Here is a 72,089-nt window from a genome sequence, read left to right as displayed (position 1 = left end):
TTCTTTTAAAATCAAGTTTATTTCAATTGTATATTCAATAGAGATTTTAGTAGATTGAGAAAATCTGTTGAAAAACATCAATTTGTCAGGTTTCAGTGGAAATGAACAATCTTATTTCTATTTCCGTAATAAAGTTCCATTTTAAATCATTCAACACAAATCACATTCTTCATAAAATTTGCTTGATTTCCTCAAAACAAATCAATTTTCTTTGAAAACGATTAGTCTGAAATCTCCTTGAAGAATTAATTCGTTCATTGCTTGCATTTATAAAGTGATTTATTTAGTATTATCAAGCATAGACAATAAAACGCAACTGTATACTGTTTACTCTGGTTAAGAGCTTGTCTGCAGTTTAGCCTTTGCAGTTCTTTGATATCTTTCCGAACCACGCTTCCAATTGTAGGGGAGTTAAGGAGCCTGTTGATCTGACTCAGTGGCTGACCAAACGTCAAGTATTTCACCTTCCCGTGGTACTTCTTTTTCTCACCAAGAACACCGTTGGCGACCATAGCTGTGCCGGGATAAGTACTGCTGTGAACCGACTCGAACCCACGTTCTGTGATTTCCGATCGAATGCTTCTACCATTGAGCTACCGGGGGTAAGGAAGCGTGGGACGAAGCAGACTAAAATCCTTACTCACTATTCTGTACTCATTACATATCTGTTAACGTAGTATTGGGTTTCAGTACAAATCCATCATGTTTCATTTGTGTTAATTCATTTCCGTACCAGATCCTTCATTTGTGCCGATCGGGATTCTCGGAAAAACTCTTCGGAATTTTGTTTGCAAATTTTATTAGAAATTTCAAAATTCAACTTAATTCACTTCATCAATCATCAGCTGAATCTCATTATGCATGCAGTGTAGCATTTAAAATGTGGACATATGTTCATTTTCACATGTCAAACTAAAGCTGTAGTCTGAGTATGATCTAGAATGAAGAAAAAAATCAATGTAGACAAAATATAATCCACGTGACAAGCTTCAATTTCAGATGATTAATAAAAGCCACACTTACACATGTGAGGATGATGATAAACTTTTTTTAATAAATTGAATTTTGTCATCGACCGAATAAATCATATTCGTTTCCCCCACCCGATCGATTTTAGCTTCACTTCTTCAACGATATCAATTTTGTTTTTGCTGTTCATCATCAATTGTATCTTATTAAGGATATATAAAAATAGACACCTCATATGGCATGAATTACGAAAAAGAAAATGTGAGTTGTGCCACGAGTGTTATTAAATGCCCAAAAGACTGTGAGAAAAATGATATCGTTCCTTTTTATTTCCTCAAACTGATTGTAAGCTTAAGAGATTTTTGTAATCTTTGGTGATTTGGTCAACTTAAACAGGATAAACATGTGAATTTATTCCTTAAGCTTCTTCGATGTATTTTTTCCGTTCCTCCTTCCGAATTTGTTATTTCCGTCAAGGGCAAATACACCTTGTTGACCGTCCGTAAGTCAACTTTATGTTTTATTTATTTAACAAATATTTTCTCATAACGGTATAGACCCTTAATTACCTTTTTGAGATTGTTCAAATAATCATAGAAAAGGTAACAAGGTCAGCCTACCTTGAAGTATCAAACAGTCATAATTTAAATTTATCTTTCAACTTCCAATCCTTCTTTTGTTCTTGAAATGATTTAAAGTTTATTTGTTCTGTTGGAAAATATATGTATCTGAGAGGAAGGAGTCATAACATTCGATAGCATTCTTTGGTAACTTATTATATCCTCTGTCATATCCTCGTTTTTAGAGCTTTATGTGTTGGGATTCTCACTCTACTATGAGAATGAATTGAATTTCCCGATATCTCGATTCTTTGGTGAATTCACGAGATCAAGAAGGGATAAATATCCAGATGATACCATAGTTATACCTCTGTGTGGCATCTATTTGGCAACAATATGGCAATTTTGTAGTTATTTATATGCCACACTGGCATGGCCGTCTATATGGCAATTTTGTTTTTAACCATATATATGCCACACTGACATGGCTTACATTTAGTTAAAAGAAACTATAACGAAGCATTAAAAGCTCCTAAATCGCGTATTATATGCTAATCTCTGACTAAACCTCAAGTTAATGTATCTTTTTATATAAAAGGATTTTCTAAATTTCCCTCTGCCTATGTGCTTGAATATAACGTAATCCAGAACGGAAACGTGGAAGTGGAGCTCTAAAAGCTACTTGACACAAAACAGTGATGATAAAATATTTTCCATCTGAAATGTGTCAAGAACGACAATGGAGCTGTACTAAAAACAGTGATGATAAAATGCCAACTAAATGGGTGGACAGTTAATTTGTACAAACTAGGTGACATAACCTGTAACAGAGACAGTTGAAAAACTAAGCACCATGTAGGAACATGGTAAGTATATGCATGTATAGAGATCAAAGATATTTCAGTTCTTGACCTAGAAGTTAAGCACCTCATTGAGGTCAAATTTATTTTTCACTATCAAAATGGGCTAGTAACAGTCGTTACTTTGCCGTCAAGTCACATTCAAGTCACTTTGACCCTTTTTTGGTAATTTAGAGATGTAATCGCATAATTGTGACTATGTTTCACCCTGTTTTTGCCACTCATTGACTTTTGACATCTGAAAAAGATCTATTGTCCAAACATCCTTTAACTACACACATGATAAAAGCAATAAAATAATTTTTCAATAATAATAAAATCAATTTATTTATTTTTAATGTTACGGGATGCTACAAATCATATTAAATTTATTACAATCCTAGAAATAGATTTATTTTAACTGTTTAAAAAGGGTCTCGATAAGTCTACACGTTTTACACGTAACACATTTATAAAATCATGCTGACCCACATTGAATACACTCATGACAATGACTTTATCTTTTATTTATTGTATAAAGCTTTTGATTAAATTTCATTTGCAGACGAGGAAATGAATTCAGACGCTTAAATTGATGTACAAAAGGTAAATAAATAATACAACGGATCCACATGTCGAAACAGAATAAAAGAGAAAAAATTGATGAGAAATGAACGTTAATTATTGCAAACGAACATGTATGTATGCTGATTGACATTCAATAGAAGGGAAGGAGAAGCTTGTAGTAATTTTCTGAACATGTGTATACTTCATTCAATGGAGACACATTGGATAAAATGATGCTTTAGAAATATTGACTATTGCATGTGTCTACTCAAAAGTTTAAACAAGTTTTGTCATCTAAGTTCTGCGAAATTGTTTTTAGAGCACTAAAAAATTTGTTTAAATTATTCAAATGTGACCAAATCATTTGTGGGAAATAGCTTGTGAATGATGAATTTTAGTCTGAAATGCAAATTGTAATTTGGTAGGCAGTGACACATAATGAGAGATATTTCAATGTGAGGTCTTATTACTAACAAGCCAAAATTGATGTTTTCTCATGTTTCTCATGTTAAGTCTTATTATCAAAATTCGGTCTGCTGGATTTGAAGGTCAATTAAAGTCTGTGTTTTATTTCTGAATCGCAATAGAAATTTTGGCGGTTGGCATAAATCCGGAAGGCACGTGGCATAGAAATGGCTGAAAATCTGAATCTAGGTCAGGGTGACTCTGGTCTTAGCACAAATTCGATGAAATCCGGCCTTGTACCAGAGCAGAGCTTGAAGTCGACTAAGATTTTAGATGGAAAATTCGAATTGAGTCGAATCGACTTCCAGCTCTGGTCCAGTGTCAAGTCGACCTAAAATTGTATTTTCGGCAATTTTTAAGTCGTATGCTTTCCGGAAAAGTAACGAACAAAAGTATTTGGACATGCACATTTGTCAGTCTAAGTTGAAATTGCATCCATTAAATTCAATAAAGTTTTCACTATTTAATCATTGTGGTATGACATACCGAGACATACCCGAGCAGCACAAATGAAGAAGACTATGCCAAGAAGCTTTTAAGAATCCGTTAAGGTTCCTCTTTTAAGTCGCTTGAGATTCATTGCTTTAAGGTCACAAGCCATCTAAATCCTGATACAAGCCTAAATCAAGAATCTGATGCAACAAATCCTTTCGACTAACTACTCATGGATATTTCAAACTCCTTCCTTCATTCCTTGTCGAAAAAAGGATATTATGAGTTGTGCCACATCGTCTGTAAACAGTTTTAAATAATTTCCATCTCATTCGTTCATCCTCATCTCAATTCACTATGTTGTTCTTGTAAATAACGTTTTCAGTAAGCTGCATCCACGGAGTTTGTTGAACTTTTCCACATTTTCTTTGTGTTGCATCAACAAATTCATTTTTTTCGTAAGTGAAAAATGAGATCAGTCATTCATTATTGTTCGACTAAATTTCATTTTTAAATAAATGGTTTCTTTTGTCAACAGTTCATGTCTCTGTCTCTTCCTTGTTTCCCAACAAGCATTCTCTTTTGTTCTGTAATGTGATGAAATTCATCTTCCATTCAGGAATTTTCAGTTAATGGCTTTTGTTTCTATTGTTATAGAAACGTATTTAAAAATATTTCCACGAATTTTATGTTAGTATGTATGTATAAACATAACATGACTAGAAAATATAATTTGTAATGGTTATAAGTCATAAAAACAATTCTTGAAATTGTTCATTTGTGGCTTAAACTTATGTTATGTTTAGTATGACATTTTCGAGTATTAGACATGATGTGAACACAAATTAATGAAATTCTTAATATGCAGGTAGGCCTTAATGTAGATTAAAACGAGTTTGTGGAAATTATTTGCATGAAAATGACCCGTATATCACTAGTTGGTTAATCTATCCAAAATACGAAATCCTCTCAGAGTCGCATTAGCAGATGCAGGACGGACTTAAGCCGAATCTAACCTAATGTCAGACATGCCATCTGCTATTCGGGTGAGAACAAACTTAATTTGATTCAGCAGGTTGAAAAAGTTATGTTTTATGGCTTCATGTCGCATCGACTAGCCAGCATTAGTTTTGACATCATTCCGATTACGCGTCGGCATCGATTTTATTATCCAGATAAGGGCTTTTATTGACTCTTCACGAAATTTAGTTAAATTTAAGTTTTGTTCCAATAAATGCCTAATCTGTGATTTTGTACACGACGCTAAGATCTAAAATATCGTCGATGTGTGCCATCGGTTAACTCCTGATACACACCATCAACGTGACACCTCCTCGCTGGCATGTATCTTTAGAGTTCAAGTTTTGGATCAGTCAATTCCAGTTTATTCGGAGCATTTGGATTAATTCATAAATGACGTTCAACTTTTAAGAACAATATTTGAGTAAATTAAACGTCATTTGAAATTAAATCATAAATGCGCATATCCTTTCCATAATGAAATATATATGCACTTAACCTTTTCAATAAAATATAAAAATTAATAGGATTTAAAATAATGAGAACAAACGTCGTCATTGTATCCATGCTGTGGGTTTTTTCAACCATAAATTTCTTTAACTGCATGTTTGTGAACTTGATTGACAATGTAACTGAAGTCTGTGATAGATGCAGAATGAGTTTAGTTTATCAGTACATCCATTTTGGTGACACATGTGTACATTCTCATTTACTTTGTTTTCAAAACTGTCTGGATGATGAAATTTATAAATTTTTTTATTATTTGTTCAAGGAACAAATGAACTGTGAGATTAAACTTTCGTATGTCATATGGTTAGTAAATGTAGACAGACAGTTTTCGATAAAAGTAATACATTGAATTTCAAGTTATGGTTATTAGATACTTTTGATTTATTAGAATTATATTTTAGCACTTTGTTTGAATTTGTCAACTGCTGACTAAATAAGTCCTTATCTAAATTTTTTGTTGACATTGAAAGTTTTAGAAGTGAAAAAATTGTTTCATACAAATTCTGTGTTGACTTGGCATTGAAACATTCGAAAAAATTGTAATTGTGTCTTAAAATCGGTAATATGGAGGGGATGGCGCCATTTGATGCAATATTTCAGGGCAAAATATGAGTAAATTATCCTCAAAGATCAAATTTACTCACTTACTTCCCTGATCATACAGATCAACTGTGATATATGGTTTCCTTGATTGACATCCGAAGCTGACTCTATAGCTAGCTACACTCTATCAGCAGCCTATTTCCAAGAGTTGTTTGATCATCCTCGTGTACTTTTGTCATCCATAAAGATCAGACAATCATGTGAAAATTTTATAAATTATACATTTTTTTTTTCAGATCCGAGAGACTCAAATGAAAAATACCCTGTCAAGGATCCTTCAAGGTTTCGTCATGGAGACATTTGTTAGTCACAAATTAAGCCATTTCCATTTTCCGGATATATGGCTTCCTCAAGGACGTGGCTTTCATTTTTCATTGATAAATCTATTCGTAATAGAGCCTTAAAATATTTATGGTGGTTCTTTTGTCACTCTTATTGCTCTGGAGATGAGATTGTGAGCTTTGAGTCAAGCCTTTCATGATTTCCCGTTCACACAAATAAATAGAAACTGCTCTAGAAATTTGAAAAATCTGTACCTAGAATAGTTTTTGGGATACTTCTTACAAGAAACCCTGACCAGAGCTCGAAGTCGAAACAAATTTGAAACCTGCCCCTGACACACTTAATGCTCTAAGTTTAATAAGTAATTTCAAATTTCATAAAAATTCCCAGGAAACAATCAACATTTATCTAAATCATTTCTAAAGCTTCTCAGATATGAAACTTCTTACATCATTCACCAGGAAATTGAAATAACTGAAAATTGAATAACGGATCTTTTTATTTTCCCGTGGGAAATTTCCACCCACAACTTTTATCCATTCATTGATATAATGGCTGTTGAAATTCTCTACCGACTATAGCCCTCAATCCATTTTCAATCTATTAATAGACAAGATTGATTGTTTTTGCCTCCAAAACGATTTCATTGTCGAATTCCAATTCCCACTCAAACAGTCTCTGGTCTCATTTTTCCTCCCTATTAAGCTCAGAAATAAATTTTTACAACTTAAGCTTCCCAAAAAAAAGAAGGAATTATTTATTGATAATGGCATTATTGATATTGATTGGATGGGAGGAAGAAATAAAATGGATTTTGAACTTTAACGAAATGTCAATGAAATAAAGAGCTTAGCGGAGATTGTTTCATTTTATTTGTTCCTACTTATTACATACATTTTTATAAAGAATAGCCTTATTATGAGGCTTTGGCTGGAAAATTGATGAAAATTGTGTACGAAGATTGAGCTTATTGCCTTGAAGGGTTGCTTTGGCCTCATTTTATGGCATCTGATTGATTCCTAGTAGTTTATATAATCAGCGATGTTGATGCTAAAAGGCTGCACACATCTTTCAGTGGCAGATTTACTGTTTTTGACATCGAAGAGTTAATTGAAAAATTATCGACAATTTCCATAAAGTTTAACGTCTTTAAACATGCAGTTTAGTTTAATTAGTGCCGATTTCCACCGATCCTTATAAAATTTTGTGCTTTTTTTTTAAAACACCCAATCAGCTTATTTTGTCAATTATACACGTGTATTACCTGTCGTGAGTCAAAGTAGCGAAACGATGTAATGTCATCAAAGGAATAGTTCTAATCACACTGTAAACTGTGGGTCTACTGATGCAAGTGGTCTGACGCACCATCACTTAACACTTGTTAATGGTCTAAATAGCTAAATGCTTCTTTTTCTCTGTTAAACTGTTAAGCTGTTAAGATTGCTTATGAATTGAGCTATATGGACATGTTTCTTCTAGTATGAGAGTAAGGCCTTTGTTTCCAACTGGCTAGAATTAGCTCAGATATATGTCCGTTGAACGTGGGTTCAATTTTCATTAAAAGCCGCTGTTAAACATTAATCATTATGCAGAGTGACATGTCGATATGACAAGTATTCGCTGTACACTCGAATCCCTTGTAACCCGAACGACACAACTGAAGAAGGCTTCGTCACGGAACTTCATATGGCTGCTAAATCTAGGCGGCTTCCATTTGGCGTTAATAAAAGGGATTTACTGGAACATTTAAAGTTTTGTGACGAAGGCTTCTTTATTTATGTCACTCGGGTAACATGCTCTGAATTATGCGGAAATCCTCAATAATAAAACCCCGTTTTGGAATTAGAATTCAGTTCCAAATTACATGTTGAATTTCGTGACAAATAAGCCACACTTGAATATATTTAGGGCCAAAATTTTCATCAGAATCATGATGACAGCATTTAAAATATTGTTGATTAGGTTCCTAATTAAACATAAAGAACAACATCAATCAGAATTGATATTCACAATGACTAAAAGTTCTGGAAATATCTTACAATAAAAATTCCATAAATTCCCAGACAAAGCTTCAGTTCCTTCACAACTTCCACAGGTAAAAGTCCTTATAAATATTTTAACATATCCAAATACCTTTCCTCAAATTCCGAGTGAATATATAAAAAAAGGTAAATTCTCGCTTTTGTAAATAGAAATTGATTGAATTACGTAGCATATATGTGAAGAGATAGGAAAAGAGATTTCATTGTTATGGGTGTATGTTTACCTTTTTCTGTGTAGATTATTGAATTCTTTTTTTTTTTTCATCAGATTATTTATCTCTGACTTTTTTTTTTTGTAGCTTTCAAATAAAGTTTCTCTTTGTGCTTTTTATCAGAATAACATGTTTTTTGGGATATGCCAAAGGATTTTCAACATATTTTGACAAACAAAACTTTGATTTTTTTGTAGATCCTTCAATGAAAGATGTTCACAGTAATTCAGACATTATTTTTTACCCGATCAGGACAGCTTACTCCTGGAAGGAAACTGTCGATAGAGGTAGCATTGCATTTGGTATTGGCAATTGCACGGATAAACCAGTTATAGGCAAATCTGAGGGAGGCCATGAACAGTCTGTACGGCCAGTTGTAAGTAAGCAAGGACAGCTTACTCGCTAAAGTCAGGGTACCGGTTTCGATAATCGAGACTACCAGAGAAGTTTGGGCTTTGGTCTAGGCAACGAGAATCCTTAGGCACCAGTGCATTGCCATTTACAGTTCAGTTGTCCTGACGGCATGACGCAATACGTCTGGTCGAGTAGGTCATGTCTAAGAGGATTTGAATCAGAAAATTTGATGAGCACCCCAAATTGTAGTCGAGGTTCCCCTGTCTGCTGATTTTTGCCCATTTGTTAATTCGCCGCATTGTGCTTCCTCGGGCTTGTCATGCCAAAGAAAATATAATTCAGGAAATGTGAAGCATTTTTTTGTAGCACTCAAAATTGTAGTCAATGTTATGAAAATTGTTGTTCTCTTTTTTATGACTAGAGAATGACGACAATGCCTCAACGTTCCTGAAATAAGTAAACATCATCGTAAAAACTTTAACAGCTTCCTAAAAGCTTTAAAAATGTGTTAAAACATTCCCGCTGAATATTTAAAGCTACTTTTGTGTGCTGTAAATGCTTGTGGCAAGCAGACTTGTTAATTTAATTGAAATTTGATAACAAGGGAGTGTGGATCAAGTGTGGATGAGTATAAAAATGTAATCAATTGATGATAGAAGAAGAATGTGATGAAAAATTCTATGCTTGATCCTTCTTCCCCTTATTTTCATCAATCAAAATGTCTGTGCTGGTGTGTGGATTATAAAATTAGATTTTTTTATCTTGAGATCACATATATCAATATCAACGGAATGAACATATAAATTAATAAAGATTATGCAGCGCATAGTCAACAGTATTCAATTAGGGGTACCAAACATATTCAATTTCAGGATACAATGTTTCGATGAGTCGCACGGGGTTTTATAACATCTTCCTCTAAACTCGTAGAAACCAGATTGTTAAAAAGTTTGCATTAAGCACAAGCGGCTAAGGATTCCTGATGCCGAAACCGATACTTCCCGGGTAGTCTTGGTCTTGGTCCCGGTCTTGAGGATTTCCCAAAATCGGGATACCTTACAACCGGCCCAATGCGGAGAACCGCAGCAATAAGCCGTAATGATGTCATCAAGAAAACTTCATGGAATGGTTTAACACATTGGTATCTAATCAGCAACACCGATTCAATAGGTTCGAGACTCGACAAAATTCACTTATTATATTTCGAATGAATTATACATATGTACTGACTTCTTTTGTAGGCTATAGACTGAAATTTATTCAGAGGAGTGTTTTTGATTGCACTATAAATTATATGTCTGTTGACTGCAGTAGCCTAGCACACCCTTATTCGTTAGCATTTATTAGCTATTAATAACCCTGATACAGCTCTTGATCTCAATGATCTAGATAGGTAAAAAAAAATTTGTATGATTGTTTAAAACTAAACTTTTGTTGTTCAGGCTACTAGGAGCAAATTCTGCAAGCTAAATCAACATCTCTAGAATTTTGCGACACAGAGATAAAAGAATAAGATTCGCTAGATTGTCACGTTTAAATATTAAAAAGTTTGATATACAAAGTGCACTTAAGAACTTAATTTAAACACAATTTTCAACTTCATATTTTAATGGATTTAATGAATACAAAAATTGTCTTTTGCTTCAACGTGACATTTGAGAGGAAAAAAAATCTTAATCAAGCTGTATGATTCACAAATTTATCGGAAATTTAATAAAGAAAAGTCTCTGTTGTGTGCTCATAATTTTGTGTACGTCTTTTGGTTTCGAGTTTCAATTTTATTTTGATTTAGGTGCTGTGCTCATATGATGGCTCTGAAATATTTTATATGAAAATCTTGTGACAATAAGTAAAGCAGACAGGAGTAGACAGCATTTACGAAATATTCCTTAGGTATATTACATATCAATACATAACAATTGTAAATATGTCTATGCTAATGAACCTTATTCATAGGGTTATATAATAAAGTAGAAAAAGAATCCGTTCTGCATATGAAATTTAATTCTCTTCATTCGATTCGTAAGACTCAAATTATGAAGGCGGCAGAGAAGATGTAAAAAAGATTTTTTCCATCTAATGAGCTCTGCGAAAAATAAGTCGCAGTACTGTATAATGATGACAGTAGTAATTATTCCTTAAAATTCTCAGATTTCATTTAGGTAAAATTTGCTGTATTCATTACATCCAAACTATGGCATAAATAAGTTTTCTTTTTGCTTATGTAAACGAGATGGAAAGTTTGTTATTCAAGGATTCCTGTTCATATTAATGCTGAAAGATGTTAACTGTACAATTCATAAACAAAAACTTACTTTTACTCTAAACTATTTTGAATGCATTAACATTTACAGCTTTTTTGGTGGAAGTATATACGTGACTTTATGTCACTCTTAGCTTAACAGTTAAGCCTTTCGACAATGAACCAACCTCACCTTCACGTGGTGGAGATCAACAATCTAAGCCTCATAGTGGAACGAAGTCAAACGAGGCTCTGGCTAATACAGGATGCGTTGACCTAGCAAGCAGCCATCCTTAAGCACAAGTTAAAAGAACAAATATAGAGCAGGACTGAATGAGACCATAATCACAATTGATCTGTATAGTCAACTAAGTAAGTAACCCTAACAGGCAAAGAGACCGCTTTTAGGTACCGTAGTGGTCATTCTGTACCATGAAAGCATACTCTTTGCCTGTTAGGGTAAGAATGATTTATGCACACTTAAAATTTTATTGACATACTCCTTAAAATAATTATCGGAACGAATTGACACGATAGTATCGACCTAATGGAACAACATTACTTGGCTCATCCTCAACTTCCAAAATCGTCTCATTAAAGTCATCTTGCAATTCAGCCATAGTCTCTTCAAGTTCCTTCAGCCTCATGTCTCGACGTATCATGCTTTTACTTCTATTAACAGTAAACGTTTGATCTTGATTCCCCATTTCAGTGCCACACATGTCCATATTGTTTCCCATGTGATTCATATGGCAGGTACAGTTGCAATCTTGATTATTCAATGTCATTTGATTCATTATTTCCGGTGGATTGCTGAAGCATATGCAGACCACATCATTATTATTCATCGGAGTTGTCGTTTGTTTTGAACTTCCTGGTGTTGACATGGTTGTGTTATTTCTTGGAGCACTTCCTCTTCTTGATGTTGGTCGTTGTGATGTATTGATAGGAGGTTTCATGCTCTTATTGCTTCTTGATGAATTCATGCTTGATAATTTGGATACTTTTGATGAAATAATGAAAATTGACTGATTCGGATGAAAATTTGAGTGAAAATTAGGAAAATTGCAAGAAAATTTGATTTTCAAAGGTTACTTTTTTTACCCAATTTTTGTATAAAGTGAAATCAGAGCAACCATCAGAGCAACCATACAGAGCTTTTTCGTTTGTGTTGTTCGTGATTGCTCCTTAATCCATCTCAAAACTCCTCAAAATCAACAGAATCCAATTGAATTTTGAATCAAGCCTTAAATCTGATTCCAATTTTCATTATATTTTAATTAACAAAAAATTCCCGTCATTAACCACATTTTAATCATTTTTTCTCTGTGCATAAATACCTCCATGTGCTGTTCACAAAATGATTCATTTAAGGAATTTTTTGATGAAATATTTCATCACAGCCACTTTAACATCACTGACATAATATCAGTTCACACACATACTTTTTGTCAACATCCTGATTTTATTTTTAATCACAATTAAAAGCATTTTATTGTAGATTTAATCCTGCACGAGGCAATCAGTCAACCACATGCTCATTTCATCTGTAAGGTAATACATATTTTAAATTATTCAAGTGCCAGGCATGCACACATGCATGGTAATGATGAAAGGAAAGTTCTTCCTCGTCCGATTTTATAGCCACAATGGAAAGTTATGATAAATAATAATAACTCATGCATGAATGCAAATCTCATGCCATGCAACGTGGTTGAAAGTTAGTCGTACATTTTTCAACATCCTGTGTGGTGGTTGAGGTAGATATCAAGTCATATGATGTTATTATAGATCAAGTTAAAGTACTGGAAATAGCTGATGATTTTGAATTTCCTTTTGAATAATCAATTGTTGTTGACTATTGCTAAATTCTGTGTACTAAATTGTTGGGATTGCTTATTGTGCCTCGACATCCGGATTGAAACTTCCCGAGCGACACAAAAGGCTCCGTCACGTAGCTTTTGAAGCTTTGCAAAAGCTCTTTTATTAACACCAAGTGGAACCACTTTCATGTTATGTCCATATGGATGTCATTTGGATGCCACATAAAGGCATTTTCCATTTGCCAATACAGAGATTAAGTGGAGCTTCAAAAGCTCGGCGACGTATCCTTCTTCATTTGTGTCGCTCGGGCTTTACTCATACTCAATACTCGAGTTTCTCAACAATTTTTTAAAAAATTACTCAATACATAATACTTGAACAACAGAAAGCCAGTCAAGTATCAAACCCTGCCCTTGAGCACTTGTATTGAGTACCCCGAAAGGTATGTTGAGTATAGAAGGTCAAGATTCACTTATGCAGCCATCATAATGTCGTCTGTGTCTTAGATTCATGCATAATTCAGGTCACGCCAGTTATTTGTTGACATAATCTCTCTATATGCTATTCAGACATATTAAGGCGCCTCATTGCCATCATTTTGACACTAATTGCTTATTTGGTCTTTTAAGTTCTTCAATAAATCCTTTCCATCCATTTTTGTGAATGCTAAAGCTGCTGTGTATTGTCCTCATTAACTTTTGTCTTGAGTTTGACCTTGTTGCAGCAAGTATGTATTAGTTAATCCTCAATTCTTAAAGACTTAAAGCAAAACGTGCCCCTTGATATTTACAAACTTGACTCAATTTTGATCAACAATGAAGATGAACGTCCATGTAATGCCATTCGATCCTTTCAATATAAATTATCATCATAGAATTTCTTCCGCAACGTGTTCTTTTATTATTAAATCGCATTTTCTTTCCTGCTGCGCATTTGTTTCAACCTTTATACATTCCTGATAGAACTCTTAGGAGATGAAAACCCCATTTGTCTAGTCTTATGTATTCTTTTCTGCCTTTTCATGAATATTTACGTATAACTTTTTCAATAATATCATCTCGTTCTTTTTCCCATTATTACAACATTTTTTTGGAACTTTCTTTTATACTGTCGTAAAGGTTGCATTCCTTAGTCAGAGATTTATATACCAAACTTACCAGTGGAATATTGAGAAAGGAGGAAATTGTATGCAGTGACGGAGTAGAGAGAAGGATTTTTTGTAGCTCAGAGTGGAAGTTAAGCACTTTTAAGCGGTGCTAATATTTATTATTTGCTGAGTAGTATCTGCACGACAACCTGAAGTGATATGTCTCACAAAATTCTTTTAATTAATAAGTCGTACAAATTAGACATAGCATCTCAATGCAAATTGTCATATTCTTAGGTGTCAAAATTCAACACGTCACGGTGCCGTCATGGAATTCCATGTTTCACCGGAACCTTAGTTAAATTAGCAAGATTTGTTTTAAAAAATAATTGGATGGGTTGGTAAATCCCTAAACCCTCTTCCTTCTGAATACGTCCATGCTTAGCAATTAAATAGTGAGAATCCGATACTTGCAAATTTTTAAAAATTAATTGGATACCTCGAGCCAAAAAATATTGAAGGTTGCATGGTGTATCAATCCTTGAATGACCAATATCAAGTTATGCTTATTTAATCGATTAACCGATATATGCCATTCGGATGTTAAAAGCACGTTAATGTCTAGTTAATGAAAGGTTCTAATGATTTTCTGTCCACTCAGAAACTTTTTTGAACACTAAGCAGCCCAGTCAGACATTTCCTTATGTGCCATTGAAAATAGAACAATAATTCCTCATGACATACATAACTGTTAATACAAAGAACCAAAATGATATAAAATAATTGTTAGTCATGCATGGCTATGCTGTGATTTATTTTATTCTTACTGAAATTCCTAGTTATTAATGATTTATTAGCGACACATCCAGTCTACATAAGAATTTTTACCACATGATAAAAAATTAAATTTTTCTATTCACATTAAAGTTTAGAATTTAAAGCTCTAGGAAGGTGCTGATGCTTTTATTGAATAATGTGGATATTCAAGTAGAATATAGAAAATTGATTGTGCAAGCGTTCATAGTTCATCAGTATAAAGGAACGCCATATATCCTTAAAAATATTCATGTGCTATGTACGTCTCATAGCATTATTGTCTTTAAATGGGTCAAGGCTTTTAATGCTCATACGTTTGGTTCTTTAAAAATTGTAGAAATTCTATCTTTTACCACAAAATTTGTCTTGGCATCTTGATGGAATTCTTTTTCAAAAAAATCTAATTTCATTTTCGTCGCTGAGAATGACACTATGATGAAATGCTATAGAGAATGTTGAAGATTGGAAATAAATAGACAGAATGGAAAATAACACAAAAATTCTTTCTCAAGGAACACTGATTTCATTTCTTCATTTCGGAAATTGAAAGTCAATTTGTATGGCTCTATATTCCAACTTATTATGACGTGCGAAATGTACATCTAAAAATAGGTCTTGACTTTTCATTCATGAACGACGTAAACTCAATTTTGACTTTTGTCTTGTGATGAAAAATTAGATTTTTGAAATTTTATCATTTGACATTTTCATTGTAAATTTTGTCTATGCTTTAAAAGGCATATGAATATTGGCATATCACTTATCAATGTGTGTGCATAATCAAATATTAGGTATGTTGCTCTTTTGTCGACAAAGTAAGTGATTTGTGTGGGTTTTAAGTTAAATTGAATAATCGACAGGATCTTTGACATAATCAGAACAGTGTTCTAAATGACTCTTTATAATCGATTCTTAAATGCGTACTGAAAATTTTTGCAATCAACAGAGCTTGACTCAAATAAATGGAAAATAGATTACCATAAGTTTAGATACTATAACTACTTAATATACGTAATCAAGAGGAAATAGAAGCAATGAACAACGTTAGATTAAGTGATTAAGAGTCAAAAGCATAAAGTTCAGCTATGCTACATCATCAATAGTCAATATGAAATGTATTACTAATTATATCTACAATATAACTGGCTCAGAGTCATAAAATATAACTAATTCCTATGATCGTTGAATCGAAGTCATTTTTGGACCATAGAAAGAGAGAAATCTATATAAAGGGATATTGACAATGTAAAAAGAGTTAAACTTTAACTGGGAAATCGAAAAATCTTAACTCTTAACATATTATTAGAAGATGTAAGAACACTTCAATCAATATGATTTTATACAGATTTTGTAGGGGTCAAGTTATCATGCGGGCGGCCGAAGAACTTATGAAGAATGTCGAAAGAGAAAATGTTAAGCTTGTTATTGAAAATTGACAATCGGTAGCCAGCAAAAAAGGGACATCTATGGAAGGTAATGGATCAAAATTAGAATATTTCGAAGTCTTTTATTCAAAATTCCCTATTCCGAGATCGAGACTACAAGAGAATGGTCTCGACATTAGAAACCCTTAATCATAGTTGGTCTGTACGGACAGCGTAAAATGTGTAGTTCAGGGTAAAGTATGTTTTGAAAAATTCTAACATGATGTAAATCTAGTGTAATTCTAAACGTATCAATCCAATCTTGTACATTACAAAGCAACGTTTAAAAAAGCAATGCACTAGAATGTGTCGTAAATCTCTCTATTTAAAACAAAGTATCAAGGAATTTCCCTATAAAAATTCAAATACACGTAGGTTTCAATCTCTAAGTCTTTATTAAATAAATGATTTTACAGCCTTACATACATTATTCTTCAATTTTCTTTTTATAGCTTTAAATTTTTATTTAAATTCAAGCATGAAGCGTACATTTGCATTGTTTAAAACTCATTTTACATCCCTTCAATTGACAATTTCAATTATATTGAATTTTTGAGTATGAGTACCTCCTTACACGTGTTGGGCTTCATATATTATGCCAATATTTATTCAATATTCTTCACTCTAGAATAAACTGTGGATTCATAAATTTCTGTTCCTTAACTTTTCTATATATACATATAGAACTCAGCCACTTCATGCATGAAATGGAAAAGAAAAGAAAATCGACATTAATGATCTTCAAACAAAGGAATTTTCTTTATTTCCACAGAAGCAGCAAAAAGTAAAGTAAGAAAGATCCTTGAAAGCATTTTTTTTCCTCCCTCATATTTTTTTGCTCATGTGTATAGACAAAAAAGGATGCTCGTTTAATCAAAATAAGAAGAAAATTAAAAAATGAAGAAGGAAAAACATTTTCATTTTTCCTCAATTATTTGCCAAAAAATTTTCTGTTTTTTTCGGTATTTACGATACCAAAAAAGAAGCTTCACACGATTTTTTTATTCTATTTTTCTACATATTTGGGGTCATTTGCTTATTTCGTGATGCTTAAAAATGTTGAATCTCCACAAAATTTCCTTTCATTTGTTCATAAAGCTTTGAATCTGAGATTGATGTGTGCAATTAGAGATTGCTTATCTCCAATTTAGAATGCTTGAGCTAAGGGTTCTCAAGACCGAGACCAAGACGTTCAAGACTCATTCTCGAGATTTGTCGGAACACAGTCTACGATGATTTGTAGTTTCAGTCTCAGCACTCATTCCTATCTTAAACATTTGTCAAAGCCCTGGGGAGTCATTCAAATTCGCTTACTACATTCACATGGGATGAGATGGTTGGTAAATCTGATTTAGAGTTTGAAAATTCCGAGAATTCCATTGTTCATTTTTGAAAAAAGTTCGTTAAATATATTGTTATTCTGAACGTAGTCTGGTCAAAACCAAGATTTAGGGAAGCTTAAGCTTGAGCCGCATTTTTTTGATTAAAACTAGCTTGATGTGAATGATTTCGCCTTCTAACGCTAAAAATGGCCATATTGATGGCACATATTTAAATGTTGCCATTTTCAATACTTTGTACTTAGAATCAAATAAGTACAACACTTGACGAAAACAACAAAATTTGCCAAGTGGCTGTCACTTGGTTCTTAAACACTGCAACCTCGTCGCCGTAGTGGCAACATTTCAATATGTGTCAATCGGGCCTGGATCATAATTTGTTAAAAAAATCAAAAATTTAATTTAAATTCCACCCAAAATCAGATCTTCCGTTAACGTTACGCAATAGCCGAACTATCCCTTGCGTCCTATTTCATTCCATTCATAAATTTTAAAAGAAGCTTTAAAACAATACTAACATAAAGTTTCCGTTCCCCCAATTCATTGTTTTTGAAACGCGGTTTTGAGAATGATTTATGAATTTAAAACCATATGAAATGAAAATTCCCAGTTCATGTGCAACATAACACATAACTCTCTTTAACAATTTTTGCATCATATGCTGTTTTTCATGGCACTCGATAAGACTACGAAAACCTATCTTCACATGTTTTTTGATTAATAATAGCAAATTGGAATTATTCTCTAGACAGTTGAAATGTGTATTTTTAGTTTGATTGTTGATGTCCTCGAGCAAGGCATTTTGCATCACGTGGTTGTGTTTAATTTTATGTGCATGCATGCAGCTGTTTGTAGAGTGGATTTATAAATTGGTTTCAATCTAAGTGCGATAATGTTTTGGGGACCATTCGTAGCTTTTAATAGGGAATGGGAAGAATATGTGATTTTATGACAGATGATGAATGTTTTTATTGGAAACTGTGACTAGACTTTGCAGCTGAGATGCTTTTTCAGCAATATGAATGAAATTTTGTTAGGAATTCAGGTCAGTCACATCCTGAATCTTTAATTTTTTGACGAAAACATGTCAAATTTTTGTTGTTGTTCGGAAATTGTTCGGAAAGTTTGAATTCCGGCTTATTTTCCTCATGAATTCTTTCAAAATTCATTCATGACGCAAAGCCGCGATTCTAAAAAGTCGTTATTTCGCGTAACGTAATCAGTGAACGACCCTTTATGAGTGAAAGACTAAATGATCATCTGTGAACATTATTCTGATACTTAATGATTATTGTATTTGTTGTCTCTTGTTCAGAATGAGTTCCTACATATTACGCAAGATTAAATCAGTGTGGCAAGCTGCGGAAAATGTCATTTGCTGTCAAAATGAACATAAAACATTCAACACAGTTTCGTTAATCCAACTTCAAGTAATCTTTACGTACTATTCTTAACACGGCAACGTATCGTAACTTCAGCGAACTGCATTGTGCCGCTTGGATTATATTGCAGCATATTGATACATATTTCATTATTAAAAGCGATAAAGGTTTACAGAGAGTTCCTAGAGAAGTTGAATGAATAGTTAAGGTTTCTGAACTTAAATTAAATCCCAAGAAATTGAATGCATAAGAAATGAACAAATTGCAAGCATTGCTGTATATTTATTTAAAAATCTTACAAATTTAGTTTTTGCTCACAATGAAAAGCACTTACAATTTCAATGAGGGTGCAAAAGCATGCAAATTCCTTATTCCAAAGCTCTTTAAATAAATTTAATATTCCGGAAGCTTTTACAGCATTAAATTCAGATTGTTGAACTGTATCGTGAGGGTAAATATTTTGCTATTTTAAGAAAAAATTTCCTCCTCATAAATTTTACTTCTCTCAATAGCTGAAAAAAAGGCATTCGAGAAAATCTTTAATTTACCCTTCTTTTTCCAATTCCATCACAAACTGACACAAATTCACTTTTGGATCAAATAACAAAACAAAAACACAGTCTTATGATTTGATATCAAGTGATTCTGTATACATACTTATGCTTTATATTCTCTCAACTCTGTAACAAATCTGATGACAGAAGAAATAAAATAAGGGAATTTTGTGTGTATACGTTTTGAATTTCTACACTTAACCCCACTTCGCTTACTCAATGTCTGCTGCTTATCATCAGTAAAACATACTTGAACTGTTATTGTATATAATTGTATGGAGACGAATCTCACACAAAATCTTGTTTTTTATATATTTGCCATGACGTGGTAAATGAAAGGGCTTTAAAATGGGATACACAATTTTATACATGCATGTCGGTATGGAAAATCACTTTACAAATTCTCCTTTTACAGTTATTATTGGGGTTAGAATGATTTTCTTCTTTTTGATGTGAATGATATCATGTCTGTACTTTTATACAGCTTGAATTCGTTTCAGATGGAAAAGCTCTTTGAATGATATTTTTGAATTGAATTAAAAATCTTTACTTATTACCCTCCGTAACAGAAAATTTATGTTTAAGGTCCCCCCTCCCCCAAAGAACTTTACGTAATAACACATTTTAAAACAGGATAGATTCTTCATTTATGTCGTTTATTAGGGAGTGAGACCAAAATTAAATTATTTATTTGAAATGTAAATGACACCCCCTCCCCTCCTCTAATTCCATTTAAGTCAAATCAGCGTTCGGAAAACACGTAACGCTAAGTAAGAGTTGGGGGATTAAATGGCGCAGAGGATTTCACAATTTAGACACTGAGTCCGAATTTCGGCTCATTATTTTTGTTACAAAATTGTTACGGTGAAGATAGTGTATCTACCTGAGAGATACAAATTATTAACACCAAATGGAAGGCGCCTCCGTAAGAGGCCATATGGCTTCTAAAAATAGCGGAGCCTTAAAAGCTCCGTGGAGGAGCCTTCTTCATTTGTCGCTCACTCGGAAAAAGAATTTACGAACATTCTTCAATAAAAATACAAAATATGCGCCCTAAACCCCCAAAACCCCTCCTTACTTGTCATTTCCTAACCAAAACGAATAAAATCAACCTCAATAATTTTCAATCTTTATAGTCTGGGTGTCATAGGATGAAGATTGAAAAGGGGATGAAAGATGTATTGCAAATACTATAAGAACCGTAATAAAAGATTGATTGATAAGGTATATGTCATGCATGTCATTCTACATCTGAAATTCAACATTTTACAAGATTTTGATTAAAAACTTCTCGAAAACTTTTAACCAGTGATTTAATTATCCTATGTCAAAAGTCATGTTTTGAGCTTGAGGAAGGATTGAAGTGAGACATTCAAATTCTGTCAAAAACTTTCACTTCTTCTAATGTTGTTTCTCTGGTAAATACGTAATTTATCTGTTGATGCATATTAAATGTTTGTACATAAGATCCAAATACAGTTCGTTGATATCATTTGATGTTGTTTATGCTTGTTTACAAATGACGTCTATAAAAACTTTAGATATTGGATCTTCTGCCTCTCCGATCTTGAAAAAGTAGGCCAGGTATACAAGAGTCTTGGAATTAGTCACGTGTATATCTAGAGGCACTTACTTCGCAGTAAAAAACCTTAAGCTATTCAGATCATTGAGATCCAGAGCTGCGTTAGGGTGATCTATGGGTACTAATTGTTTACCGAGTAATGGTATGCCAAATCCCCGCATTAATTAGACCTACTGTTTAAAGTGAGATAAGAACGAGTCCATTTTATAATAACCTAGATTTAATGGCTGCTCGTGTGCTTGACAACAGATTTAGAGCCCATTGTATCACTTTCAGCATTCTGTCTATGTTCCTTAAATTCGCTGACCAATGATTTTTTTTGTATCCATTGCATCTCTAAAGTGGTGTCTGAAGCTGGTACCATCGCCAACCACCACTTGCTAATTTTCATTACTTAAGACTTTTTTCCATTTTGCCGTTTAAGACTCTCCTCTCTCTTTTCAAACTAGAGTTAGGTCAAGAAACACACGCTTGCATTTTAGATGCTAAGACCTGCAGTTTTAGACTGTACCTTATAGTTCGTCAGCCTGGAATTTCGAACGAGCACCACATATTTCATACGTATCCACCATTTTCGAACGATCCTTTGGTTAACATTTGATGAAATTTTATGTCTGTCGAAAGTTTCACTTGCTGCTTTTATTCTACATAATAAATTTACTTTTGGGAAAAATCTATGTGTTACAGCTAGTTTATCCTTATCAAGATATATTTTCAATATTAAGAAAAACTAAATGGCATCCGTGGATTCAAATCTACAAGCAGATGACGTTGAACTTGTCAACTCACTCGAAACCCCTTTTTATTTTATTTGTGGAATTCCTTAATACCATCAAGTGACTAAATGTGTACCGAAAAAAACTCTTGATTCATGCAAATATTTCACTGTTAAGGGCGAAAACCTTATTTTGTAGAAAAATATTTCTTATTTTCTGATGTGAGATAGAGTCTCGATGTTCACTTTTTATCTCCTTCATCTCATTCTTTCAATAGTCCTCCATAAATCCCCTTGAAAGTTCTTCTTGACTTATAGTAAAATATATGATGAAAAACACGCCATGAAGAACTTTTCCTTCACATTGAAGTTCTTATTTTCCATGCATGTATCAAAATGTCATGTTTTCTTAAGGAAGACTCTCTCTTTTTTGTGTGTCACAAATACAACCTTTCGTGTTATTATTCGCAGTCTGTAAGTTTAATCTCTTTACATCATCTATTTTGCTGCTCTATTTAAAGTTTCTTCGCTCTTTTCAATATTTCTCGTGAGGAACGTGAAAGAACGTAAAAAATTCGAGAATGGCATACAATAATATTTGTACTTTAGGGTTTCAATTTGTTATGGTTTCTTATTTCTATGCATACTGCTTTGAATATGGTTCACGATATTCTATTATCACGCGTTGTAGATGTTTGGAAATTCGACCCTTTGACAGATTCAATCTATGTGACAATTCATATTTTCTCTTTAATAATCGAATTGTATTGATAATAATCGCTTGCTATTGGAAAATGACAGTTGATAAGCAATCGAGTCAGATTCAGACGCCATCTAAAAGAGGTCAATCACAATAATCACAGGCCATTGATAATCTGAGAAGGACCAGTGAAAAATCTCTGCGAATAAATATATTAATTATGAAAGCATTTTGGTTGCTTAAAAGCATATGTTGGAAGTTCAAAACGGAACTGCTTAGTTCCAATAAGCATTTGTTTGACGACTGGAACAGCAAAATTATCTTTAAATTTTATAATTCAAAATGGATTCAAATTTCAAAATTCTTTCAGATTCCTTTATCATGAACAAAATGTTAAATATTAAAAGCCTATTTTTCCAGCTAAATCATACGCTCAAATCATCGTTAAAAATCAAATTTTAAATGCATATTTTTACAAAACTACAACAGCTAAGTACAGTGTACCAAATATTTTTGAAAAGCCAGTAAAGGAAAAATTCATAAATTGACAAAATTTAAAATAATTTTTTCTGGTTCAAGTATGACAATGCTTCATTAAAACTTAATATCAATGGTTGCTCACTAGTGATTCCAAAAACGACAAAAAAAATTGCATTTAAAATTTCAAAAATTTGAGCGTAAAAAAATGATGTTACAGACCTGGAAAAATAGAACGTTATGTCTGAAAGAATCTTGTCACATTATTGAATTATAAACATTTAAAGATAATTTTGCTGTTCCAGTCGTCAAACAAATGCTTATTGGACAGTTCCGTTTTGAACATACTTTCGTCTTATTAAGCAACCAAAATGCTTTCAAATTTTGTTTAATTCACAATCAATTCCTTTATTCGCAAGATTTTAACCTCACTGTAATAAAAGATAGTTATTAAAAAGCATAAAAACCTAGACTTAAAGTCTAGAACCTACACTTGAATTTTACTCCTGTGCCTGCTCACAGTTGCTAGATCAGTCAAAACGGATAGAGTAACAAAATGTTCAACTTAAGTCTGCATAACCTTCATATTAATTCAATTGATTCCAAAAACGACAAAATCGAAAACTTCTTCATCTTGAATATTAAATCAATGATCGTTATGTCCATCCTGAGCCTTGCAGTTTTAAATCAGTCCTTGAAAAAACGTTTAAGACCCCACAAAATTGGGTCGAGGTCTTGAAGTATTGAAAGCCACATCACCTTATTATCGGCAATCGTAATACGTCCTTGCTGTACAGACTATTAGGCCATGCAGTGTGTTACCAAATTACTGCATTAATGTACAACTTGAATTCAAAAAAGTGTTTCATACCCTATCATACAACAGTTAATTTAGACAACATTCACATATATTGCACATACATAAGTCAAACAAACAAAAACAAGTTAAATATCCATAAATATCGACTGCAATTAAGTATTGTTTATTCCCAAATCAAATTATATGTCAATTAAAGATACAGGAAAAGTTAAACAAGAGAAATTCAAGCGCAATAATCAACAAACAACATACAGTAAGCTGCTCAGATTTGGAAAAAAAAAAGTTCAAAATAGCGATGGATAGGAAGTAAAGGAAGACGAGAATAAAAAATAATAAAGACAAATTTTCCACAGCATAAACGAAGGAAATTTGTTGACAAAAAAAGTTTTATTTTTTTGTTGTCTCGAACGGAAGCAGGCAGTGATTTTCGAGTTTAACAATTTTTTTATCCACGAGTTTCAATTGAATTTGTTCAAAATTGTTGGGAATTTTGTTTTGTTGTTCTGTGATTTATGTCTTGTTACGTCATTTGTCTTATGATTATTTGTCAACTGAAATTTAATATTACAGGAATGATGTCACAGTTAGTCAATAATAATCAAATAGGGTGGGTTCGTCCAAAAATTGCAGGTCTATATTACTTGCTGGACGACAGATATAAGGTACAGTCGAAATCTTAAAGGCTCCTGTGTTAGATCTATGCTGGTTAAATTAGGGATTATCAACATCTGAAGTAGGACACTTAAAGCAGGCAGTGAGTAACGGTTGAGTGAGTCATCCTTTGTACTAAGCAACCAAGATGAGGATGGCCTTAAATTCTGGTTGGATCTCCATTTAAGCGTTCGGATTAGGGTTGTCAAAAACAAATCCTAAGTCACTTTGAGATTTCGGGATATTAGGGTTATTTGAATACCCATAATTTAGGTAAAATGGACAACAGACAAGCAAACAAAGATCATGTTTTAAGAGTCGAGTAAGTGAAAGCACGGTATTTGCGAGCATTTCTAGGTTATTTTGTAAGGATTAGGGTACCTCAAGTTTTAGGTAAAGCATCCTAATTTCCATTTGAGGATTTGATGTTGGCTTCCATTTGATCTTTTATTGCGTTGCAAAGCCTCTATCATTCGTGTTGCTCGGGATAATTCTGCTGATTATGGAATAATTTGGGATTTGTACATCTTAAGGACTTGAAATTTGGATATTTGGAACTTGACTCAAACCCTGAAAACTCGCATAACTAAAACCCCTAACTCAGGTATCAACACTGTTAAAATCAATTTATTTTTCATTAAATCTGCACATTTTCCCGATAAATGTTTATTTCCCAAACGGAAATATTTTAATAATTGTGCGACTGATTGAGAATAAACAACTCAAAAATTCAAGAGAATAAACATTTTAAAGGGAAGCAACTTTATGAAATCGGAAATCCATATCTACAAATAAAAAGTGGGTGAAACGAAATTTACACGATGTAAGCTTAACAAGCCTCAAATTTCACATCTCATATTCTCAGTTATACTTATATCGTCAAGACACAATTTTTGTTTAGCAACATTGTTCATTTGTGTTCGTATTTGACATGGAAATACCCATTTTGTGGAAATAAATCATGAGCAGCATTGCTCCTATTTCAAGACTATTATTTCCATCTCGTTTCTTCATTATTTAAGTCGAATGATATTCCCACTAGTACTATTTTTAGAAAATCTTGTGAGACGAGAAAATTTTCATTCATGTATCTACATCATGTATACACATAAAGTTCATGTAAAGCAATTCGTAACTCAATTTAGTGTTAAGGAGAACTGAAAGCACAAACTGACTTTGGACGAGACTTTAATCGACTTTTCTTTAATAAGGAGAAAGTTTTCTTCGTCCACACATTTTTTTTTACTTATTGGAGCAGTTATATTGAGTTCAGGAAGTACGATGATCAATTTGTCGTGATAAATTATGGAGTTTTGAAAAAGTTTTGTTTTCTTCTTAAATTATTGATGACTGGATTTAGGTCATACATTTTATAATGGTTGCTGATTTGTTTCAACTTCTTTTAGGGTCAATCACACGTTAAGGAACTTTAAGATGCTGCAAAATTTCATTTATAAACTCATCAATCCTCTTTTTAAGTGACAATTTTTCTGAAACTGCGATTTTATCCTATAATTCCTGGAGTACATCCAAAACTGCAGGACTGCCGACAAAATATGCAGGCCTGCAACCTTGGATGAACTATATGGTGCAGTCGAAATGTAGACCTGCATATCTGAAACACATGAAATGCAAGCTTGATATAGAAGCTCAGGTAAACAGCGCATAATATCCACTAACTTGTTGTGTCCAGCAGACGATTTTAAATCCTTTTAGAACTTAGAACCAGTGTTAATGTCCGCTCTCGTTTCAACTATTTAAGATTACTTTAAATCCAGATCCGTTCCTGTAAATGATGTCCACAATGAATTTGCAGATCTTCTATCCTTCAGCTACACCCTGAACAGACAAAGATGATAACAAAATTAAGCATCTTCATTTATATTGATTGAGCATCCTCATGAGCATATTTATTTAGTTTAGCATGATCTTTAACTATGCCAATGGTGGACAACCTCTGTGCCGGGAAAAATTGTCTGGGGGCTGAGGCGTGCCATGCCACAAAAAAGGTTATCCACAATTGGTCTATGCTCATCATTACATCTAATATTGCCTCATTCTCGTTATTGTGCTACTGATATGAAGCTGAAGTGATTAATCTCCTGGAAAATTGAGTTTCGAACTTGAATCCACGAGTTCAATTTGCATTTTTTCTAATGAGCGATTTATACACTTTTGGATTCTTAGGCATTTATACATCTTTGTTATATTAAATCTCACTTATAAGTATTCCCTTATGCATTAATTTCCTTGAAGATTATTAACCGTTCTTAATTAATAATTATCTTTTTAAAAACTTTATGAACTTTCTTAAATAATAACAAGTCAGCCCTCGAAGCTTAGTTATCTAATGCGCCATTGAATCCTTTTTCAAAGTCACGAGAGAATTTCCTACTAATTTAATTCTTCTTGTTCCATCTCCTGCCATTTCCTCGCGATATCTCTTGTTATGATTCATTACGCGAAAGTAATTTGAGGAACAAAAAAAGTCTTTACTAAGACGCATTTAAATCTGAGTACAAAAAACAATAAAAAGTTTCTCATGAAACCGAAATCTTTAGGATATTTTTTCACACCAATCTCATGAATGGGAATGAAGTTATGAAAGAAAATGAAGAAAAAGTGAGAAAAGTTAAAAGAAAATGAAGAACTTGAGAAAAGCTTAAAACTTTTTTTCGTGAATGTTGAATGTTTTGCTGTGTTGAGTTTTTCATTGTTGAATGTTTCAATGTTTCACACTCTTTGAGCTTACTCTCTCGAGAGAGCATCTACTCTCTTTCCAAAAGCTCCTGCATATATGCAAATGCATTATAATTATGAACATAAATTTTTTCTCAATTGTTTTGACATAAACTCTCGTGCACGTTTTGAAATAAAGCATATGGAATGAGTTCAATTACGGGATAATGAGCTTGTTCTATAGAATTTATAAGTGTTTAGTGTAAAGCTGCTTATGATTTTTCAATAGCTTTTTATGTTGTTTGTTTTTAATGAAGTGCAACAAGTTTCAATTAATGTATATGTTTACAAGATATAATTCCTGATAAGATGTAATGTTTATAGGATTCTAAGGAATTTTTAGATGCATAATATTGATGAGATTCCGTACTTTAGTGGCAATGACGTAATAAGGATTTCTGGCTCATAAAAAATATGGCTTACTTTATGTGGATTTTTGGGATAATTTATGTAGGACTTCCATAAAGAGACAATACAATTAAATTGCCGAATTGTTCGATACGTCATTGGTACGATGTTAATACTGCTCTTTAGGGGCGTATTTGAGGAAGAGACACAAGCTTGCTATGCTGCCCTTGGTTGAATCCACAAAGGAAAAGGGTGTTCCAAGAGCAACATGGCGTAGGACGGTAATGTCAGTTAGATGTCAAAATTGAGATTTTGTACAAGCTTTGTGATTCGGCCAGCAATTAGAGTCAGATGGAAAGCATTTTGTAGAAACCTAGGCTCCAAGTCAGAACATGGTTACAGCAAGAAAGCAAGTACAGTAGTGTTGCCAAATCCAGCCTTAAATGGAAGCAGTTTTGTAATGACTTGATGTAACTCGGTGTTGTCCAAACTTTTTTGTGTCATGGCACACTTTGGTAATTTTCGACTAGAGCCGTGCACGGCATATGGCTCATGGTATTTCTAAAACATCTCAGCGACACGCAGTTTGGACAACACTGATGTAATTTGTATGGTGATAACAGCATTAAGCCGGCATCATTTGTATCTATTGTTGTACTATTCAATCTGCTATTTTTGGAGATTTCGTAGACATTAATCCATCAAGCTGAGCTACTGCGAATCATTAAAATAAAAGAAGTTATTTTTAAAAAGCAAACATTAAGCCTTGGAAGTCTTCTCCGTACTTTTTTAATTAAATCTGTTTGTCACCAAACAGGCATATAATTTATGCATGCATGCTTTATCTTTATCTTCAAAATTAAGATCCAATTTACTCGTGAGACTTTCGTAATTTCTAATGCGTGCAAAAAATTAGATGCTGCTTAAAAATACCGAGAGTGTAAATAACATCTAAAGAGCTTTTACGGTTTCTGCTAACGAGCATTAAGCTTAGAGCTTTCTAAAAATCCTTATGAAAAAATTTTATAACTCAATAAAAGAATCTGAGGAAGCACAGACATTTACCTTAAGTTAATACTTCAAGACAGAACAACATTCCAAATTGACAAGCAACAGGTGCGATAAGCTTTCCCTTCCATCTAGATTACATCATTTGAGGTTCATAGAATCGTTGTTACAGCAACGGAATATGTATTGAGTGCCGACGGATGATTCATTTTCATGTTTGTGATCATAATAAAACAGACATATGAGAAGCCTGTCAATTTGATATGACGACAACGTGAGATAAAAGCCTGGAAACTTTTTGTAGAACCTTGAAATGTTATGAGTCAGTCATAAAAAGTCAAAGAAGAAGTTTGACTTATTATATCTTTATTATTATATTTTCGATACAAGATTTTCATGTTCCGCTTCCTTTATGGATTCAATCAAAACTTTTGCAACTTTTTCCGCAACTTCGTTCGTTGCATTTATTCCCATCAGTCCGATTCTGAAGGATAATTATCAAAATTAATAAAAGTGGTCAATCATAAATGATGTCTATAAGAGGAGAAGTTCAAACCAGAGTTGCAAAACAGGCACCTGTGTCAGGCAAAAACCGTACAAATTCTTGATAATTTATTTGGTTTTGTAAGAAAAATCTTACACATTATTAAGAATTTGAAGTCACAGGTGCCTGTTTTGCAACTCTGGTTCATACCCTAACGGCACATTGCATGACCCAGAGTTGTAAAACAGGTTCCTGTTACAGGCAAAAACCGTACAATTTCTTACAAAACCATACAAATTATCAAGAAATTGTACGGTTTTTGTCTGTCACAGGTGCTTATTTTCCAACTCTGGCATGATCTATCGTTTGAGATTACTGTCCTCATATCACATACCTGAATATCTTCCCGACAGTCGGTCCAAGGCCTCCACTTATCTCGACATAATAATTTTTCATTGCATAAGAAATAGCTTTATGCGGATCGATATTATCAGGCACCTTAATTGATACAACTGAAGGACATCGATGCATTGGATCATCGATAAACATTTCCAATCCATTTGATTCAAGCATATTAGAGAAATTGCTGGTAACTTGAGAATGATTTTCCCATGACGATTCTAATCCACCTCGTTCAAGAAATAGTGCAATAGCCTCACGTAATCCATATAGTAATGTTGAGCATACAGTATGATGATAAATCCTTGGACGACTCGGAAAACAATTCCAGTATTCGCCAAGTAATATTGCATCGTAATTATAGCTTGTGACGAGTGTCTTCCTTGCTGCAATTTTATCACTGAAAGTATGTACATTGATGATAATGTGCTTATGATAACAAAATAAAGCAATAGGAATTTTTGAGGTGACAATTTCTGGTATTTTATGTGAGTTCAAGTTGGAATTTTTATGAAGAAAATGTTTTTGTTTCCGATTGATTTTAAGAGGAAAAGCTCAGACACTACTCAGGTAATTCTGGTCGGAGCTTTTAGTTGCCTCAAATTTCGTACTTAATCGGATCGACTCAAGTCGACATCGAGATCTGATTCTGGCCAAACATACAGATGTGATTATTAAGAGTATACTCGACCATACGAAATTTCGCATACTTATAAAACAGAGTTGGCAGGACTCTGTTATAGTAGAAGCGACTCCAAAGTGGAGGCGCCTATTTGGACTTGTCTATTTGGAGCTGTCCAGTTAGACATTAGCTGTTCAGACCTGAAGATCCATAGCTGCGCGTTTACAAGCGTTTTTTGGCTATTGATAGTTCAACGAATGAAGATTCGCCAGATCTCGCGATCAAACTTAGATCTACAGTTTTTTAGTGGAATACAAACCATTTCTTTGATGACATTGCTGCCTGTACCCTTCAAATAGAGGCTGTGAACCGCGTTTTTACTACATATGATTCGAAAAAGGACATGTGAAAAATTTCCCATGCCGAGCCTCGAACCCATGATCGCTGAATCGGTTTTGCAATAATTATGTACCGAAGTACTAAACCATTCCGCCACCGAGCTACTTAGACTCTGTAATACAAACTACAAATTGTGTCTGTTTTCTTCGCATCTTTTCACAAAGCATTTGAACCGTGGTTCTGGTCGACATTCCTCTGTATAGCCTACAGCACCTTTAAATGCAACTCTTTCAAAAATTTCCCTGACAAATTCCACCTTGACCTCAAAAACCGCAATAAATATGTATTATAACTCACAGTGCTCGTGGACTAAATGTAATTGGAGTGATTCCCGGAGGTGCATTGAGAACTTTTTGTGTTCCGCTATAAGCGACATCGATTTTATATTTATCAACAAAGATTGGCGTGCATCCAAGCGTGATGACACAATCGACAATAAAGAGACAATCATATTCCCGACATAAATCACCAAATTCCGATAGATTTTGGAGTAATCCAGTTGATGATTCACCATGTGCCAAAAAGAATATTTTTGGTTGATACATTCGGAAGCAATTGCGGGCTTCCTTTATTGTGACTTGTTCACCTGGATGTTTAAATAGAATTTTTATGTCTGCATTTAATTTTTTACACATCAATTCCGCTCTTTGACCCCAGATTCCGCATGATGTAATTAAAATTGTGTCACCATTTTCAATGAGATTTGTAAGGGCGCATTCTAGGCCAGCATGTCCAGGTCCGGACACACAAAATGTATGTGAATTTTCTGTTTGAAACAAATATTTAATGCCTTCCTTAATATCATCCATAATTTTTAATGTTTCCGGGTGTAAGTGTCCGAGAACTGGCAGTGACATTGACTTTCGTATTCTGTCGTGATAATTTGATGGACCAGCACCAGTCATTGTCTTTTCGACGACCTTTAACGGAGTATCAAATACATCCGGTTTTGGTATTTCCAGAACCATTTTAAGGCACACTTTGAATCAATTTAAGAACAATAAACTTTAATCTTTTTTGGCACCAAAAATAAGATTTTAAGGCACAGAATATTTTTGTTCTGTTTACTTTAAACGCTCGAGTATAAATGACAATCGTTAAGACTGTAAACACTGAAGATGAAAATAAAATATTTAAAATGATAAGAGAAAATATGAGAAACGAGCTGTATGTATACAGCGTATAGTCCACACATTCGTGTTATCACAATCACCGTTCTTCTTTGTTTTCTTAAAGCTAGAGATTTTAAGTGAAAAGTACCGAACTAATAGGGAGTTTTGAGATTATTCTACATGATATATCAAGCTTTATAGACATTTAGGAATACAAAGACAGTGATTTTGATGATTAATGTCCTGTAAACTACTACCAGATCACGTTAGCCATAACTAATGTCCTCATAACCAGGGCTGGCTTTAGGTTGGTTAAAGGCAAGTCAGTGTCTAGTCAATGACTATTTCTAACGGCTTATTTGTCCATTCGGGCTCATTACTATATTTGAGCATACTCTTTGCATGTTAAGGAACTACTGTACATCATATTCACCCAACCCATAAAAGTAATACAAGGCTATCGCCAAAACTCATACAACAGCCTCTCTACACTAAAGTCGGTCAAAATCACTAATTACACACGAATCATTTGACCCTGTGCATTTACTCCAAAAAAATATTGATAACCGCTTAAGCATTCTGTGCTAGTCAGCTGTGACAATCACTTGTGGATGCAGCGATAAATTTAAAAATATCAAGGTCAAACACCGAATTGTTATTATTCTTATAACACCCAAAAGCAGATTCTACCGGAAATATTTTGAATAATCATATACTTTGGACTATCAGTAAATATTGCAGCCACACGACTTTAGAGTTTAATACAATGACATTTGATTGTATATTTGGAGGCATAGACTAATGAGGTACAATATTGGAGCTTTTAAGGAAGTACATGAAGCTTAGATTGTATATCACCAGGCATTAGCCCTAACAGGCAAAGAGCATGCATTCATGGTACATGAAGACCACTACGGTACATAAAAGTGGTCTATTTGCTTGTTAAGGTAGCTTCCTTAGCTGCTATGCACATAGATTAAATACTGCAGGTAGTAAATGCCTTAAGCCGATCACATCCTTCAAAGCTTTTGATCCATTCTTGATTTTTGCATTCTTTCTTCCTATTTAGATTTCTTGATCGACATCATATACGTACAATCCCCTTTCCGAAGTCTATTTCTCATTATGGTTCTTTTGACTTTGTATCACCAAAACGAAAGTAAACAAGTTGTTGATCGGGCCTCCACGAGAGGCAAACAGCGAAAAGAAAACGTGCTGAAAAAAATACACAAAAAATTATCAGCAAAAAATTCTTTGCCATACACATGTGATAATAGGAACAGCCGCAAACATATGGACTTTATTTTGACTATATTGAGACAATTCGATAACCATCAACAGTCTTTAGTAATACTCCGTCATTATTCAGTCTATAAATGATGTCTTCAAAATCTTTTAGTCCAATTTCAGCACCAAATGCTTTCAATTCAGTTCTGGTAAATTCATTTCGGTTTTCTTCTTCGCTTTTATTCGATATGAACTCGACAAATGCCTTCATTTGTTTGGGTTTGCTCAGTGCCGAGACATTTTCATTCTTTTTACGTTTCACCACACCAAATGTAACAGAATCATTTGGATTTACGTTCATTTCTTTTACTACATTTTCTCTCTCATAAATGTCGATTTGTGTGTACTTAAATAACTCAATTATTTCATGAGCATGCTCGACAGTTGCTTCTTTTAACATTTCAGCTCGTGCACGTGCTAAAGTAAGACGAATTACAGATTCAATTGTTCTTGCCGGTCCTTGCATATTCACTTGATCATTTCCACGACAAATTGTTGTATATTCGATGAAAAAATCTTTAATTAATTGACATGCTTCTTCAGACAGCGTTGGATTGAAATTTTGCTGTGCAAATTCAATATAAGATTTAAGTGCTGGAAGTGGAATTGTTTGAATATTATCGTCGTGTGACTTCTTCAACCAATGACTAGATTGTGATGATTCGGAATTCTGGAAAAACTCACAATCGACAACCATCGAACGATTTCTTGTTTCCATAAAATAAGGCAAGTCTTGATTTGTTACATCCATACTATCCAAAAATGGCACAATGAGATCAAAACGTGAAATCAATTGAGGTAGAAAATTGATGTTGTGAATCATTGGTTTTGTTTCGTCGTAAGTATTATCAACGGGATTTGCTGCTGCGATTATTGAACATCTTGCTGGCATTGACGATACAGCACCGCATTTAGAAAGACTTACAGTTTGTTGTTCCATTGGTTCAAGAAGGATTGCGTATGGATTTTTCATCTTGTCAATTTCGTCTATACAGCACACTCCGTTATCTGATAATATCAATGCACCAGCTTCAATCGTTCCCATACTTGATACGCTTGCAGTCATTCCTGCTTGAGTAGCAATTACGCCACTAACTAACATCCCACGTGGCGATGCAGATGCAGCAGCAATCATTAAAGTGGATTTTGCAGTTCCTGGATTCCCGAGAAGTAAAATGTGTGAGTTTGACCGACGTGATTTGAGTAAATCAAATCCGGAAAATAAAGCAAGTAGTAAAGCTGCTTTGGCTTCTTCTCTTCCGTACACAATTGGACATAATGAATTAATGAGAATTTTAAATAAATTTGGATCTCCTTTCAAGATTGGTACAATATCTGGCATTTTCTTCTTTTCAACGCTTCTGTACATTATAGCACCAGGTCCAGTCTGATTAAAGACACTAAATGTCTCAACATAAGGCACATAACTTGTTCCGTCATTTTTTGATGTCTTATCAGCTCGGTATTTTAAAACTCCAGTCAATACTATTTCACATCCAACATAAACTGTATCAACTTGTTCCTCATTTAATTGGACTTCCAATGATCGATTCCGCTCGTCTGTTTCATAACAAATTTCTTGTATTAATACTGTTTGGGTCGGTGCGACAATTGTGAATTGTGATGAGATTACTGGATTAAAACCTCCTTTTGCCTTACATCCTCCAATACATTTGCTCGGTCTAGTTAATGTACTGATGTTTGGATTCTGACGTACGAAGATTTCTGATGAACATAATTTACATTTATAGGACATAAATCTGTAGACGATTTTAATTGGTTCCACTTTCTTTACAACTCCAATTGTGCTTACAAGAGTGTTTCTGGTGTCAAAGACATTGATGATATCAGTTAGTGGTCGCCATCCAACAGGTCTATGAAGGAACAATGGATGTGATTAATTCCAAAACATTTTAAAGACATTAAATAAATTCTTACCTAATAAACAGCTTCTTAATTTGATAGTTTATGTGCTTTTTCTTTAATTCCTCATAAAGCACAGTATGTAAAGCTAAGGCAATTAATGAGAATGAGTCATAAGGTTCGTTTGTCAAGTCTTCGTACCATTCAGGCCATTCATTGTCAAAATCTTCATCTTCTACGAAATTTTCTACTTTCAATTCTAAATAATAGGAAGTCAGCACCTTGTCCATGTCATACCAATGGCTAAATCTCTTGAAATGATTCATTACTGCCTGTGTCTTGACACTTATTTTTGTTGATTGTGAAAATTCTGTAAAAATCATTAAATTATAATTTCTGAAGGTGAAATCAAGTAAGTTACTTACTCTTGTCTGGAAAGTACAATTTCCATGCATTGTAAGGACATCCCATCTCCACATCCGCTGTATAAACGTCAGCATATTCTCGTTCCTTTTCATCATCAGAATCATATCCGTTCATACCACTTGTTCCTGCCAATGGTCTTGCTTTTGAGTTAGCTCTGAACCTAGCAAAGCGATTGTAATTATTCTTGAAACCTCCATTTGCTGTACGCTTCATTGTAACACTTAAATAAATTAATTTTATGAATTTTCTGATTTCGCGGTTTTTGTTTATCAACTATTTGAAAATATACATTAATGACTATGGATTAATTTATGTTTTGAAGTATATCAAGATGATTTACAAGATTAGATTGGCAAATTGACAGATAATGATTGATCTAAGTAGCTCATCAAAAGGAAAACTCAACTAAGTTGTTAAATCAAACTGAAAATTGAAAACATTGAAATTCATTTTTGACTGGAACTGTGGTGAGTGATTTTAAATTTAATTTGACCGTTAGAATGTTTTGTGGATGATAAGGAGCATATTAAGGAAGTGCAAGAATGTAAAGGCAATAAAAAATTATTTAGCAAAATTACTGAAATAATACAAATGTCATGAATTGCTATGAAAAATCAAATTCATTAATTTTATTAATTGAAGCTTTATTTTCATGCATTTTATACAGTTTGGCAGTATTGGCCCAAATTTAGAGATTTTACTTCTGTTCCATGAAATGTTTGTGATTGTGTTTAACAATTAATTCGATTAAGAAAATCACAATTGGGTAGAACTTCCTTAATCCATTCTGGTTCAATACGCGTGACAGTCCTTAAATAAGTGTTGGATGTCTGGACAATTTCATTGAATATTACGTAGCTTGGCTTCTGATTGTGATCATTCTTAATTTTTGAGCTGACTGGAATTAATCCATTGCCATTTGAACTATTTCGTCCATTAATATTTGCATGGAATCCAGAAAGTACACTTGATGGATGTATCTGGGCACGTTGATGACTTGCTAGCACTTTGTAGTTATTATCTCTTGCTTGATATTCGGCAATGTTGCTGTAAAGTCCTCTTATCATGCACTTTCGGAACTAAAAGGAATTGAAATTCAATTAATTAATTTGAGCAGTCAAATGATGTCCTGGACTTACTTTATCTAAGTCAAAATTTTCAGTTTTCGTCAGTATTTTCAGTTGTGAGCATATATCAGCTAATTGCTTCCGCACCTCAGCAGCATATGCTAAATTCCTGTAACTTAGGAAGTGTTCTAGGCACCACTGAAAGGAATAAGATCAATTTAATACTTTATGCCTTAATATCCTCAAAAATTTCTTACCTTTTTCTTATCACTTGCATTCCTGAATTGTGAGTAGATCTTCAATAAGGTAAAATGGTCACCATAAGACATGTGAAATTTAGCATGCTGTGAATAGGCTGTATCCCGATTATTTTGATTAGGTTCAAGATAGACACTCTCAGTTGACAGCATTGCTATTAAGTCTAGAATTTCATTAATGCAGCCATAATCTGGTGCTGAAATGATCATTCTACTGTATATTGGATCTAATGGAAGTTGTGCCATACTGCGTCCATCATCAGTTAGTTGTGGACTTTGTGTTGATTTTATTGCTGATAATTGCTTGAGTTGCTTAAATGCGACTGAAATTGCCTCTTTTGAAGGTTTGTCCATTAAGTCGAAGTTCTCGATATTCACGCCAATAGCTAATAGCTGCAAAATCGTCGCTGACAAGTTACAACGAAGAATTTCAGGTTTTGTCATTTTTTCTAACAATTCTAATTCATTTTTTGTATATGTCCGGTAACAAGCACCTTCTGATTCTCTTCCAGCACGTCCACTCCTTTGCCATGCTTGAGCTTGTGAAATTTTTGTGACTTTAAGTGTTTCAAGACCCGTTGATGCTTCATAATTTTTCATCTTTACAACTCCAGTGTCAATAACGTATTTAATACCCGGCAACGTAATTGAAGTTTCGGCTATATTTGTGGCAACAACGACTCGTCTTGTATTCTCAGCGGATCTTGTAAATGCATCCATTTGTTTATTTTGTGGTAACGATGAGTGTAGTGGAAAGGCACGAAGAACCATTGATCCTTGTAATTCTGGTGATTTTGTGATTGTTCTGATTTGATGAATCATTGACTCAATTTCATCCTTGCCTGTCAAAAATATTAGTACATCCTCTTGCGGTGGAGCATTTAAATGAATTTCAAATAGTGTCGCAATAGCAGCAAACATATAATCTTCCTGCTTCTGTTTCGTATGATGAATTGTGATGGGGTAAGTACGTCCAGGCAAATACAGAACTGGACAATTATCAAAATATTTTGAAAAATGATCAACATCCATCGTTGCAGACATAATGATAACTTTGAGCTCTGGCATATTGTTTTCCTTCCTCGCTTTTTGAACATTTTTGACTATACCAAAAAGTACATCTGTATTGACTGTACGTTCGTGTGCTTCGTCGAGGATTATTACTTGATATTGTTTAAGATATTTGTCTGTGATTGCTTCTCGCAGTAAAATTCCTTCTGTCATATACTTAATTTTTGTATCTCTTGAAACTGCACTTTCAAATCGAATAGCATAACTAAAAATTATGGAAGTAAGTTAAATTATTCTTAATTCACTGGATCTTTTAAGCATACCCAACTAATTCGCCAATATCTCTACCTCGTTCCTTTGTAACTCTAAGTGCTAAAGTAATGGCAGCAACTCGTCTTGGTTGAGTTATTGCAACCATCCCTCGATTTAATATTCCACTTTCATAAATATATTGTGGAATTTGCGTTGACTTTCCGGAACCTGTTTCTCCTATTAATATTAGCGTTGAATTTTGTTGAATGCAGTTGATTATGCTAAAATATGAAAATTTCATTATTATCATCAACTATTATTTAGTGTATTAATTACATACTGTTGCTTGTAGGAATATGAAGGAAGTGACTTCCTTTGCTCTTCTAGTTGTACTGTTCTGTTCATTTTAATTCCTTATTTCTCCTAAAAAAGTATAAAAATCATTATTATTAATATAATTAAGTTGTAGATTTTTAAAATTTGTTTACTCACGTGACGATTTAATGATCTATCACACAAATATTTTCATCATATCCCTATAAAATTTAATTAAATTTATTTTACGCAAATAATGTGGTGAATGAATGTTTACAAGCGGATAATCGAAAAGAACAGGGATTTTACATTATTTCGTTTATCCGATGATTCCTTAAAATTGCTTGATTTTAAAATCTACCAATAGGTATAGAACATGTAAAGCATAGTAATATGACAGTTAATTACACTAGAAAAATCAATAAATCCAAAACATTGTAAAAATCGTGCAAAATCTCTGCAAAAATAATTCACGAACAAACGTTTGAATTTTAAAAAGTCGTTATTTTTACGTAAGTTTTTTACGTATACGTAAAACGTAGCTCTAACATGCAACAAGTTTCTTTTTATCCTACATATTTTCATAATTTTCACAGTACGAGCAATTTTTCTGACTCATTACTTGTTACTTCTAACTCATTGAAGAAAACATAATGAAATAATCTAAGTTTATGAGCGTTTTGAATGGCGGAAACGCTTAAAATAAATGGTTGTCGTCAAAAGCTTTTAAACTTAATTTAACACCATAAAACAATTAAAAGGATTATTTTAATGCTCAATAAGGCATTAACGTAATCTGCTAAAAATACATTTTTAATGTAATTGATGAAAGAAGATTAATGCTTTGTTCTGTTTACTGGATGTTTCACGAACTGTCATAATAGATCACATTTATCAATAAACTTGAATATGTTCAAGGTAACTTGTTGATTATTGATAAGATATCGCTGAAGAAATTCATTCCATTTACGTGATGAGCGATGCATTTTAATATGAACTTTTACTTGGAATCAAGCAAATATTTTCTTGGGAATCGTTCAGTTGTATTGTTTACAATTTTAAATTGATTGTATGGCCGACCTATTAACTTCGCTGCGTGTACAATCAGCTGTAATCCATTCCTTGCGATGCAATGCAGCTGCTACAAATCCGCTACGTAGGCTTGTTACCAGAAAATTGTCACAGTGACGTGTGACAATTGTCATGTCGTCTCTTTGTTGTCCCAACATCTGACAATTTTCGGGGAGGCTCGGGTTTGAAGCATTACCATGGAGTTACTATCATCTAATTACTACCTTATCTATTTCTTGGTTTAGCTAACCATTGCAAAATGCTTTTCAAATTTTACATTGATGCAAAATACTTTAAATTTGTCCCCTCGGAAATTTGAAATTTTTTTGACATTGTTAATTTTTCAGCAGTTTCTTTAAAAAAGTTTCCAAAAAAATTTTGAACGTTATTTTTTAATGCCCAGTTCAATTCTTTGAGAGTCACATTGGACCTAGAAGTTAAATGATCTGACATTGGGTCTTTGTCGTGCCGGCTTGAAGCTGAAATTGGAAAAAGCTGAAGTTACATTCAGCAGTTTCTTTCAAAAGCTTTATTGCTAGTCTTTTTTGATCCTTTGAGCTCTCCATTTTACTACATGGAACATGAGTTACATCCATCACTTCCGAACCAAACCACATGAATCAATGCACCCAGTTCAAAAAGACGCATCCAATTTCAATCAAGAGAATATTTTCTGCTAATTTCCTATGTTTATGTACTTAAGAGAAAAAATCAAACAATCAATTAAGCTCGTGCAGCATGAGAAAGTACGAATATTTTCAAAGTGTGTGAAAGGCAGAAATTAATGACCACACAAACGAAAAAAAAACTCAGCGCGCTCAAATTTAATCGCAGTGCGATGAGAAAATATTTTTTGTTAGTTAGTTCAATGCGGTACGTCAAGGCAATTGGAAGTGAAATGAAAAGAGTCCTGTAAATTTTTACTAGACAATAAATAAAATTAGTTAAAAGTGCATCAGTTGTCTTCCAGCCTTTGAACTGTTAACATCCAGTAAAAATGTTCAAGGAAATAATTTTGTTAATTTTATTAATTTTGGATATTTCTAATGGACAGCTTAAAAAATGCTGTCCAATTGGTGAAACAGTGCAGATTAGTTCCTTTATAGACAATGATTTATCATCACATCCAATTTATAGTTGTGTAGAAAGTTTAAGTAGTGAAATATTAAATAACAGCACCGATGATTATGATGAAGATTCTTTATTAGAACCAAAAATGAAAAGAAATTCACAGGAACGTGAATTTATTGCCTATAATATACTTACTGATAATCATTCACATTGGCCATCATGTAGAGCAGCTGTGCTGTCAAGAAATAAACTTAATGAGCCGATGAAAGTTAGTGCTAGCGCAAGCTGTGTTGATTTACTGGATAATTCCTATTATGCTTTTACATGTGATGAAAATAATGAAATGACAAGAGACAGATTGGACATTTATAAGCTCAAAAAGTGTTGTCCATCCGATATGTCCTATGATATATTCCAACGAATGTGTGTGCTTAATAATTCGACTGACCTCAATGAAAATTTCCGTGACATTCTATTTGAGCGAAACGTACTCTTTGAGTATGATAAGATAAAATGTGATGAGGGTGACGTACTTGTTGAATATCATTCGAATGTACACGATTTGAAAATGTTTGAGGGTTCTCTTGTGATAACAAACTATGCGGGATATGGACCTGAAGTATTTAATAGGAAATATTATTGTATTGAAAGTACATTAAATTCTGAGATTGAACAGCCGGCTTACATGACAGCACAGCATTTTGAAAAGAAAGCATCGTCAAAATGGATTGCAAAAGTTTGCAGGAATAAAGAAATTTGTAAGGAAATTCCTTGTGTTAAAAAGTGCTGTAAACTAGGCGAGCATATGCTTTTTACAAATTCATCGTCATTATGTGAGAAATATGATCAAGGAATCGATGTCAAGTTCCATTCATTTTCAATGCATCAAAATCAGATGACGATGGATCAAATGGAACCGAGAGGTGAGCTTGATTGGAACCAAAATAATTCATGTCTGAATTGGAAAAAAATATAATAAATTTTGTATTAAATAAATATGTTATGGAAGTTGACTCGTGGGTATTTATATCTATGGTATTGACATTCTCAAATATTTATAGTACATATATGTACCCCGCAACATACTCATTACGATTACAATCCATTGAACAGAAACGGAACTTTAAATGCGGATAAATATTTTTCTTCCGTTTTTTCATATGTATTAAATGTTTATTGAGATTGCACACCTGGATTCTGGATAGAAACTTTATTTTTCCATTGAATGACTCGTGCATTATAAGTTAAAGGAACTTTTGTTAGATGTGATGTATACAATAGCTTAGTTTGAACTGTAGTGGTGAATATAAGCGATTGATGACTATAGGGAATATCTTGAGTAGATGATTGCTCTATAGATAGGTTGTACAGTTGAACTGGATGTTAAAGAGTCAAACTGAGACAACTCAAATAACTTTGATGTCTTACTGAGTGTTTAGAGATCATTCATGCAAGATCAAAGGTCGGTTGCACAGTACGTGCTAAAGAATCACGTAGACTTTAGCATGGAGTGTCCTATACGCATACTCCTAGAGTATAGCTCGGGTATACATTAGTCAGTGATGGGCAACCTTTTCACACCTTGGCGGTAAGCTTCGACGGAAACTGCACAAGGTAAACGATTCATGGCATTTCCCAAAATATTTTGCAGTACACTGATTGCTCACCACTACCGAGCGACACAAATGTAGAAGGCTCCGCTACGGAAGCCGCTGGATATGGATAGCCATTATGGACCCCAAACAAAAGTGGCTTCCATTTGGTGTTAATAAGAGGTTAAGCGGAGTCTTAAAAACTCAGTGGCAGAGCCTTAAATGCTCAATGACGGAACCTTCTTCATTAGTGTCGCTCGGGACTGACCTAACCCAAACTCCTTTGACACTGGAAAAGTTTCCAAGTTCAATTTACACCAATTCCGATTAAATTCCGACTAACCTCAATCAAATCTAAATATCCATCAATTTGTATACATCAATGTCCATCAACTAGATTCTTTATTGTTTCCAATTATACAACTTATTGCTAATTCAATACCTTCACGGTAAATAAACATATCTATCTATCAAAACTTCATACTTTACTAGATGCTTTCCCCTTGAACATCCACGAAGTATCCACAAATCATATGATTCAGTGCACTGATAAATTAATAGTTAGACAATCATCAAAAGAAGGAGGTTGGGAATTGTCAGAATAGTATTTTGAGAATGTTTACAATATTTCCTCATTGTGAATACATATATAAAGAGAGGATTAAACACGTTAACAAGCTCTAAAATAGAACATATGACCATTACACATCTTCGTTACTGACTGTACACCTCACACTCACTTCATCCACAATCTTTTGTGGCTACTCTTTCTCACATTTTTCTTCTCAAAATTCACTTTTTTTTTGTTGTGTGAAATAAACAAACTCTTTTAGTTATTCGTTACTGGATACTTGCGTATACTTATTTACAATAATATATTGTATTTTCACTATAAAGTGAGAAAAATTGTGTTTGCTATTACTGTGAAGTTTATTTTTTCAAGTCAGCTTGCAAATATACCATAGATTTTTATGACTGTTGTCATTTTATGGCTCCTTAGCACATGCTTAGCATATAAATGCTCTTTTGTTGACTTGATTTGCGGATGGATTTTTTTCTCAGAAAATTGAATTTTAAATAGTTTTGATAAGACCTGTGACTAAGTGTCTAGGGCAGTGGTGGGCAACCTTTTATTTTTCAAGGCACATCTTGGTGGTAAGCCTCGGCCGGAACCAAAAATGACATACTGTTCATGGCATATCCAGACATTTTTGATGGCATAGTAGTGTGTCGCGTCACGCAGGTTGCCCATCATTGGTCTGGGACAATGGACAGCTTTTAATTGTTCGCGGCACACCTTGTTGGTAAGCATCAACCATAACTACACACGAAATACGGTTCATGGCATTTCCAGACATTTTTTGCTGCACAATAGTGTGTCGTGAGGGTTGCATCATTGGTTTAGCTAGCATTGTTTTCGGTCCACCTTGACGGTAAGCCACGATATATGGTTCATTGATAATCACACTAATGTGCCACGTCACACAGGTTGCTCACCACAGATCTAGGGAATACAATGTCTCTGTACGATTGATATGTGGGAATGCCCAATCAATTATTTACAAACATCCAAGGAACTTACATCAACTTTATAATAATAAGGTATTACACATTTCCAAACAGGCATTTCCCAGCATTTTCATGACTAACTTCAAAGCATCCTACGATTTTAAAAAACCCCTAGAAACATTAAACATTCTTCTTTAAAAAAAATAGAAATTGCAGAATAAGTGATTTTTTTTTGGCGATAAGAAACAGATACATATAAAATTTATATATGCATACACAATGAAATTCCATTCATGTGATCTTAAATGAGAAACGAATGAGTAAGACCAAAAGAGCACACATACATTATTTACCATAAATAAGAAGGGGTGATTCTTTAACAATATGTACTTCACAAAATGTGAAGCTTAAGGTTTTTTCAATACATAAATAGCTACAACTGTTGACAGTTTTGAGATAAGAGCATATACATTATTTCCTCTTTTTCACAGAATACGGTATCATGATGCCCCGATATTGTGAAAAATTTAGATTGGAACATGATGAGATTCACTATATATCCGGGATCGATGGAAGTCTCTATTATGATGCTGAAAAGAAATTTTATCCCAATGAAGAATTTTGTGTTGATTACTTTTATGATCAGAGCTTGGATGAGACTATAGAAGATTTAGCTGTAAGTATGTCATGACAGGATGTTGAAAATCTTGTTCTTGCAGTGGTGTAGCAAGGGTGTTTGAAAGCTGGAATGTAAGCTTGTCGGAATGGGAGCTTACCTGAATGAGACATCATATCACGAAGTCTTAACGTTGGTCGAATGACCTTCATATGAAGGTTCTTCAAAATATCGTCATATGGCGATCATTTCACGGATGTCACCGTGTCGCTTGGGGTTAATCATCTTTATCCATTCAATTTTGTAGCATGTGTTCATGATTGTGGGTCTACATCAGATGTCCACAAATTGCAGCAAGAGGGTGGGGATAGGGATTGCAGTCTGTTGACTGATGGATGTTTAAGAAGTCAATTAAATGTCATTCTCTGTCGAATGACGAGAAATTGTGATGCAAACCTGAGTGGAACAAGATACGATTAATCAATCTTATATCTCGTTATAAACTTGACTTTTGTGGAACTTGCCATAAAATGTCAAGTTTATAACTAGACATCTTATCGATTAATCGCATCCTGTTCCACTCTGGAGTATTTAATTGTTTGGTCTTTTCCTCTATGCTTATCTATTGTGTACAGTAAACAATTGATTATTTACGAATTTGTAGCCCATAATTTCGCAATGGTTTGTAACCGATACAGAACCGATTGAACTGTTTTGAAAATTGACAGCAGGTTCAAAATCTAACGGTAACTTAAAGGCAATCTTTATATTTAAATCATGGGAAAAATCATTAAAATCATAAATGCATTTGCCCCATGTCATGTACAACCCTAAATGCCTCTCTCCTAGCTACACCACTGCATTAATGTAAATTTTTTGGCATGTTGTCTAAATTATTTCCGATGTAAAAGCTTTTAAGGCTCTTGTTATCAATATACTCTAATAAGAAAACAAAGTTGATGCCGAGTCTTTCTAGCTCCTTGAGATGTCATAATAACTCTTAATTTATTGACTTGTTTAACTGACTTTCCTAAAAAAAAATAACAATAATTACTTCTTTTCTAGATGACATCATTTGTGTGCTTCGACGATGAAGAACAAAACCGTCAAACAATTAAGTTCCATATTTATGCGACCCTTTTAGCGATTTCTGCCTTGTTTTTGGGTATCACGTTTCTCGTTTACATATTTTTGCCTAAACTTTTAAATTTGCATGGCAAGACTGTTGTTTGTCATGTGCTAAGTCTGTTCATCGGATATGCTTTTCTATCAGGCGTTCAATTTTCGACGACTGTAAAATATGAAAACTGTGTACTGATTGGTAAATCAATATTTTTCTGACTAAAATTAATGGCATCTGAAGAGGGAAAAAACAGCTTTAAAGTAAACATGCTGTAAGCCTTAAAATAAGCAAGTCTAGATTTTGCAAAGCTCGACGTCGACTCAATTTTTATATACAAAGTCTGAGTAGAATAATTAAGTCGATTTCAAGTCAGAGATTCTGTTATTGGATTAAAAAAAGAGTTTTGGTTCACGGATTTATCTAAGTCTAAGTGTTTGACATCCAGCTGCAACGAGTCGGTCGTCTCAATAACTAGACATTTACTAGACAAATACTTAAAATATCCACTTGTGTAAGTAGCTCTGGAATTTTGTCTGGATATTTTCATTGACTACATGCTTGTAAACAACTATAATGATCTAGTTATCGACACTTTTGTTTATTGAGTAACTTTAAATTTTGTATTATTACTAAGCAATCCGTTGGAAATTGGAATCTGTTGGTGATATTTAGTGTAATTGTCGATCATTTTGGGGGAAAAATACGGTAAATTTCCCTTTTTGACAGAAATTACTAAATCCATTAATATTGAGAATATGTCAACTGTCGTTTGACATTCAAATTATATTTGAACTACAACTAAGTAGTTGATTTTCCCCTTTAATAATTGTTGATCCCTTCATAAACATATTTTTTATGTTTACACATTGTTCACACATTTTATGTTTACACATGTACATTTTCTAACTTCAAACAATAAACATCTTCCTGGATTTAATCCATAAGAAAGAACTTTAATTATACTTAATAGGTAGGTAATACGCATTGTTGAATTATCTACTCAGCAATTAGGGATATTGAATTTCTATAAATTGCTATAAAAAACTTTAAAAAGACAGAGTATTTTCTGTCTGTATTTCACCATTTGCTTTATATTAAACTGGTTTATTAAACTAGTGTGACAAACATCCGTGAGTGGTCAAACATCTGTTGCCCTTGCTTTTTAAAAGGCCTTGACTAAATCCTGACCAGAAAACAAAACTCTTATCACAATATTTTTGTTGTTGATTCGACAAGGATTCACATAATCCCAATATTACAAATCTTAAGCTGCTTTCCCTCTTCATTAAAGCTGCAATAAAAAAAAAACAATTTTATATAAAATTTTCCTTCTTTCTTCAGCATTTATTATTTACTTTGGACTTTTATCAGGTATGTTCCTTATTTCAACCTTCATATTTCGTATATTATTCTGTTTTAATTCAAAGAAAATAAGGAACAAAGATTTTCATTTCAAGATGATCTCAATCAGATTAAAGTGCTGGAAAATTTATGTATTATCTTGGAATGAAAGTTAATGGTCCTTTAAAAAAAGAAAGCAATAAATTTTCGTATAAATGACTTGTTCCTTCATCTTGTTTTCTTTATTTCATTTTCATACATCTTGTGATACTCATCGTGGACATCACTCACCGTAAATTCCGGAATACCAACGGCATATAAAACAACAAATAAAATTCACGTCCTGGACTATCCACAGCATTCTCATGGCTGAATATAATGTGCCTTGACATCTACTGGACATTTGGGTAAGTGCTTTTTAATAAATATTGACATCCATTGACATCAATCCAGCTCATTTCACAATAACGGTCCCTTTTTTTGCTCGGGTATGATCGCCTTCCGCCAATTTTCTTTCCCATTTCTCTGACTGACTTTTTATTCTCTCATGAATTTCAAATAATGATTAATTTAAGTAGAATAAAAAATGGGGAAAGGTCAGCGAGGGAAAATTATTCATGTCATTTTCCTCATCTTTCTTATGGCTTTTCACGGTATTTCCTATTTCCATGTCATATTTACTGGGATTTATTTTAATTAATTGAAATGCTAATCGGTATCATTTGCCATCGTTGCTCCTACATTTACCATTCCAATGAGACCTTTATCAAAATGTTAATTAACATTAGTAAGTGATAAGGAATATATGCACATGAAAATTGGCTTGTATATTCAATGATAACAGCCTTCGATACTGACTTAATCTATACATAATGATTTTCGCTAATTTCAATAATTGAATTGTTATTCACAATTGGGGTAATTCATAAATGACGTCCATCAAAAAAATCTTAGAAGTATTTAGGCTCTTTGATGTGTGTATTATGTTCAGATATTTAGCGCAAGAACATCGCTATGCATTTAGGTTTACGGCAAGACCTGAAAGTTCCTTGAAGATACAACTCTAAGTCGACTTGACTTGTTTTTGTATGGAGTCAAGTCGACCAAAATTTTCCATACAAAATCCTAGTTGAGCCAAAAATCCTAATCAATCGACCCTCCACGGTGAATTTACAGCTTTAAGTACTTTTTCATTCCAGCTACCTCGTTCACTAAATCCCCAGTGTAACATCTCACGATGCCTAATTCTTGGTCTCCGTCATTAAACTGTTTTACTTAAGAGACCAAAGTATGACTCTAGACTTCCGAAAAATCACTAGAATAATTGTGGGATTCGAACCCGGAAATTAATATTCAACGCCAACTTTTGTGACCTGTTCTTTGCTAAGTGAGAGCTATCAAGACACTTTTGCTTCATTTTAATTTTAGACATAACATTCAAATCATCCCCATACGAATCACGTCAGTAAATACTGCGAACTGTATTTTAGAATTTTGATAGTCATATTGATACTAAAAGCTTAATTGAACTTGATTTTTATCATAAAATTTTTTGTTTACTTTTTGTTCTGCTTCTTGACAGGCATTGCATGAAACATATGTTTACTCTAATTTGCTCAATTTTATGGCGGTTTTTAATTAAACAAGAATTGCTGAAATTTGATAAAAAATCTCAATTAAAAAGTGCTTGTAAAAATTTTAATTTTAATGATGCTTTAACAGCAAATATTTGAGTGCTGTGGATAATGTTGTAAAAATTAAGCTAATATTTGTCGTATAGACAGCATTCTTTTATAATTTTTGAATAATCAGTATTTGAGGTTGTTCATTTATTACGTTTAAAAAAGGAAGCGGGAGAATTAAGGTTTCCCAGGGTATTAGGACGAATTCTCGAGACCGAGATTGAAACTGGGACATCTCGCGAGCAGTCTCGATTTCGATCTCGGCATCGAGAATCCTTAGGGAGGTTCTAATATTTAAAGTTGCTCCTACTTTTTTTGAAATAGTTAGGTTGCAAATCTGACTGATCTATTTCTAGGCCCAATCAGACTTTTAACCGTCAGAGCTCCTTCTGCAAGATTTCAAACTGCCAAAACTAAAGAACACAGAATTTTCGAAGTTTTCTTTCTGCTTATTTAGCTAATTCATCTGAACAATCTAAACACATCCGATATGGTGTTAGCACAGTAGTTTGTCGCGAAACATAGCTATAGAGGCATGGTATGACGCCCAAAGATGCAATCTTCTTGGATATTTCATCAATATAACCGACAAAGAACATGCCTTCATGTCACAGTAACTCCACTACGATACCTAAAAGCGTTCTCTTTGTCTGTTAGGAATCCATAGTAAAATCAAATTTTAAAGCTTCAGCTCTGTCCTAAAACGGCAATGAATTTAATTTTAGTAATTCAAAAGAAAAATTTATAAACAATTTCTCAAAATACAATTTGTTTTATTCATGCAAAATTTAAATTGTCTGAATTAATTCAAGATTCTTTTGTGTATCTTCGAACTGCTAGAATAACAGACCACTCAAATAAATTAAATTTTTTTTTTATATTGAACAAAAAAGCAATTGTAGGAGTCGTAAATCTTTTCTTAAGTTAACGAATTGATATCGTAAAGTCTATTAATAATCAATCGACAATTGTGTAGATAGGAAGCCAATGAATGAAAATATTTTCTACAATTCACAAAGAATTAATAAATTGATAATATTGTTATCACGATTATTATCTATTTTGTAAAGGAAATCCTGATAAAAGAGAGTCAACAAAAATGTGATACATATTGATAAATTTGAGGGCTTTATGTATAGCTCATTAATCATTGAATCTTTTGCGTAAGCGGATTATATTGGCTTATCTGCATTAATTTTAGATTGAATGTATTTAATATGAAAGTGCAAATATCAAGGTTTTGTTAGCTGGAACAAGATTAGTTTGGCATAAAATCAATTTGACATGACGAAATTTTTGCCATATATTGGCACAATTAGCCAAATATCAGATTGTATTCGTTAAGGCTCTGCTCCGTCGATGTATAAACAGTTAGACTTTGCTTTCTCGAAAGCTATAGGAAATCTCGGGATATCTCGATGCCGAACCAAACAGCGAGAAAGCATAGGTTATACATAACGTTGCCATGATGGTACCATGATGCTTGATTTAATTTTGATCCTTGTTTACGAAAAATGGAGTTTGATATCGTGGCCAATTGCTGAGTGCTCAATCTATGACTGAGTATCTGTTGCTAACCTACAACCGAAAGCTTTGAGCTCCAAATTGAAATACAGTTGCAAATCGACTCTGGCTTTATATGAAGTCCAATTGACTCAAGTCGACTTTTCCATACAAAATCAGATTACATTTAGATTCCACTTCAAGCTGCAGATTGACATTTTCGGGTTTTCCCGGGTAAAAATACAATATTTTTTGCGAAATCCCTATTCCGATCCCGAAAGCAAAGTCTCAGCCTTTGTAACTTTTCAAATTCCCATAGGTCTAATAATTTTAAACTTTTATTGACACCATTAATGCACAACTCTCAAACTAGTTGATTATATTTCTTACCCTATTGTATAAATTAGAATTTTGCTGCTGTCAACAAAACCACTGCGTAGCAAAAATTTATATCCTTTATCTTAATTAATGGGACCGTTCAACATAGCAACCGAAAACAGCTTATAAACCTTTTCAGCACCAAAAAACCCCTTAATAAACAAATTTTCCTTTCAATACATGATTTTTTACATGATATTAGTCGTGTCATTAATCATAACATTAGTCATCTCTTAAATTGATTCCGTTTTTTTGTTCATTTTGACTTTTTCCGCTGTCATATTACTCTTGTTATTGATGTGCCAGATGTGTCATTTGTAGCAAAAGTTATGAATGTTATGAAGGCTCAAATAAGTTTTCTTAAGGTAAATATTTATGTGAGCACGATGACTGGTTATGTCATAAAAATCAGCGCCTTGTCACTTTTAATTTTCTTTACCAATGCGTAATTAATTTATACTCAACATCTAGTGATAAATAAATAAAATTGTGATGGGACAGTATGCGCGAATAAACCAAAGGCATAATTACAAACAACTTATACGCAGAAAGCGTATAATTACTGCTGTAACAGCTGTTGTCATTAACACTCACCCAAAATGATACAACTGATAATTTTCATCTTCTTGTTATTTCTCCTCGAATAGCTATGAATTCACCGCATTGACGCAAGTTTGAATGGAATTGAGAAAAGCTACAACTTTTTTTTCTCTCCGTCATTTCAGATTCGCCAACTTTTTCTTCGTTTATTTCAAATGAAATCATTTTTTTTTTTCTCTTTCATTTAAAATATTTGCCTAATTTTCTTTTGTCTGGAATTACGTATGGATAGGAACACTCGCACAAATTTTATTTAATCATCTCGTAAACAAATGACTAAGGCGCTTGTTGGTGAATATTCTTAATATCCTAAATGGCCACATGGTGACTGTAGAATGACGATTATCCTACGAAAATGCCAATATGGATGGAATGTCGCAGCCATTAGGCATGGGAATAAATGAGTTTAAAACTATGCTAGATGCATGTATGTGTGCGATAAATGGACGAGCCCTCTTATGACCTGTTTATTATTAATTGCGTGAGTCGAAATGACTCGTAAGCATAATGGTTGCAGTTCAATGAACAAAACTGTTGGACAGGTTCTTTCTCATTCGTAAGATAATCTGCTAACTTATAATTTTTAGTACTACACTAGAGCTCCTTGAACGGATCTTTAATTCAGTGTTTCCAAAAGTTTCGGTTCCGTGCAATTCATGCATCAAACGTAACTCATATCCTCCTTTTGTAGACTACTTATAGTACTGTCGTCATCGAAGTGGTTTAGATCCCACAATTAATTGTAGGTAAAAGTTTTGAGCGTTGTAAAAGTTTTGAGATCCAGCAAATCCTCACTCATTACTTTACCATTAGCCAAATATGCGTAGCTTCAGACCTATCATATATTCTGCCTATATACTTAAAAATATTCTACACACTTACCTACACTTACTTTGTTCCGACTTGTTGAAATTGTATTTAAAAATCCACATGTTCTTTTAAATTTAAACCCAGCACTCCTGTAGATTCTGCTAACTCGAAAAATTTATTAATTTTACTTCCAAAACACATGCTTTTTACTTTTTAACAGTTTATTGTTTTGACATTATTCAGAAGCTAGTAACTCTTAAAATTGGCATTCTTTATTATCTTAACAGTTTATCAAACAGGTGTATATTTTTTTGTTTAAAATCATATCTGTGTGTTTTTAAAATGTGACATAAAGCGCCGATTACATTTGACGACAATGACAGCATGATAATGGAGATAATGAAATGGACAACTAAGAGACAAATGAAATCAAGTTTAATGATTGTGTTTTTGGTCCGAGTAGCATATAGTATTGACTGAGTATCCATTTAGAAGCTATGCTGAGTTGTGTACCCTCACAGCTGTATTTGCTTATGGTTTAAGCTACTTATGCCTTAAAATGTGAATTGAGGTGGCTCAATACCCGAATGGTTAAGTATTTTAGTACCTAATTACTGGAACATCGTTCATGATATCGAGATTAGATAGAACTCATTCATTATTTTTGGATTAATGTATAGAAGAAGTAAGAGATGGTAGTGCATTGGGCATCCATAATTGGCAAGCGATTGCCAGCGATAGAGTCAGTTTCAGACGCAAACTAAAGGATGCCATGGATCTCAATTGATCTGTACGTCCAGCGAAATCCTCCCTTTGCAGCCTACAGGTAGTAATTTCATCAAAGGTGTGGTTCTGATCTCATTTCATAGAGTAGTTCTAATGAATGCGGTGGTCTGCCGCACCATTACTTATTAAACAGTTATTAGCCACGAAACGCTCTAGAGTAGCATTACATCTCAATAAGCTTAATGTTTTTTATGTCTTAAAATGACAGCTTCTTAAAAGGTCGCCTGATAAAACAGTCCCAAATCAATTTCCATATCTTCTATTTCCTCGATTAAATTACACGAACGAAATTTAACTTATGAATTGATTAATAAATAATGTATTTCTCTCGTGATAGCAGTTAATGTACAGAAATGACATCAAAAATTTTCAAAACAGTAAACATTTAAAAATTATGTAAAAATATTATTATGTAGGCAGTGCGGAAAACAGAAGGAGGAAAAAGGAAATATGATAATGTCATAGAGTTGAATGAAAATTTTATAAATTTAGATCACACGACTATGATGGTTTGGTGAGATGAACATTAGACATAATTTCTTGTGTCATTAAACTGAAATATGATATTTATTTCCACAAGCACCAAAAAAAACGGAAGACGAAAAAAAAAATACAATTTTTATGAGCATCAAATGCTCATTTCCAAAATAAAATGTGTTTGTGATATGATGGACCATTAATTACGTCAGTATTCAAACAAAGATGGCGTACAGACAATTGGGAAGCTTTCATATTATCCTGAAAATATGATTATTTGCTTTCCTTCTTTTTGTTTCAATTTATCAAGTTGACACTTTAAGCTTTTCTCACTTGTAACTCAATGGGACGTGAAATTACGTCAGCTCTTGAATGGTAATGATTATAAGCCTAGCATTAAACAGTAGTAAGTTGTTACGGTCAATTAAAAACGGATGAAGAACAAGAACATCATTAAAATTTAATTTCTACTGAGTCGTATATCCAGTTTCTGTACATATAACGTCCTTGTCCATAAAATATTATGCTGTAATAAATTTAATGGAAAAATATTCAGATATAGCCATTGGCTAGGGATTTTTTTATTTTACGATCTTCATCTCGATTTTTTGAAATATGAAAGATGCTTCCAGCGTCGGAAAAATTTTTTTTTTTTGGATATAAAGTCATGAAAATGTTGCTACAGAAAATGAGCAGTATAATTAAGAAGTCAAAAGGTTCATATTTATTGGGAATGTGCAGTTGTTATGTAACTAGTAAGAAAATCAAGCTTTTTACTGCTTCTTGATGAATTCCGTCTCGGTCTAGACAGAGGCTTATTGAAGAGTTATGGGGTCTATGGCTGAGGTTTGAAAATTCTTCAACTTGCTTGGATTATCCCTGAAAAATTCAAAAATTCCCATAAATATGTACGAATCATACAAATTTGATTAAAATGGTAATCCCCTAACATTCCTCATATATCTGACTATACCCTCAGGATCATGATGTCTTGAGAGTTACCTCTGCATTCTAAATTACATTCCAACTCCCCTGCTAAAACAAGAACGTAATAAGCAAACGATCCCCTAAAGATATTTGAAGAATACTTGATAAGACACAGACAACACTCATTTTCTATTCAAAGCACTTGAGATGCTGCTGCTGCTGTTCATTTTCATATTCATAAATTTTTTGTGCTATGCGCTTAAGAATATTTTATGGCTAATTGCCTCGAATCAAGAAATTTTTTCATTTTCCGATCTTTATAATCATCAAGCTCGGATGTCAAGAACCTCTAACTCGCATCGCAAGTTTAATTATTAACGATTGGGGTTAGTAGAAAATCTAATTCGTGTATTACAGTAAATTACCATCAGTCAGTCATAATGAATTACATTAACTCTCATAAAAGTATAATGATGGCAAGCATAAAATTAAGAGATATTAACATGAATAAATGTGTGAAAAATCATCGACATATTGTTGAACTTATGCTTCATGCCTTTTTTCATGCCAATGATTCTGTTCCATGATGAATAAATATTTTATTTTATTCCAACAATTTATCGTCTAATGCCTTCCATATTCTTCCTTTTTCTCATATCCTCTTTTTCATTTTTTTGCTTGTTGCCGTCTTTATTCTTCAGTTATTGTAAAAGTAAATGAATGGATGCTCGTGAAGCGAGCAGGAAGAGAAATATTTTTATTCAATTTTCTCGCTTTTCAATATTTTTTCTACTTTTTTATTCTTATTTTAAACATGATTTTTATGAAAACGTGCTTGTGCCTGCATTTATTCTGATTTATATGTATAATGTGTAAACGAACTGGTTTTTTAAATGGAATCTTAAGTATATTTGTGTGATTTAGTAACTGACTGAATAAGGAAAGGATAGATCTAATTTTCTCGTAATCTGTTGATATTTGCAAATTAGCGTCTTGTCGTCAATACGGTAAAGTAACGATGTCCTGTCGATTAGGAACTTCTTGAATCATAGCCGTCACCTATTCAAATTTCTATGGAATGGAAGAATCTTGCAATGACAATGACAGAGACAACCTAATTTGACTATGACAAGACACATTAAAGCTTAGTCATCACCTATGGGTAGACACTAAATAGCGTAGGTTTTGTCTATATCTAGGCATATATTTTAATAGATCTCGACCATACCTAGACAAACGCAAAAGCTATCATGATAAAGCTAGACACCTTTCCAAAGGCACCTTTCTGACAGTTCTGTCTCGAACTATGCATCGCAGCATATTATCAAGCAGCTATGACAAGATTTGCTCAAAAAAATTCAGTACGATATTTTCCATAACCCTAGAAACTCCTTCTTAAAGCACACAACGGTTATGAGCTTAATAAATTCCTTTTGAAGCACTTTCACAACTTTCACAATCACACAGAACCGCTTCCTTCATGTATTCTTAGATAGGATCAATTTCCCTTCTTGATTGCATTAAACTTGTAAAGCAGTTCTTTAAATTTATATCGCTTTAAATTGGATTCCGAGCGTTTATAATAAAAACGTTTAACCTCTTTTACCAGATTTTTTCCAACTTATTCTATTCTTCACTCAACGGAACCGATTATGCCACAGAGATATTTTGTAGTTTGAGGATTTTTCTGTTGTTGTTTTATCTTTTTCCATTCTCATTTTACACGTTTAAAGAAGCTTTTGGTGTTAGTATTGTTGTAGATTTCTATTAATATAATGGAAACAGGGACGTAGTCAGGAAGGGGTTTGGAGTAGAGCCCTTTACACCTTCTTTGCAAAAAAGTCTTCAATTTTCTAAGGTTTTTCGTAAAACACTCCAAAATCCTTCCCCAAAATTCATTTTTCTTACACTCCTCTCTGAAAAAGAATGAAAAAGTTGCAAATTCATCGCAAAAGGCAGAACAATATGGTTCAAAAAGTTTATTATGATAACAAATCAAAGAAGAATATTTTTTCGACACCAAGAAATAAGCTTTGTTCAAGCCTTGTTGAATTAGCGAGAGATTTATCTGAAGCGAACATTATGATTGCGATTAAGAATGTCGACAAATGTTGTTCGGTTTTGCTTCATGAATGTGCTTTTTCCTGTTTTGAATAACATGAATAATATGAAATAGGAAGTTTGATAAAGAAATAAAATTTCCTATATAAAAATTATTTCATAGAAGGAAGTCGAGAAGCAGCTTTATAATCCTATAGTTGATAGTTTCTGAGAATTGTGATCCTTCCATTAGGATTAAAATTCTTATTCAAAAAATATTCTTCATGCAATTATAAATTTGTGCTAATAAGAATAACGTCAATAGCTACCCCGACCACCACAATGTAGTTGCTTAGACGCTGCTTTGTCGAATCGTTGATTACAGGACGCGAGAGTGCACTGACGACAACTTAACGGGTGTTTTGCGCCCATTTTCAAGAAGAAAAGTAATATTTGATGTATCAAGCTTTTTGCATCAGATTCCATTTTACTCTTCCACTGAGCTACACAAAAAGCATGAAAACTGCATTTATATTTTGCCAAAGACTTTAACTGTTGCCATCAAAATAATACTAACGTTTGTGTCAAAATTCAAAGCATTTTTCATTCTTTATGCTCTTAAACTGCTCACACTAAGGATCCTCTACTTTTATTTTGTTAGAACTAGTAATCAACTAGACATTAACTTGACTTTAACTACTGTCCATTCCGGTTCAATACCATAATATTGGAACTAACCTCTCCTATTATTCTTCAAAATTCCCAAACCTTTAAAATTTCAAATTTCAAAGCATTTTTCATTCTTTATGTCTTAACGTTGAAAAAATAAACCAATGCTGAATTTACAAACACAAAAAAAAGCTCAAATTACTTTCGAAAATCTCTTTGAAAATGATTAAAAATAACCAAGCTATCTAGCCTAAAATGATCAAAGGATTCCATTTCACATCCCATTAATGGATGTTTTTATTTGAAAAACGAAACATAACCACAAAAAAATAAACCGAATAAAAAATCTCTAAATAACAATTTTGTATGCCTGATATTTTACATTTTTTTTTTGGTAAAAGAGAGGAAAGATAGAAAAGAAATTGAATTTTTTTCGGTCGAATAAAAATGGAATGGTGTGGTATATTAAATTATCCAGTTTGTGTCATCTAAATGTAGGCAAAGAATAAGGCCACATACCCGTGTTCTTAAAAATGTTACCGTGAGGTATTCAATTTAAATTGATATATTAGTGTTCAACTGGCACAAAGAAAAAGCCTTTTTTGTGCCTTTTTTTAGACATGATAGGGGAGGATGGATGATGCTGATGGCAAGAAGCATAGGACAAAGACACTAAAGCACATTACAGAAACACGGTCGTTGAAAACTTTACGAGGTTTTATAGATATTAATTGTACACATGAGATTACCATGAACATAGCTATATTATAAAGCATGAAATATGAATATATCATCATCAACTAGGAATAAATGAGCTTTTAACAGAAAGTGATATTTGGGATAAATTATCCTTGGGATTTCAGTTACTACTCATACCTAACTTCATCGTTCAATTCTATTCCACGTGCTGGTTTAATAAAATCGTGCTCGTTTTTTATTGTCATAAACCTGATTAATGGTTCGATGACTTTTAGAAAAAATTTAAAGATTTATTGCGATAATTAATGTTTTGAGGGTATTTTTTTCAAGCTTTTCAGTTCTTTTTTTGTTGCTATAGATGAATATCTTTATTGTTGTTCTGCTTTTGAAATTTATTCACAATTTTTTTCTCTGTTCATTGTAATTTATGGCTGAAATTGAGGGTTTTGAGCAATCTAGGTGCAGTAGAAATGTTGCTACTGTTCATGTTTTATAGTGCATTATGTGGCTTTTATGAACTTTTCAACAACATTCACTTCTAAGCATTGTTTATAAATTTAGAAATAATGGGAGTTCTTTGGATTTATTTTTTGTGGCTTAAATAAATTAGAAGGTAGAAGAGGGAACTGATGAACTGTTTTAGAGTAGAACTTAAAGTAATTTTGGCTTTGAGATGAGTTTTTCTCTCCTCATCAACCTAGTAGCACAACGTAGTCGCTAATGCAAACGACAAAACGTGAATGTACCTTCAAGGTAATGCGATGACTGATTTTAAGGTCTTTTTTTTCTAACAAAAAATGAAATTTTTCTCATCATGAGTTTTGGGCGACACGAATGTCTTTTGCATTAAATGCCATTTTCTAAGGCGCCTTTCTCTTATTACGCAACGCGAATAATCGACATTTTGTCCCTGATTCTTCACCTTTGACATAACAAAAGTTGACTAGAATTTTAGATGAAAAAGTCGAGTCATAATCACAAAAAATCCGAGTCGATTTCGAGCGCTACCAAATCTCAACCTCACCCACTCTCCCCCTCCCCCGTTCTAGAACCTTACGTAATAAGGGAACAACCCAATGAATCATGTTAAACAAATGAATGAGGTTTGTCTGTCTACAAATATAGATTTATTATAATCCTAAATTAAACTTTTTATCCATTAATATCCTTCCTGTTGACATTAATTACCCTCTAGTCATCATGTGTGTCACAAAATTTCAAACAAAATGAATTAAACTCCATTTGGGAATACCTGCACATTTCAAACTTCAACTTCACCTCTTAGATTGACAATACACACCTCTTCCTTCATATTCCAAAATTAGAAAATTCCATAAATATTCACATACGTTAGTGGACGTAAATAAATGATCAACATCATAAGAACTACTTGGGGTATTGTTTTTAGCGACATAAATATCATTTAGCGTAGGTTCAATCATATACAGTGATTAGCATACTTGAGAACTCTTGAGACTACGTACTGAATTAAATTTAAATTCAGACAGCTTTAGTGACGTCATAAAGCATAATATGCAATTTGAGGACAATCTCACAACACAATCTAAATTTAAGTTTTCATAGGTACAATTAATGTCTAATACCAAAGTGCACATTGGCTACACCATCAAGGCAATTCTCATGGGAGCATTTATAAAATCCATTAACAAAAGCTCACAAAGCACAATTAATATCCTTATTACTTTACGAGCACTCGCAATTGTAATTAAATGTGTAGCGCATCGAAATGAAATTCATTAACTTTAAGCTTTTAATGTCGAAATAATTTTAAATAAAATAATTTATTGCGGAAGTGTAATCAATATTAATGAATCCGTACCAAAAAAAAAGTAAAATTTTAATATTGAAATAAATGATAAATTATAATTTGGATGGATATAAAATGCTTTATGGAAATGCAAATAATAAGAAAAATATTTTTCAGATTCAAATGTAGGAATTTACTTCCATCTCAGAAAGTTGAGAAATATTTCATGATTGTTTGTCTTGAATAAAGGATGAGAAGAAGCACAAAACTATTTCATCCATTCAAAGTAATCAGATTATTTTAATGTAATTTATCAAACTTGAAATGTTTTCTCACAGATGTGATTCTGAAGGTTAAATTCAAGGTGGTCAGGTAGAGCAGTAAGATAGTTTAATAATTATCTCACATCAGAAGTGGAGTAAGAGATTTTTTTTTTCGAGAAGGATGAGGAGGCATTTCGTGGATTTTTCCTAAAAAACTATAGCAAATTGAAGAAATTAAAGAATCCATATTTAGACATAATTAGTCCTAAATGCACAAATAGGATAATCATAAATCCAGCTCTGGTCAACGTGACTCAGAGCTGATCGCCATAAATTATTAATGGCAGCTGTGAGTTGCTGTGAAAGCAACCATAGTTGCTGAATGGCTTCTAAGTAACAATTTTTATGTCAACTGCCAAAATAATTGTCACTTGGATTCCATGTGATCCATGCTATCTGGCTGCATTGAAAACCTAATGTCAATTAGGTTTTTGCCTTCAAAAGTCCAACATAGATATTTAACTGATTTTGTTTCTGCAGGTTTCATTCCATTTGACCAAAGTTAGTGTTCTCGTCACAGAGACTTTGATGAATCCCTTCTTGGTCTCGTTTTTGAAAATTCGGCACCTAGAAATCGAGACTTTTGGAAAATCAATGTCAGATTATACCCTTGGAAGACAATTCGACAGACATAGGACATAGGAAGACATAGCGTTTTTAGACCTTCTTACCCCTCCACATATTCCCTGTTTTAACTTTTCATATCAATTGTAGTCCGTAACAAAATTATAATCCAGTTTCCTACAAAGATAGCATTCCCAGAGGGTTTTCCAATGTCTGACCTCATAAACAGAACAATTGCTACTCCTCTACATCAACCCCATTTCACAAAAGAGGACAGAGTTCTCTCATATAGGAATACACTCCCTGATACTTACCAAGTAAGGAGGCAAGAAGGCAGAATAGATGTAAGCACAGATCAGACTACTCTGATATGAAATATATTCGCAAGTTGAAAGAGCTTGCAGTTATTTAAGCATGATGATAAATCTTTAAAAGGAAAGTGGAATTAGATTTAAGGATGAATGTCTGTTCCATTCAGGGAAAATGTATCAAATCAGCAGTCCATAGGAAATGAGGAAGAGAAAAAAAGAAACTTTTTGCTGACTTTAGATGGAAAAATATTTTTGTTATTTAAACCTTCTTATGTATTACACATTTTTTTGCTGAAATGATCAATTTCCTGGTTGAGTTCTCACATATATTCGCATTGTGCCTTTTATTGTTGTTGTACCTATCAAATAAATTTATTTTTCAAGCATTATGTTTCCTTCCTTTTCGTTTAAAACATTTTCCTTTTTTTATCGTCTCAAAAATTTTCCAAAACCACATTCGTATGGCGTCTTCATGTCCATGTCTATTTGTTGTTTTTAAGTGAAACATTCTGTCAAAAAATGTGAAACAGACGTATATGAAGCAATAAAACTAAAACGTTTTCATCACAGTTCGATAATTTTATGAGATGTAGTTTTTCTAATCATAAATTTTGCTTCCGTTAATAAAGCTGTTGACATGAAGAATTTGTGGAATATTTATGACATTTTAATCACATAAAGTATCTTGTGGCATTGAAAATAAATCTATGTCTATGCTTGGTCAATAAGACCCCCAAAAAATATAACATAGTCTTAAGAAATATGGAAATGTTGAGTTGGAGGCTTTTAATAGAAAATTCTCGCATGAGAAATTCCAAAAGCTTTTTTGGCACATTCAGTGATGAAATTTATGGGTGTTGGAGTGTTCTAGTATGTCTGAAAGAATTTCTGGACTGTGTCTAATATTTAAAGACTTAATTTCATTTTATGATGACTGTGTAAATTGTTGTAAGTCTGAGTAGCACCAAGGTTTCAATGTGAGGTTGCTACTTATGTGACAATAATGAATGTAATCTTTAGACAACAGAGCTCGAAATTGGCTTGAATTTTGAAGGAAGTCGTGTCAACTAAGTTTGACCTTTTCAAAGAAAATTCGGGTTAACTTCTAGTTCTGATTGGAATTAAGAGCTATACTATAGTGATAAATTTACACAAGAACATTATTCATAAAGTATATGCAGGGATATCTTAGGTTACCTAATTCTCGGTTAGGATAGGGTAAACTAGGTGAGAAGCACACTTTATGAACTCTATTCGACCACTTTTCTAGATGAAATTATACAATTTGCAATAGTTTTTCAAGATTGAAGCTAGCGGACGTTTGAATTTTCTCTCATAAAACCTAACCAATTGGAGAATTCTTGTTGACGAGAAGACTCTCAAAACCCTTCCCTGGCTAAACATCTACGAGACAATGGCAGTGGCAATGTTGAAGAATAAATTAGATGATAGTGCTGGATTATGTCAGTATTTTGTTTTTTAAACATGATTAAAGAATATGTAGATAGGTATGCTGTAGGCATATGAGGGATACTCAATGTAAAACAACACCTCGATAGCTGAATGACATGAATATTTTCTACTTTAAGTTCCAGTAGCAGCGATTATTTTCTCAATTTGAATAATATTTGACCTGTATCTGTCTAAAGAAAATCTTATGCCTTATCATACTTCATGGATTCTCACGGAAATTTTTACATCGGAAGAGATTTTCATCAGTCCTTGAACATTATGATCGAAATTTTCTCTAAAGAACAATATAAGCATTATAATCTTTGTTTGAGATTACTTCAAAAATCAGCTTATCATCACAACTTTTTCTATTAAAATGCGCTCATACAAAGTACAAAACCGTAATTAACTTCTTTTTACCTTTTAGACTTTTTTTAAGCTCAACACATAGCAAAGAGTAAAGAAAAAACTTTTCAATACCAAAAAGTCGTGCTTATTCATAGTAAAGATTACCGAAACGTGTCCTCAGCGCAAAATATCCTTAAATACATCGAATTTTTATTCCTTTTGGCTGCCTTTTTTTCATTATTTTTTTTCGCGACAAAAAAGGTCACATTGAAACTGTTTTCAATTCATGATGATGAGGGAGGAAATTCAATCCAACGGCATTCGATAACATCAATATCCGAGTGACACATATGAAGAAGGTTCCGTTATGGAGATTGTAGGGCTCCATTAGTAAATTACTTACTTACTGTATCTATGCTCATATGTGGAACTTAGGTTACAACAAAATGCATTCGACCTGACTCTGTTGCTGGCTCTGTCACCTAGTTTGTACAAATTCCCTGTCCTCTGACATTTCTTCATCACAGTTTTGCCTAAGTAGCTTATGGAGCTTCTGGTCGGCGTTTTCCTTGCGGATTCCATCCAAGAGCAGTGTAGCAAACTTGTGCTTTTTCCATTACATTCTCTTTGAAGATTATATGGAAGCCGCCTATTTTGGCAGCTATATGGTCGCCTAAAGACATATGAACCCTTACAGACAAAGAACACGCTTTCATAGTACAGAAAGACCACTATGATACCTAAAAGCGGTCTCTTTGCCTGTTAGAGGTAGCCTTTAAACGCTCATTGACAGAGCCTTCTTCATCTATGTCACTCGGGTTCATCATTTTTTGTGTTGATTTCTTCTTTTGATTCACATTTTTTTTTTCTCTTTATATTATTTTTCTAGATCCGTTCGAGCATCACAGGGCATTCGAAGAACAAAGGAAATGAAGCGATTCATGTATTACTCACTTTACGCTTGGGGCTTTCCATTTCTGATGGTAAGATGAAAAAAAAATGAAAAACTTCTTGGCTTTTACATCTCAATTAACAATTCAAAGTGATGGATCGAGATTTTTTTTTATGAGAAAACTTTTTTTTTCTTTTCTTTTCTTCTTATTTTTTATGGTTTTGTGTTCCTTTTTGCAACCGCAACATCAATATCCTTACCTTTTACGCATTATAGACCATATTTACATCTATGATGAATATTTACGATGTCTTGCCGGAGAAATTTAAGCCAAAAATTGGAGTAACAAAATGCTGGTTTGAGGGTAATCGATGGATATAAAATTCATGTTTGTTGCCGGTACCTTTGGAATTTTTTTTTTGTGAATTTCTTGATGAATATCAATTTAAATTGACATGTGGTATTTTAGGAATGTGAACTGAGTGGTTCCGAAGTGCCTCTTTAAGGATAAAATTCAATAAGGGTGTCGTTACATATATTTTATCTACAATTCTTGATATATGGTTTGCCATGTTAGCTTCTTTTTATATTTCTTATTTTATTCGTGGCATTTTATGGGTATTTTTAGTATTTTTTCAAAATGACGGATCAGTTTTTTGTTGAGTCAAAAATTGCGATGTTATTTGGAGCGAGATTTTTTGGGGTTGTTTCGTTTTTTTAATCTCAAGAATTTAAATAAGGTTTTTAGAACAAATAATGAAATGACATCAGTGACCTAAATGGAAGAGCGTTGGCCTTATCCATTACCAAAGGTCCTGGGATCCATCCCAAGTCATGACTAATTTTTGAAGCTCTTTTTCCATTTCGAACTTCGAGCTTACGAAGCTCAGTTCGTTTGTTAAGTGCAGATTTTGAGGGCCTTAGCATTAGATGTGTCTGCATTGCAAGCAATATCCAAAAAGGGATATACTGGTATACAGTGAAAGGCAAATCAGATTCTAACGACGAGCTCGATTTGCCGATGTGCAGAGCTCGAAAGTGGTTCGAATAACACTTTAATGAACTGTAGCTCTACTTGGTGCAGAAGTCTGTCGTATCCTCCCTCATTAAACAATTAATAGCCGCCTAACACAGCTCTAGATCTCATTGATCTGAATAGCTCAAGGGTTTTTCTATACTACACCATATCTATGTCAGTTGACCTTTTGCAGCTGTAGCATCTAATTATAGAAAAACTTCACAAGAAACTATATAGTCTGACCTGATTAAGACATCCTGAGTTAACATCACTAGACTCAGAAATTCAATAAAAAATTTCTCCAAAGACTTTGCAATAAACAAACAGCTCTCAAATGTCAACAATCCACATCCAATGTTATTTTATTGTTTTTTTTCTCTTCTTATTCTACATATTTTTATGACTGATAATCCCTGAACAGAACAATCATCACCAGGACATCTGATTTTCTTCTTACTTCCTATTGGAATTCAAATATCCATAAATTTTATTCTCTTCATTCTCACTGCCATCCATTGCAATCGCATTAAAGCAGAAATTCATCGTATGCAAAGTTGTGATAATAGCGATCAACAGAAGAAGAAACTTTTTGTTGCTGACAAAGCAATGTGAGTGAATTTTTATTCTTTTATTTCCCTTTTTATGTGCAATTTTTGTGTTAAAAATTTATTTCACAGAACAGAAGCTTTATTATACCATTATTTGCATACTGCATGATGACTCAATACTAAAAGTGATGCTTATTATTGATCCTTATGCTTTGAACATCCCGAGCGACACAAATGAAGAAGGCTTTGCTATGGAGCTTTTCAGGTTCCGGTAAAGCTCTTTTACTGACATCAAATTGACTCTGCTTCTATGCTGCATCCATATGAGAGCCATTTGCCATCAACATGCAAGCAGATCCAGCTCCGTAGCAGAGCCTTCTTCATTTGTGTCACTCGGGCATTTCACATCTCACTTCAAAGTTTTATTTTTAAATGCAGATAGTTTTCAATCATAAATTCCTTTTTAATTATTGTGAAAGCTTTCGGAAAGAGAGAATTACTCGAGATTTTTCATGAAACTCGTTAAATTTTACGGAGCTCATTAAAATTTTTGTAAAGTTAATGGAACACTTAATTTCGTTTATCATGTAAAAGCTTTTTGAAAAAAAGAGTTTATAGAGCTTTAAATTAAGCTTTTAAAACATTTTTTTTTTCAACTTCAAATAGCAGAAAATCTTTTCATTTGAATGTAGGAAAAAGTTTTTTTGAGATTTCTCTGCTGTTTTTGAAAAGAAGCTTTGCTTAAGTTGAATATGTAAGAACGGTAAGAGCGTTGTAAGATGTTCTGAGATATTAAAATTTGAATATCGCTCAAATTTTTGTTTTATGCTTTAAAAAATATGTTTTCTGTAGATTTGAAACTCGACACGAAATTTGTATGGAAATGTCAATTCGAGCCGACTTGACTCACTGTAAAACTCAAAATTGACTCGATGCAGGGGTTGACCGTTCCCAGAACTCCACGGTAGCAGCACTTCCACTCCAATTCAAACTGACAAAGTCCTTCAAACTCATGTTCAGATGTATCTCATGAACTCTTCATTCAAAATTAGAAAAAAGTCTGAAATTGATGATATTTTAGTTAAATGAGCTCATAAAAATCCACAAAAAATTTTCAATAAAATGTTCATTAAATCGTAAAGCAAAATTAAAATATTTCACCCACTTTATAGTTTTATGACTTTAATAACAGAACAGCTATGTTTGTCTATCTAAATTAATAAGCTCATTCACATTAAACAAGAAGAACAAAGTAAAACTTTTTTAATATCGTGTACAATTGAAACACCAAAATATGCATGATCTCATCTGTCGGAAATGGAGTCTATTTAGTTTGAAAAATATCCATAATTAATTTTTTCTTGAAAGAACAGAGGATTGCAAAAGCAAAGCAATGTGAGAGAATGGTAGATTCCTTTGAATATGCTTTGGTTCATTACTATCTCTAGATTAAAATTTTACTTTATATCAGAGCATGAAGTTAAAATTGCTAAAGCAACTCGACTTAACCCAAGTCGATTTCGAGTCAAACTGAACTCTAGCGACCCAGTTGAAAAAGACTTCGTCACGATTCAGTTATGACTCCATCTCCGTGTTTTAAACGTTTTGCATTATCAAATGTGTCCGTGTTTAATTACTGTAGGAATGGGATTCCTGTAATGGTATTTTGTCAATATAGTCAATTAACCTCAGATAGCTTAGGGGTAGAAACATGCGGCCCGAAATCGCAGAACATGAGTTTGATACTCAATCGGGATCCATTATTCGGAATCATACATTTTCTGTTAGATCAACAATGAATTCCTTACTGTAATCATAAACCAATGTATAGTTTAGGCTACAACAAAGGGCTTTCCCCTTGACTCTGTTACTGACTCTTTCCATCTGGTTCATACAAATTCTCTCAGTCCATGACCAGAGTCCTTTTCATTTGTGTTGCTCGGAGAAGTCGATCAAAAAAAATTAATATAAGTAAATTGTGAGCTCTGCTTCATATTATTTCAATTTAGTTCAATTTCAGACAATAAATACCCTTACGACATTAAATGCGCTTTTCATATTCATCTACCTACATATATGCATATCTGCAAATTTTCCATTGTATGCACATTTTCTCTAAATACATTTTACCATTATCCATATTCAAACTAAAAAGGAGGAATGTAGTAGAATGGCGAATAAAAGGAATTGCTCAATAGAAATTCAATTTTTTATGGTAAAAAAGAAAAAAAAAATCATTTTTTTGCTTCTCTACTTAACATTGAGCTTTTCACAAAAATCATAAACTCATAAAAAGCAATGAGCTGTAAAAAATCTTTATTTTTCCATCTATTGCTGCTTTCTCTTTATCCCCCATTCCACTCATGCAACAGTTCAATGTTGGATATATTGATATGTTATATGCTCTTAAACTTTACAGAATTACTAACCTAATTGCAATTTGTTTCCAATTTTTTTCTATTTCTATTTTTAGATTTATGATGAACATAAAATTGTTTTGTGTCATGGGAGTCTCATGGTTCTTGGAAATCCTTGCCACAGTATACAAGCAAAACTCTTTGTGGTGGAGCATCTCTGACTCATTCAATTGTCTTCAAGGTGTCTTAGTATTTCTCATTTTCGTCTTCAAGAAGAAAGTTCTAGTGGCATTCCGTAAAAAATTAGGTGAGGTTTTTCTTTTATTTTGTGGATGGTATATATTCAAAGTAAGTGCTTTGGCACAAGATAGAATTTTTTTTTGTTTTGTATTCATTCTCTCTATGGCAATTGTCATTGTCGATGCTTTTTTATTTTTTAATGAAAGAAGAAAATTGTTTGAAATTTCCATTGATGTTTGTTTTTTGAAGATCTAAGAGAAATTGAAGTCTTGTTGACTATTTGGAATATTAATAGAACACAAGACTCTTGTGACAAGACATGGACATGAGTTGAGAAATATTTTTGGTTTTGTAATTTGATGAGTTTGGCACAGATCTTGAGGTCTGTAAGTTATAGTTCAAATCAGAGCTCAAAGTCGACTCGGATTTTTTTAAGGCCAAAATCTACGATTTCTTGATATTTCATGGAATCTTGAGAACTGAAATTTGGCATGAAAGTATATCTAAAGTTGACTTGACCACATTTATTATCCGATTGATCTGAAATTTATTATCTTTCATTAAGCATTCGATAAGACAAAAAGAATTTTGGAAAAAAATGAAAGTTGACGATTCCATTTTTGGCCAAATTATAAATTTATCTTCATGGAAAACAAAATCGTATTACTTAGGACCAAAAAATTAAAATTTTAGAACTTTAAAAACTATAGAAAAAATAAAAATATGTAAAAAAAGTTTTTAGTGGTAGCAAACCTTTCATTTTTCTGGTACATCTTGGTGGTATGCCTCGACCGAAACCACATACGGCATACGGTTCATGACATTTTCAATAAATTTTGACGTCACGTGTTCTACTACATGCAGGTTGTCTACCACTGTTATAGAACAATACAACTCATGTCTTGTAATCTCGATTTCGGTTTCGGTCTCTGTTTCTGTCCACTTTTCGGTTTCATTCTACAAAATTCATCAAAACCGAGACATAGGGAATCCCTACTCATAACTATCAAAAATGTTGAAAAATCATTTACAAAATCAACATTTTGTTTATATTATTATCATACATATTATTTTAATTAGGTTGTTATAGCGCCTTTGATTACACTACATGGGGAGCATTTACACAACGGGTATAAACAGGTAAACAAATTGGCTATTTGTGGTGCTCATTCAAATAAATTTTTATACACATAATAACACTTATAGACACAAACACTAAACAAACAAAAATTTTCAAAGGCCCTAACAACCATAAATTATTTAATTTGGATGCTTTAACTTAATTATTTGGGAAAATTTGAGTGCAAATTATTAAAATCATACAACATTGCAATCAGGGTTAGAAAACTTACTATAGGTTTAGTTTCAGAGCGACACACGTGACAAGGTACTTTTAAAGCTCATTCATTATTTCTAAATGGAATATAACTTAATTTGGCAGTCATACGGATGCCATAGGGATATTCGATGATAATTGAAGTTTTCTAACACTGATTGCAAACTATTAGATAGAAAATGTAGATATAAATTAGAATACAGCTTTTATACTGTCCGTGCAGACAAAAATCGCAGGCTTGCAGCCTTGGACGAACTATAAGGTACAGCCCAAATCTGCAGGCCTGAGGTTCTTGTGCAAAGCTATGTAAATCACATATAAAATTCATATTAAATCAACCAAAATTTAAATAAAAATTTCAAATTATTCTTCTTTGAATTCATGTCATCTTGTGAATGTCAAATCAACCAGTATTGAATAATCCAATAAAAATCACAAAAATACCTAACTCTTTTGAGCTTTGTAAGAGAATTTTCAAATAAAAATTTCATCAAAATCTTATCTCAAAGCTTTAATGACATTTTCCAATAGACGAAATCAAATTTGACACCTCTAAGCCATTTTTGCTATCTTACCAAGTAAGCCAATTGAGTCTTCAAAAGACTTTAAATTCGCTGCCAATCAATAAGCAATTTCCCAACGGCAATAAAGCGAAAAGAAAAAAAAAATGAAAAGTTTTTTTTGGTAACAAAATTTTCTTCATTTTTTTTTCCTCCTTTTTATCATTTTGGCTTGTTTTTCATCGTACTCTTAAATTGACTCAATTGACTCCCGCGGTTATGAGAAGCTGAAACATAGAAATTGGAGAGGAGAAGAAAAGTTCAAACTGATGTCTTTCGACAAAAATTGAATTTATCTGAGGAAAATATAAGGAAGTGATAAAAAGAGGAAAAAAATGTTTCAGTTGCAGTTTACTTAAGAAAAAACTTCGGTCCAGGAAGAAATGGGCGGAAGTTGTCAATAGCTTTTATTTATGTGGCCATTATTATCATTTTAATGGAGCTGAATGAATTTGCAGCCAATTTCCTATTTGGTATGGTGTCAGAAAAGTGTATAAATTGGTGAATTGAGACTTATGTTAACGAATCTTTTAATGTCCGGTGTAATAAAACATTTGGGCGCAATATCTAAAAGTTAGGGGTTTGAAAGAAGCTGAGAAGGAGTTGACGGTTGACCCCCAAACCACAAAACCGCTCCAATCTGAATAAGCTTCTGTAATATTTTATGATCTCCAGGAAAGTAGCCAGAAAGCTCAAAAATCCGTGGGTTTCAAAATTAAAAAAATGAAGAATTTGCACGAACAGGGGATTTTATCACAATTCTCTTCTCCTCTTCTTCTCCTAACTCTCTTTTGACAAGACCCGATCCTTCTCAGCATTGCTTTCTTTCTTTGTAAGGTCTTAGATTCGTTTGACATCCGTAACTCTGTCAGTCTTAAAAATTAAACCTTAACGTTAATGTAAGATGATACATGAATTCAAAAGCGACAACAAAATTAGATACCTAAATTCAGGGGCCATTTTCGCTGATACTGGTACGAAACTACCAGTGGTATACCTATACCGTACCGTATCATGCTATACTATACCGTACCAGTATGGAACCCTACTGGTAGATCTCAAGTTTGGTTTCGTACAAGTACCAGAGAAATCGCCTTCAGAACTCGAAGTCAACTCAAATTTTACAAGAATTTATCCTTCCAAAATCCAAGTTGACTTCGAGCTTCGCCCTAAATCAAAAAAATAAATAAATCCAAAATTAAATTATATGCTATGTCATAAATTTGTGTGCAGTAAGTAAATTTGCTGTTTTTTGTCAAAATCAATGTTGTTCCTGTCAAAAAAGCATATTTCGTTCCGAACCATAATCTTAAAAATATTGCGCGTCATTTACCAATTTTTTTTCCATCCCCCAACCAAGCTGAATAAATGTGAGGGTTGCTTAAAAATAATTTTTCTTTACTTTATTTTCTCATTTCTTTTCTAACTTTTTTTTTGTTCTTAAAAAGGCGTTCGCTTGCGGGGCTTAGGTTTACAGCCAAGAGCTACTGGCTCAACAACTTTATCATCATTAGATCTCAATTCAACATCGATGAATAGACAAAATGGAAAAATGACAAAGAGTTACAGCGGTACTGGATTGACAAGCAACTCCATAAAGCATTAAAAAACTTGCTTTTTTGGTCAAGTTCATCGTCGATTGACTTTGTCATGTCATCATGATGTGCTGCAGTTTATATTGACGTTCCTAGATGATTTTCTGTTTTAAGATCTGTAAAACATAATCGAATATAAATTTTGTAATACTTACTGTCAGTCATCATCAAGCATATATACACACACACAAAAAAAATGCTGTCAAATTGTATTTTTTGAATAATTTCGCAGGAGACAAGCTTTAAGAGAATGTGAAACGGAAAGAAAAAATAACAATTTTCATGTACATACGATGACGTATGTAATACGAGAAAAGGAAAGGAAATATCATCATGTAATCGTCTAATCTGTCTTGTTTCATTCTCATATCTTCGTACACGTACATAATGTAAGGCACCAAAGCAGCCTGCAATGAACATTTTTTCTTTTCTTTTACTTCTTTTCTCATCTGTATACGAATGAATTGAATTGAATTGAATTGGATGGATGGATTTGATGTAAAGTAGTATGAGCATCAACAATAAATGATGATGCAGAAAAACAAGTGAATGTGAAAAATTAATGTCATTGAGAGTGAAATTGTGTGTGCTCCATAACCATCACCTTAACATATTTTTTTTTGTGTATATCGAGTCTATAAATGTGATCTCATGCCTCTTAGATATGCCATATATATCACTCTTAAATTTACTTTAGTTGATCCAAAACCATATACATGTATACATATAAATATTTATAAGGAGGTTTCAAGTGCGCAGCATATATATTTATGTAAGATATGATAAATTTCCGAGAAGAAATGAAAATATTTTTATTCTTTTCTTTAACTTTGCAAGATTTATTTAAGTATGTACAGTATGTTTTGTAAATGTTTTTATATATCATAGCTTTTATACAGCTTCTGAGCTTTTCATCAATTTTAAGTTGACATTTATGATGTTGAGCGACAATTTCAATTACAAGATGATGCATTTATTTCCAAACATGAGCAGTTATGTTTTTTGTTAAATAATGGATTTCCTCAATCATGAGCAATTTATTGACTTTTATGAGGGAAATTGTGCAAAGCTTTATGGAGATTATTAGGTACTTACAAGTTTTATTTTTCCATCATGGTTTATTGGTTTATTATGGCCAATAAATCATACTACATAAAATTTACTTTACAATTAATAAATATATCCCGATAGACTAAATGTCGAAGGCTCTATTAAGGAGTGTTTAAGGCTACTGTATGGAGTTATTAAAGCTCCATCGCAGAGCATTTAAGGCGTCGTCAAAGCTCTTTCAATAACACCAAATTAAGGCTGCCTGCGTATGGCTTTCATACTTATGTCTGGCAAAATTAGGCACCTTTTCATTTGATGTTAATTAAAGAGCTTTAAAGGAGCCTTAAAAGCTCTATAATAAAGCTTTCTTCATTTGTGTCGCTCGGGTATAATTAATATTGCCATATTGTAATTGCTATAATAAGTATTATTAAATTTTATTTAAATTAAATATAAACACATTAAATTTTTTAAAAATTCTAGTCTAAAAATTATTTCTCGAAATAAAAAAATGTGTCAAACATTTAAATTTATTAAAATATTCAAATCCTTTTGTAGTTTTACTGAGTTCTTTTTTTTCATCATTGTGGAGAAAAATTTAAAGTCTTTCGATGGCTTATTGTTTTTTAACAAAATATTATCGTCATATTTATGATTCTGCTTTAAAGTTCACTTATTTTACTTAAAAAAGGAAAGGGAGCTGCTTCAACAAGACTTAAACACTATCTTTTTAAGTATTTTGTTTTGTTAAAATTCATTATTGCGTGTTTTAGTA

The 72,089-nt window shown here is 33.1% G+C and overlaps 4 protein-coding genes across 6 annotated transcripts; 1 reads left to right on the top strand and 3 right to left on the bottom strand.

Moving 5' to 3' along the window:
• Nucleotides 1-28,910: 28,910 nt before the first annotated feature.
• Agxt (Alanine-glyoxylate aminotransferase) lies at nt 28,911-31,541 on the bottom strand. The gene is made up of 3 exons (XM_070642881.1): nt 30,766-31,541; nt 29,443-29,847; nt 28,911-29,048 (listed from the first exon to the last, which is right to left on the bottom strand). Exons 1-3 carry the CDS (start codon nt 31,434-31,436, stop codon nt 28,937-28,939), a joined length of 1,188 nt encoding a protein of 395 aa, XP_070498982.1. The 5' UTR covers nt 31,437-31,541; the 3' UTR covers nt 28,911-28,936.
• Nucleotides 31,542-32,830: 1,289 nt separating this feature from the next.
• Nucleotides 32,831-35,416, bottom strand: rec (minichromosome maintenance 8 factor recombination-defective). The gene is made up of 3 exons (XM_070642889.1): nt 35,156-35,416; nt 34,806-35,100; nt 32,831-34,741 (listed from the first exon to the last, which is right to left on the bottom strand). Exons 1-3 carry the CDS (start codon nt 35,367-35,369, stop codon nt 32,890-32,892), a joined length of 2,361 nt encoding a protein of 786 aa, XP_070498990.1. The 5' UTR covers nt 35,370-35,416; the 3' UTR covers nt 32,831-32,889.
• A 363-nt stretch (nt 35,417-35,779) lies between these two features.
• On the bottom strand, nt 35,780-38,345 carry ath (ATP-dependent RNA helicase DHX33). The gene is made up of 6 exons (XM_070642875.1): nt 38,236-38,345; nt 38,084-38,166; nt 37,815-38,024; nt 36,481-37,756; nt 36,296-36,421; nt 35,780-36,235 (listed from the first exon to the last, which is right to left on the bottom strand). Exons 2-6 carry the CDS (start codon nt 38,146-38,148, stop codon nt 35,888-35,890), a joined length of 2,025 nt encoding a protein of 674 aa, XP_070498976.1. The 5' UTR covers nt 38,149-38,166; nt 38,236-38,345; the 3' UTR covers nt 35,780-35,887.
• A 1,662-nt stretch (nt 38,346-40,007) lies between these two features.
• mthl15 (methuselah-like 15) lies at nt 40,008-71,789 on the top strand. 3 transcript variants are annotated; one of them, XM_070642885.1, is made up of 11 exons: nt 40,008-41,123; nt 43,793-43,977; nt 44,983-45,238; nt 46,382-46,411; nt 46,740-46,788; nt 62,608-62,701; nt 62,887-62,974; nt 64,050-64,236; nt 66,650-66,840; nt 67,854-67,913; nt 70,118-70,256. In XM_070642885.1, the coding sequence occupies exons 1-10, from the start codon at nt 40,127-40,129 to the stop codon at nt 67,907-67,909; spliced, it is 2,133 nt and encodes a 710-aa protein (XP_070498986.1). In that variant the 5' UTR covers nt 40,008-40,126; the 3' UTR covers nt 67,910-67,913; nt 70,118-70,256. The 3 variants fall into 3 exon arrangements, with proteins under 3 accessions (XP_070498986.1, XP_070498985.1, XP_070498987.1); XM_070642884.1 differs by lacking the exon at nt 67,854-67,913 and having other exon boundaries at nt 70,118-71,789; XM_070642886.1 differs by lacking the exons at nt 66,650-66,840; nt 67,854-67,913; nt 70,118-70,256 and adding an exon at nt 64,306-64,426.
• The last annotated feature ends 300 nt before the right edge of the window (nt 71,790-72,089 follow it).

Source organism: Chironomus tepperi, unplaced genomic scaffold, assembly GCF_022539635.2.
Source record: "Chironomus tepperi strain 1889 unplaced genomic scaffold, CSIRO-AGI_Ctep_v1 contig_301, whole genome shotgun sequence".
NCBI lineage: Eukaryota > Metazoa > Arthropoda > Insecta > Diptera > Chironomidae > Chironomus > Chironomus tepperi.
This window is presented reverse-complemented; position numbering and strand designations above follow the sequence as displayed.

Coding starts and splice junctions, on each gene's coding strand:
- Agxt (XM_070642881.1), bottom strand. CDS start 31,436: ATGGTTCTGGAAATACCAAAACCGGATGTATTTGATACTCCGTTAAAG. Junction 29,848..30,765: donor ACATTTAGTCCACGAGCACT/GTGAGTTATAAT, acceptor ACATACTTTCAG/TGATAAAATTGCAGCAAGGA. Junction 29,049..29,442: donor ACTGTCGGGAAGATATTCAG/GTATGTGATATG, acceptor ATTATCCTTCAG/AATCGGACTGATGGGAATAA.
- rec (XM_070642889.1), bottom strand. CDS start 35,369: ATGAAGCGTACAGCAAATGGAGGTTTCAAGAATAATTACAATCGCTTT. Junction 35,101..35,155: donor ATTGTACTTTCCAGACAAGA/GTAAGTAACTTA, acceptor TGATTTTTACAG/AATTTTCACAATCAACAAAA. Junction 34,742..34,805: donor ATTAAGAAGCTGTTTATTAG/GTAAGAATTTAT, acceptor GTTCCTTCATAG/ACCTGTTGGATGGCGACCAC.
- ath (XM_070642875.1), bottom strand. CDS start 38,148: ATGAACAGAACAGTACAACTAGAAGAGCAAAGGAAGTCACTTCCTTCA. Junction 38,025..38,083: donor TCATATTCCTACAAGCAACA/GTATGTAATTAA, acceptor TTCATATTTTAG/CATAATCAACTGCATTCAAC. Junction 37,757..37,814: donor GATATTGGCGAATTAGTTGG/GTATGCTTAAAA, acceptor CATAATTTTTAG/TTATGCTATTCGATTTGAAA.
- mthl15 (XM_070642884.1), top strand. CDS start 40,127: ATGTTCAAGGAAATAATTTTGTTAATTTTATTAATTTTGGATATTTCT. Junction 41,124..43,792: donor GGATCAAATGGAACCGAGAG/GTGAGCTTGATT, acceptor TCTTTTTCACAG/AATACGGTATCATGATGCCC. Junction 43,978..44,982: donor AGACTATAGAAGATTTAGCT/GTAAGTATGTCA, acceptor CTTCTTTTCTAG/ATGACATCATTTGTGTGCTT.